Source organism: Gymnoscopelus microlampas (genome assembly GCF_963454915.1).
Source record: "Gymnoscopelus microlampas genome assembly, chromosome: 23".
NCBI classification, from domain to species: Eukaryota; Metazoa; Chordata; class Actinopteri; order Myctophiformes; family Myctophidae; genus Gymnoscopelus; species Gymnoscopelus microlampas.
In genome coordinates, this window is record NC_139960.1 from 19,401,381 (window position 1) to 19,473,469 (window position 72,089).

General features: G+C 40.8%; 4 protein-coding genes across 5 annotated transcripts in view; all 4 read left to right on the forward strand.

The window, feature by feature from the left end:
* The first annotated feature begins 1,487 nt into the window (after window positions 1-1,487).
* LOC311040013 (protein mono-ADP-ribosyltransferase PARP12-like) lies at window positions 1,488-16,613 on the forward strand. 2 transcript variants are annotated; one of them, XM_084050081.1, is made up of 14 exons: window positions 1,488-1,842; window positions 3,743-3,878; window positions 5,026-5,431; window positions 5,830-5,880; window positions 6,012-6,141; window positions 9,165-9,330; window positions 10,428-10,554; window positions 10,657-10,753; window positions 10,912-10,996; window positions 12,839-12,969; window positions 13,347-13,498; window positions 14,221-14,688; window positions 15,135-15,182; window positions 15,549-16,613. In XM_084050081.1, exons 1-12 carry the CDS (start codon window positions 1,517-1,519, stop codon window positions 14,616-14,618), a joined length of 2,205 nt encoding a protein of 734 aa, XP_083906207.1. In that variant the 5' UTR covers window positions 1,488-1,516; the 3' UTR covers window positions 14,619-14,688; window positions 15,135-15,182; window positions 15,549-16,613. The 2 variants fall into 2 exon arrangements, with proteins under 2 accessions (XP_083906207.1, XP_083906206.1); XM_084050080.1 differs by having other exon boundaries at window positions 15,135-16,613.
* A 2,083-nt stretch (window positions 16,614-18,696) lies between these two features.
* On the forward strand, window positions 18,697-31,193 carry LOC311040012 (protein mono-ADP-ribosyltransferase PARP12-like). Its single transcript, XM_084050079.1, has 12 exons — window positions 18,697-19,078; window positions 20,132-20,267; window positions 21,340-21,754; window positions 22,178-22,228; window positions 22,392-22,518; window positions 23,256-23,421; window positions 25,608-25,731; window positions 25,822-25,918; window positions 26,068-26,152; window positions 28,256-28,386; window positions 28,538-28,689; window positions 29,208-31,193. The coding sequence occupies exons 1-12, from the start codon at window positions 18,726-18,728 to the stop codon at window positions 30,158-30,160; spliced, it is 2,790 nt and encodes a 929-aa protein (XP_083906205.1). The 5' UTR covers window positions 18,697-18,725; the 3' UTR covers window positions 30,161-31,193.
* Window positions 31,194-33,212: 2,019 nt separating this feature from the next.
* On the forward strand, window positions 33,213-45,627 carry LOC311040036 (protein mono-ADP-ribosyltransferase PARP12-like; the record flags this gene model as incomplete). The annotated part of the gene is made up of 13 exons (XM_084050109.1): window positions 33,213-33,544; window positions 35,923-36,058; window positions 37,035-37,446; window positions 37,537-37,587; window positions 37,748-37,874; window positions 39,314-39,479; window positions 39,955-40,078; window positions 40,186-40,282; window positions 40,432-40,510; window positions 43,735-43,865; window positions 44,027-44,178; window positions 44,706-45,186; window positions 45,279-45,627. 13 exons carry the CDS (start codon window positions 33,213-33,215, stop codon window positions 45,625-45,627), a joined length of 2,637 nt encoding a protein of 878 aa, XP_083906235.1.
* Window positions 45,628-63,280: 17,653 nt separating this feature from the next.
* Window positions 63,281-72,089, forward strand: part of syn3 (synapsin III) — a gene marked incomplete at its 5' end in the record, with an annotated part of 118,823 nt that continues 110,014 nt past the window's right edge. The window contains one exon of the mRNA XM_084049457.1: window positions 63,281-63,687. Within this exon, the coding sequence (XP_083905583.1) occupies window positions 63,281-63,687 (407 nt within the window). The remainder of the gene's footprint in view (window positions 63,688-72,089) is intronic.

Here is a 72,089-nt window from a genome sequence, read left to right on the forward strand (position 1 = left end):
TCCCCTAGGGTAGGAACCCACAAAAACATGCAGTAATCCTGGTCACTATACTGCCTCCCCCTGGCCAGCCGGGGCGCCTGATGGAGGGGAAAGGAACTGGTTGGAATAATGCGTTACTTCCGCGTTATTATGGATCCCACGCCAGCTCTTGGCAAACCCGCTGTGATTGGTCAGTAGTCGCTGTGATTGACAGTTCTCGTTTTTGCAACTATGCCTATACCTAACCTTAACCCTAACCTCAGTAAAACTATGCCTAAACCTAACCCTAAGCCTGACCCTAACCTCAGTAAGACTATGCCTGAACCTAACCGTAACCCTAACCCTAACCTCAGTAAAACTATGCCTGCCAGGGAGCCAATCAGACAGGTAAGGCGGGTCTATATCCTGGAGCGTTGGTGGGATCCATAATCAGGCGTTCCCTCCACGCGCTACGTCCAACCAGGGAAACTCTCCCCTGTCAGGTGACAAGAAGGTCAGTTGGCTCTCATGCATTGAAGGAGACATGTGCTCGGCCCTGGCCTCCCTAGGTTGGCAGAGGGAAGGTAGTGCCCAGGATTGTAAAAAATGGGGTTACAAAATCGTGGGATAAAATTTTATAAAAAAATAAAAATAAACACAAAAGTTCAAAACCATAACATAACATACCACCAGGGGGCTTCTACTGTTGGTCCAGCAGCTCCCAGCTACTAGGCTCTGTGCACAGACACCATATTGGAAAGAAATTGGGCCTCTTCCTTACTTCCTTCACAGGTGTTACCAATGATACTAATGAAGGCTCTGTTCCATTCTGGTCAAACAGAGTGAGGGTGCTGATATTGTGCATGTTGACTCACTGGAAACACTCTGCTACACCAGTGGGTCTAAAAGTGTGGTCCAGGGACCCTCATGGATGGTACCTTGAGGTTGTTCTAAATGGCCCCTTGCCGGTGTGTAACTGAGAGTGTACAAATGGAACCAAATGGTCCATTTGGTTCCATTTGTACACTCTCAGAGTTATGGGGGTCCTTGAAATAAAAAAAGATTGAGAACCAATGTGCTCCACTAAATGGAACAGAACCTTCATTAGTGTCATTGGTAACACCTGTTAAGGAAGTAAGGAAGGGGCCCAATTTCTTTCCAATATGGCTGCCTGTTCACTGGTTCCTCCCTCTATGGTTCCTCCCCAGCCGAGATTGACAGCAGGTGTAGCCTAGCCTGGTAACCCCCCCCCCCAGCCAACCCTCAATCACCTCTGCTCAGCTCCGCTACCTACCAATGGAATAGGCTGCAGCTGTGACACTGGCTGAGAGGTCACACACACACACACACACACACACACACACACACACACACACACACACACACACAGTTATAATATATCGGTCCGACTCCCGCAGGCTACAATTACTTTTATCTTGAAATAAAATACCGGAACCTAAATGCTTAAGCTCGTCCAGCATGACGACACTTTTTTACGCTCTCTTGACACAGCTATGATAAATATGAGCGTGTGACTCTCTCCAGTGCGCAAACAAACATGTTCGCGGATTCCGATTATATGAGTTTAACCCGAACTCAGATGGCTGAGGGCGAAATAACCAAATTTATCTGTGCGAATAATGGATCGGTCAATGTTGACGAGTTGGTGGTTAATATATCTATGGACAACAGCTCTGAAAACGTCAGAGATATCATTAAGAATCGGGAGAAGTTTTCTTGGGCCGTATTGAACGGTCAGCAGAAGGTGATCGCAAAAACAAGTCTTCGAATCTGCAAAAACCCAAACTGTGTTGGATGGGAATGTCCCCATCTACACCTGTGTAAGAAGTTCTTGGTTGGAGAGTGTCCGTTTGCACAGGGAAGGTAGGTTCAAGTGGTGGGAAAAGCTCTCACATTTTTTACTTAAGTTAATGTATCAATGCTGCAATGTAGAAATAGGCTATACTGTTACAAGTAAAAATCCGGAATTCAAAATGTGCATTGAGCAAAAGTACCAAAAGTAGTAGCTGTGGAATACAACTCTCGTAGACGTATTTATGATTCTGACGTTTTCAATCTACGAGAGTTGTAGGGTTCGCCCCCCATGGACACAGGGACTTTCAGCACTATACCCCGTAGACACTCCAAACATGTACAAATTGAAAATAAAGGTGCTTACCCCCACGCTCCAAATGTTAACTATCGCTACGGGGTAGTAGTTTAATGTAATAATCCATATCTTTCAATAAAGAAGTGTTTTAATGCCGCCTGTAGCCGATTCTGTCGGAAGTTCCCAATGGGCGGTAGTGACGCGCCCTTCTGGTGAAACCCAGAATTACACTCAATGTAAACAGGAAGTAAACGAAGGTGAAAAAATGGCGTTCGGCCACAGACGGCATTAAAACACTTATTTATTTGAAGATATGGATTATTACATTAAACTACTACCCCGTAGTGAGAGTTAATATTTGGGGCGTGGGGGAATTAAGCACCTTTATTTCAATTTGTACATGTTTGGAGTGTCTATGGGGTATAGTCCTGAAAGTCCCTCTGTCCATGGGGGGTGAACCCTACAACTCTCGTAGATTGATAACGTCAGAATCATAAATACGTCTACGAGAGATCTACAGCTACAAAAGTAGTAGGTACTTATTATTATGCAGAGCTTGTAGATCTGCTAATGAATATAGGGTTGAAGTGGGTGATTTGTGTATTTTGTAATACTAATCAAAATTGACAAAGTATCTAGTACAGTTTTCATATAATTGTAGTAAAGTAAAAGACAAGTAGAATATTTGCCTCTGAGATGTAGTGGAGTAGAAGTACTGAAAATTGGAAATACTCCAGTAAAGTAAAACATACCTCAGAATTGTACTGAAGTACAGTATTTGAGTAAATGTACTTATTACCTTACACCACTGCATTGTTGGAACAATATTTTTTAAATTAATTAACAGTAGCTATTTTAGCTTAATCGAAGGCAGAGTTTTGTCCAACTGCCATGTTTTAGTGTGTAAAACATCTCGCTGGAGCCATAGCCCTGAAACATGACTCTGTCATATCATAACAGTCATGGATGAACTTCAACCTGGTGTTTTGCACTTTATCCCTTTTTAGCCCGTACATCTACATACATAAACGTTGAGATTTCAAAATATAAAGTGCTTACCCCATGGCCACAGATCTTACAATTATGTACGGGCCCTCAGAAGTAAGTACCCGTATCTTCCGTATTCTTCAATTAAAAGCATTTTAATCCGATTGGTGGCCATGTTCTCAGTGTTATAATGTATCAGAGTGCAGTACACTTCGCGTAGTTGAAAGCATATGGAGGAAATGGGAAGAAAATGGGCACCGATCGGATTAAAATGATTTTTATTGAACAATGCGGGGAAAACGGGTACTCCTGAGTGCCCGAACATAATTGTAACATCCGTGGCCATGGTATATGCACTTTATATTTGAATTCTGAACGTTTATGTAGATGTCGGGCCGTAAATGGAGAAAGTGCAAACACCAGGTTGAAGTTCATCCATGACTGTCATGATATGACAGGCATGTTTGAGGGCTATTAGTTCCATTCTTATTGTCACATTGTTGTAACAATTTTTTGAAATTAATTAATTAATTGTATTTTAGCCTAATCGAAGGCTGAGTTTTGTCCAGCTGTTAGTTAGGCCAGTGAGTCATGTCATGTTTTAGTGTGTAAAACGCCTAGCTGGCCTGGGGCCATATGTTTCTCCAATTTGACAACCATGTTTACAACAACTACTACTTCTTATAGGAGACCATGTAAGTTCGGACACGAAGTGAACTCCTTACAGAATGCTTCAGTTCTAAGAGGACATGGCTTGGCGGATCTGACCATGAGTGAACTTCGCACCTTGTTGCTCCAGAATGACCAGACACTGCTTCCGTCTGTAAGTGGGCTGCTGTATGTTCTTTATCACTGTTTCCCAAACAATGGTTCAGGGACCAGGTTTGTGGGTCACGGCTCAATTTTCGTGGGTCACGAGTAAATATCACTTTAATTTTTTGTTTCCTAAAATGTGTCATTCATTATTATAAATGTTTAAATATTTTTATAAAGATTTCCACTAACATTCAAAAATGTTCATGAGTGGAAAACAAATTCAAACAGTTTTTAAAAAGAATTTCATGAATAAACCAACAATAATCAAAGACCTTCCCCTAATTAGAAAACAAATGTTTAATAAGTAGGGGAAATAGCAGATCTGCAAGCTCGCGTTGTAAGGATAAGGATAATTCCTTTTAACAGGTCGTTCATGAAAGTCCTTGCGGTCTTGTTTCCAATGAGAACCTGTGAGCAATTAGGGGTTAAGAGTCTTGCTCAGGGACAAATTTCATTTCATCGACACATATGCTGACCTGGCCTGGAATCGAACCTGGGGCAACCAGGGCCTCTGGCTCCCTAGGCGGGCTCACTAACCATTCAGCTATGGCCTTCCCATAAATTGTGAGCTTGTATATCTGCTATTTTCAATAGTTTGAGTCCCGGCAAACATCTGATTCCTCTTTTGGGATAAATAGGCATTTTAGCCTATTTATTTATGTATTTATTTATTTAAAGTGCATATACTGATGGATCAACACGTAGGAAACTGAATTTAAATTGACTGAAATATTGATAATGCATTTTTATTTTATTTTTTTAATAGTTTTTGGAAATATTGCTGGCTGTCATAATCTTGGGTCATGGGTTTAAATTAGCTCTGGTCCATAGTGTTCAGGGCCGGCCCTAGGATTTTCGTGGCCCTAAGCAAGATTTTCTTTGGTGGCCCCCCCCCAAACATCCCCATTATAAGGAACTCCTTCTAACGCTACGGACCAAAAACAGGTTTAAATGGACTTTGAACTCAAAATTAAAGTGCAGTTCTGTGCAAGTTACTACAGTATATCTCTAGACTCTGAAATTATCTTTGGACGCTGTGTGTGTGTGTGTGTGTGTGTGTGTGTACGTTTTTGTGTCTGAATAGAACAATACTAAATATTTGACTTACATACTGTATGTTATGTGCCCACAATTTCTCATACTTTTCTTATTAGATATGCTTCGACTACAACAAGGACAGGTGCCAGAAGGGTGAAAATTGCACAAGGCTCCACATCTGTGAGAGATACCTGAACACCGCCTGTAACTGCCCAAAGGCGCATGATTTCTATGAGCCCCACCCATTGAAAACTCTGCAAGGTAGAGGGGTGACCAACCACATGCTTTCCTCTATGAAGTTTGTTTACATGAACAAACAGACCTTGCACTTTGAAGAGCGCCTCAACAGCAAGCACAGCGAACAACAACAACAACAACAACCGCAGCGCAGAGCTGGTTCTGTTGATGATCTCCTTGGTGCTGCTGCAGGTGCCATGGGCACCAATGATGTCCCTGGACCACCTGACAAGAAAAACAACAGACAAAGAGTCGTACCAAAGAAAAACTCTGAGTCCATGAAAGGTAAAGACAAAAAGCCAGTTTGTAAAGCAGGGGTCTTCAACAGGGGGTCCGCCTTACCTTAAACACTTGAACCCTAGCATCCCTTTTTCTGAGGAGAACTTTAGCCAAAAATAGCAGCTCTACAAGCTCATGCACTCAACGCACTGCGAGGCGTTGTGAGCTTGTAGATCTGCTATTTTTTGCAAAGAGGTATAGGTGTAGAGGGACAAAAAAGCAGACCAAGTAAAGTTTAAACTGAAACACAATTTTATACAATATAGAGGGGGTCCCTGCTTCATCTCTCTCTCAGCTAGGGGGTCCTTGGCCTGAAAACGTTGAAGACCCATGTTCTAAAGCATTAGCTGCAGGGTAAGCTATTCATTCACAAAATAATATTCTTTGTTTTGATGTTTTCTTAGATACAACTGAGATATGCCTGTTCTTCATCAAGGGCCACTGTATACATACCGGTGAGTAGTAATAAACGGTACTTTAAGCTACTATTATCCGTATGAAAAGTAATTATTATATCATCTTGTGTTTCTGAAACTAATCTTCATGTTTGTTCATGGTGTTAATCTGTGGTTTTCTGCTGTTTCAGACGCAAAGTGTTTCAAAGCCCATTCCAAGCTGCCGTACAGATGGGAAGTCAGAGACGGGCGACAGTGGGTTGCTTTGCCCAACAACGAGGAGATCGAGAAAGACTACTGTGACCCTAAAAAGACATACGAGTATGTACTAGTATAGCACCTTTCAAAAATGTGTTACAAAGTGCTTTACACACGAGGTAGGGTACACAAAAGCAACAAAAAACAAAGCACCAAGAGACATTTCAACAATCAACATGATAGACTAAAATAACAGGTCAAGGTAAACTTTATTATCCCGGTTAGGGAAATTCTAATCGTCATGGTGCAAAAAGTACACAAAACTATCATAAAATACCAATGCACACACAATATAATCCCTCCCATCCTCTTAACACTTATTTACATGCACTCTCACCCACATTATGCACACACCCACACAGACAGAGCATTTGCATGCACCATTGCTCTAGCATACACTGCCACAAACACACGTTAGATCGTACACGTTCTCTCTTTCAGAGTTCCAATGTAGATATATACTGTAGCGGCAGCATTGTAATATGCATGAGGCTTCACCCCTCCCAGTGTCTGTACATTATTTTATAACTACTAGACCATACCCGTAGGGGGATATGAGCACCCAAGCCCCTGTGAAGGGCGCAGGCGAAAGTACAGACCTTGCTGCTTGTTTCTCGCGTGAACCCGTGAAACCTGGCAACGTCATCTCCCATTGTTTGACACATAATGGCTAATAAAAAGCTGAGATTTGATGAAATTGAGAAACGGGCTTCGCAGTTAAGTTCAGATGGTAATGGGCAATGGCTCTGTGCAAAATCAGATCAAGTGCTCCAGCCAGTGAGGAGAAACGGCATACAGACCAACCAACCAACCAAGGCCACAGAGGTTAGTCAAATTATTAGACAAATTATTAGTCAAATTATTATAGGAGGATAGGAGGATACTCCTCCTAACCTGTGTAATCATATGGATTACGTTTTTGCACAGTACTCAGTGTTTCCCCTAGCCAGAAGCTGAAGGTGAGGGGGAGGATGCGTGGCGTGCACGCAAAGCACACGGCAAACATTTTTGGGTTCTAAAAATGCATATTTGTGCTCAAACATGAAGACTTATATTGTACATGTGCACAGCATGCAGGAAAATATCTGTATAGTTTACATATGAATTGTCTCCAGATTTAGGAAAATATACTTTTATTAGACCAAGTACTATAGACAAACTGTCAAACATAACAAAAAAGACAGTGGTGGTGGAAGCACTCACACTTCTTACTAAACACATTACCTGCCAATCACGGATATGTCCATGATTAAAAAAAAAAAATGAATGATTTTTTTTAACATACTGTGGCGGCCAGATTTAAGGGGTGGCGGCCCACCACTGCTTAATGCATATAGGGGAAACACTGGTACTTTTCACCTAGTCCTTCCCAGCATAATGTTTGTACCGCGTCTGTCTGCTCCTGTCTTGTCTTGCTTACTTCCGTATCAGCTATATGACTAATATCTTCCAGTCATGTAATATGGCTTGTGTAAATGTATATATATATGTTTGCTCTATGTGCATAATAAATCGCTCTATCCTACTATAATTCTAGTAACCTCTGTCTGTCCGTTTGTAGTGGTGTCCCTCTGTAGTGGTGTCACCACCCGGTTCTCCTCACTGGCTGGACCAATTGCTCTGATTTTGCACACAGCCATTGACCATTACCATCTGAACGCAACTGTGAAGCCCGTTTTTCAATTTCATCAAATCTCAGCTTCTTATTAGCGTTTATGTGTCAAACAATGTCGCCTCCCGGGTTGCCAGATCATGTGCGCATATCCCCCCACGGATGCGTCGACCGGGTATGGTCTAGTGTGCATAATAAACCTCAGGGCACTGGGGTTGCTATCACACTACCTATGTCACTACCTTGCTATCATCGTGTTCTCTGTGCTTGTTTGCAGAATGGTAATTCAAAGTAAATGTAGAACACCATCCTTAGCAGAGAGCTTTTAGGATCACAGCATTCTAAATCCCTTTTTTTGGTTGTCTTGGTTTGGTAGCTGACACACTGCTCAGGCACAGATTTACACTTCTGCCAGTGCAGGCTCAAAACAGTTAAACCACTTGAACCCCAGCATCCATATTCTGGGCGAAACATTAGCCTGGCCTGAAGCACCTGGAATCGGCACCTATGCTCTCCTGTGTTTCATTCAGTATGTGTACTGTAGTAATAAAATCATGAGCTTGTCATGATTATTGTCATTAGCAGGGGTGGGCAACTTTGATGATGGAGAGGGCCACTATATTTCCATACTCACTCCAGAGGGCCACATTGCCGGGGAGGAGCGTTTTATCTCCGTATTTTAACTTTTTTCGTAAATTAATGCCGTACTTTGCCATTATGTGTCACACAAAAGTAGCAAAAGTAGCCGATCTACAAGCTCAAAACGTGTCCCAGCGCGACACGTTTTGAGCTTGTAGATCGGCTACTTTTGCTACTTTTGAATTGGAATCCAGATTTATTTTTTATTTTTGAATTCGAATCCTGAAAAGTAACATTTTTATTTAATTTCAAATGCATTTAGTTATTCTTATGTTAACTTTATGAACTTAAACACAAATACATTGGACATGAAAAAGACAATAGAATTTTTATACTATCATTAAGCTACTAATATAGACTGAAGTAATCAAAGCGGGTCATGTTTGGAATTGTAACAGCTGAAATCAATAATATATCAGTATTCTGATTAGGGATGTCCGATATTATCGGCCTCCCGATATTATCGGCCGATATTAGCATAAAAATTGATATCGGGAAAATATCGGTATCGGCTTTTAAAAAAAAAATTTTTTTTTGATTTATGAATAAGTTACAGGAGTTCTTACTGTATATGGTGTGTGTGATATGAAATTTGAGCTTACCCTGATCACAATAATCCCCGCATATATCGGTATCGGTTGATATCGGTATCGGTAATTAAGAGTTGGACAATATCGGTATATCGGTTATCGGTAAAAAAGCCAATATCGGACAACCCTAATTCTGATATTAACCTGCGGGCCGCATCAAGTGAAGGTGGGAGCCGCATGTGGCTTCATCAGAAATACAGTATAATGTGCATTATGTGATTTCTCTTACTGTCTTTTTTCTATAGTAGCAGTACCCAGCCTGTGTGCTTTGACACCATGACCTGTGGACTTAACAGTGCCCGGCGTCTCTCCACCGTCTCTTCCGTGCTTCAACCTACCTTCATCTTCACCACTGAGTGGGCCTGGTACTGGGAGGACGAGTTCGGAACCTGGAACCTGTATGCCTCAGCTGTGAGTGGAAGGCCATTAACAATACAGAAAGGACAACTTAGTCCCAGCTTCCCAATTGCTTCCCAAATATTAAGACAATTCATAATGCTTAATTTATACTTGGTTGGGTGCCGGAGTCGCACGCCCCCCAAAAAGATCTACAAGCTAACAATGCGTTGCATCGCAGTGCGTGGTGAACTTGTAGATCGGCTATTATCAATATGCAACACTAGTCCAGAGTGTTAACACTGCAGATGTGCCCAGTGGTAAAAAATGGGCAGTGGTGTAAAGTAACTAAGTACATTTACTCAAGTACTGCACTTAAGTACAATTTGTAGGTATTTTTACTTTACTGGAGTATTTCCAATTTTCAGTACTTTTACTTCTACTCCACTACATCTCAGAGGCAAATATTGTATTTTTACTCCACTACAATTATTTAAAAATGTAGTTACTTTGCAGATATAAATTATTATATTATAAAACATACATTAACCAATTTAGCCTTATTTTATACATAGGCTATTTGAAAATAGCCGATCTACAAGCTCACAACGCGTCATGATGCGACGCGTTGTGAGCTTGTTAGTGATGAGCGGGTCGACCCGTAAAATCACATGCTCTTGTTTTGTCTTTATTCCTAATAAGAATAAGAATAATAACAATAAAACAGTTTGAATACACTTGGGGTGTATACTTGAAGATTACTTTCCTTCATGATTTTACCGATTTTTTTTTTTTTTACCGCGGGTCGCGGGGCGGGTTGAGCCATAGCTTTATAAATGGTTTTGCGGGGCGGGTTGAGGCGGGTTGGGTTCCGTGGCGGGGCGGGGCGGGTCATGAAAAAACCCGACCCGCACATCACTAGAGCTTGTAGATCTGCTATTTTCAAACATTTTACTTCTGTTTATTTTAACTTTAACATTTGGTACTTTAATTACATTTTTATACCAATACTTTTGTACTTTTACTCAAGTAAATTTTGAATTCCGGACTTTTACTTGTAACGGAGTACTTCTTACATAGCAGTATTGATACTTTTACTTAAGTAAAACATTTGAGTACTTTTTCCACCACTGAAAATGGGCTTCACATGCTTTGCTTGACCTGTGTTCTAGACCATGACCGGTGCACACAGCATGGCGGCCATCAGCAGTGCAGACCTGGAGCAGAAGTTCCAGAGTGATGACAAAGCTGAGGTGGAGTTCACTGCTGGGTCACAGACATACACGCTTAGTTTCCAAGGTAAAAATGCATTGTTCAACGTGGCTCATTAAAACTATGCCACATGTATTGAAGCCATTTCGAAGTATATACATATATTGTATTATCACTTTTCTTTTTCAGATATGATCCAAACTAATAAACGATATGGCACCAAGAGGCTGGTGAGAAGACGGCCTGTCTTTGTTTCTTCAGCTGAAGCACAAGTAATAAAAACAAGGTAATTTGTTGAACGTTTCTAACACGAGAAATTTCAATTATACACTGAAACAAATTTTTGATTGGCTTAAGAGTTGAGGAGAGGCTACAGACATGAAGCCACGATATCGATTGTTTCTGATATTGACAAAATAGTTTTGTAAATCTACATTTCTTCAGCCGAAGGCCTGCGCGGAATCAATCAAATTTCACAGCTCTGCCAGCACACTGGGACAAGTTACAGACTCCTGAAACGGGATACAAGGTATTTTATTTCATTCATACAATGGAACTTTAAACTGTAACATAGTAAGGAAAAGTACCTAAGTACCCCAAATAAGATCCACTGTCATCAAGGGCCCCTCAAATCTTAAAGGATCATATCATTTTGACCATTTCTGTCTTCACATCCGTCTGGATTGGCTTTCACTGCAGTGTGTCGTTACCCATAGCTTATAAATTAATACATACGTACTCTCTGCAGCTCAGTTTCCTACTCACTTCTTAACTCCACAGAATATACTGCTTATACATATTCATCTCTGCCAATGGAGTTGGATAGATAGGTGTTATTTTGATTGATCTCCAACATTTATAAACTGATTTGCATGAAACGTTGTCATATAGGACACAAAAGAAAATGGTTAAAGGGGGGCTACAGAGTGTTTGTTCAGTAAGAGGGGCCTCCCCGTCTCTCCAGCTCTTAACACTTGGGGTGCCAGAGGTTTATTAAAAAAATGTACGTTGAGTGCCAGGATTTTTAACCATTTTTTAGGAGCCGAGATACAGGCTTTTGAAGTCATAAGTTAACCAGGAAGTGGATTGGAGTGTAAATCTTCGGAAAATGATATCTCCTGGTGCTGTGAAAAAAAAAAAAAAAAAAAAAAGATTTTTTTTTTCTTTTTCAAAAAATATTTTTTTTCAAAAAACGTATATATACGGTTTTGCTCCACGGTTGTATTCCCAAAACGGTTTTGGCACCCAATGTGTTAAGTAATTAGAAATGCATTTTTAGGTCAGGATACCAATTTAATCCAACCAGGAGAGATTACTCATTCAGCAAATGTCTACCTTTTCAGCAAATGTCTACCTTTTAGTTTTGTAATTTGTGTGAGTTGTCGATTTAAAAGGCAGTTTCAGATTATTCTGACCTGCCGTGAGCAACAGTGAACTAAGCAGTGATGCCATTCACCCCTCAAATATAGCAATATTGCTAAGTGTTATGGGCCATGTCAGTCTGTAAAGGGCTGTGCATCAGGCATGGCCATTTATGGGCTTGCCTGGTCTTTAACTTTATACAGTATATAGGCCAAAGTTTTCTCGGGGAAACAATATTATTGTGTCTGGTAAGGTCAGAGATTTGTGATGCAGTGCCTGGTATGGCTGTGAAGGCCAATTATTTCTTGAATGGTAATCTTGGCTGTAGGTGCTGCAGTACTCTGTTGGAACTCATTTTTCAAGTTGTGAGGCCATAATCCATCAATGCAAACTCGACAATGTCTTCCCCACTACTTTGAGGCATTAGTTGTGGCATATGGTGGCGCTTCCTGAAGAAGTATTTTAAATCAAAGTGAACTGCGTGATTCATGTAGTTTGCATAGTAATTGATAACTGTAAAGACTTTTACATGTGCAGTATGAGGCATAAAATGAGTGCCACATAGCCCATTCCTGCCAACACTCACGATTCTCACAGGAGTCAAACTATTTTTTACCATTTCTCCCGATTGGTAATTTTTCCCATTAATTTCCTGATTTCATGCACAGTGCATGTGTAAACAACCCTGTCTGACGTGTGACGCTCACTCAAACCCGCTCAGAATCAACTCTGTTATGCTTTGCTTAGTTTACTGCTGAAAAGTGAAATAGATGACAGTGCCCACACGCACGCAAATACACACTCCTACTCTCCCACAACGTTTGTAGCTATGAATTTAAGACAAATTAAGAGTGATTTTCATTTCACATTCTTGTATTTATTCTATTAATCTGCACAAAAACTAAACACTTTAACAGGACCTTTACCACAGGTTTTTGGTACAACTTTAGTGGTGCTCCTTTGGGGAACATTATAACTAACATGACTCCATATCCTCTTTCCCCTCCAGCGAGTTGCCCTTACAACCGCCTCAGTGGAATACAAGGAAATCGAGGGTATATTCCGCAACACCCTGACAGGAGTGGACATTCACCAGATAGAACGGATTCAGAACAAAGCACTTTGGGAAGTCTTTCAGTGGTACGTCCTTAAAACAGAACTGAGGCCTGGGCCGCAGCGTGGCGGTCCAGGCACCCTAGGCTGCAATGCCAGCCTGACAGCGTGTCGCGGGTTCGACTCCCGTTCCCGACGACCTTTGCTGGGTGTCACCCCCCTATCTCTCTCCCCATTTCCTGTCAGCCTACTTTCCCTATCCCTCTCTAATAAAAGCATAAAAAAGCCACAAAAAAAATCTTTAAAAAAAACAAAAAAAAAACAGAACTGAAATATCACTTGACCTGTCACATCGCCGCTGTTCTTTGCTATTTATATATCTGAACTGCCATGCAAACTGCATGATATTATTGACCACGTGCTTTATACGTTTATAACTTCTCCTCTTGTTGGATTACGAAAAGGCAAAAGGATCTGATGAAGAAGAACAATGGAGGTCAGAATGTGGCAGAGAGGAAGCTCTTCCATGGCACGGACTCCAAACATACAGACACCATCTGCCTCAACAACTTTGACTGGAGAATTTGTGGCACACATGGTACTGCTTACGGGAAAGGTGAGTTGAGTGTTCAAGTTCCTTTTTATACTTTTTTAATTATTTAACGACATTAAACCTTGCATCCATATTTTGGGAATGTTATTAGAAGTGGAAATGTTCAAAAAACATTTATAAATAAAAAGATATGTATACATATATAATAATAATTTTCGCTATTGCCATACAACAAAGTATATTATACCTACAAATGAATACATTTCTAAGCAATGAATTAAACTCTTAGAACCGGGGTTTTCAAAGTGGGGTCCAACGACACTGCAGGGGTCCTTGACGGGGTTCCAGGGGGTCCCCAGGCAAATGACGGCATTAATTTAAATATAATTACATTTGCTCGAAAGTATTATAATGTTTGAGTCACTATGCTAATAATATGTTTCAGTGTCACCACTGTGAGTCTGAGAGTACATTTGGGGGTTTGTGACCAGGGTTGCCAGATCTGCTTATTATAATTTCCCCGCAAAATTTTATTTGAAAATAGCAGATCTACAAGCTCACAACGCGTCGAGCTTGTAGATCTGCTATTTTCAAATAGCTGATGTATATGTTAAATGTGGCCCATAGTCGCTTCTTTTGGGCTGGTTTTCCTAGACCTGGTTGCTTGTTTCTCTCACAGAATCTGGCAACACTGTTTGTGACATGAAAAAGTTAAACTGTTCTACATGGTGAACCAGAAAAAAAGAAGCCTTGCCGACATCTCCCATTTCTGTGTTCAATCTCAGGCAGTTACTTTGCCAGGGATGCCCAATACTCCCATAACTACACCGGTGAGTCCACCGTCAAGTTCATGTTCGTGTCCCGTGTGCTGGTGGGCGACTACACCGCGGGGTGTTCCCGGTACGTTCGACCTCCCTCCAAAGACGGCGGGGACACCATCTTCTACGACAGCTGTGTGGATAACGGCAGTAACCCGTCCATATTTGTGGTTTTTGAGAAGCACCAGATCTACCCCGAGTATCTCATCAAGTACGAGATGAAGACGACCTCATACTTTAGTACACCTGCACCAAGGCCAGCACCTGCACCGGTACCCTCGTATAACGCATATGTACCAGCACCAGCACCTCCCCCTGCGCCACAGAAAGGTTCTGACGAAGGTTCTGGCTGTGTCATTTGTTGAATGTGAGGTTCATCAGCCGTGTGGCATCAGATTTACACAAAGAGTATGGTAACGGAAATCATTTTATTCAACTACAAACAGTGTTGGGCATAATGGCGTTTAAATAAACGGCGTTACCTAACACCGTTATTTTTTCCAGTAACGAGTAATCTAATTATTACAATTTCCATCGTTGCAACGCTGTTACCGTCACTGACAATGAAATGTGCTCCGTTACTATGTCAAGCGTCCCCAAGCTTTCTGTTACCATGGGCTGTGTGTGTGTGTGTGTGTGTGTGGTTATTATGTGTAAGTAGTAAGTACCTGTCTATGCTGTTCTACTCTATGCACCTGGCTTGTGAAACCTGCTCCCAAAAACAATCAAAATTCTTTGACATATTACACCTTTTTTACGCAAGTAGTTACTTTTCCTAGTAACTAGTTACTAGTAATTCAGTTACTAACTCAGTTACTTTTTTGGAGAAGTAACTAGTAAGACTAACTAATGACTTTTTTAAAGTAAGGCGCCCAACACTGACTACAAATCTTATGGATTTAAACTTGCGATGATTGTTTGAAGTGTGCTATAAGCCAGGGGTCTTCAACAGGGGGTCCGGGACCCCTAGGAGGTCCTCAGAGTTACTACAGGGGGTCCGCCAAATCTTTGTGTGATGTGATTTTTTTTTTTACATTAACCACTTGAACCCTAGCATCCCTTTTCTGAGGAGAACTTCAGCCAACAATAGCAGATCTAGCGTGAGGCGTTGTGAGCTGGTAGATCGGCTATTTTTGGCAAAGAGTTATAGGAAAAAAGAGCAGCAAATGTTTATTTGAAACACAATTTTATACAATATAGAGGGGGTCCCTGCTTCATCTCTCTCTCAGCTAGGGGGTCCCTGCTTCATTTCTCTCTCAGCTAGGGGGTCCTTGGCCTGAAAACGTTGAAGACGTTATAAGCAATTCTCTTGTAGTGGGGTTTGACTGCCAGCCTTATATCTTATGTCACATCTTATGAAATTGTATAGATATTATAGCTTTTCTCGTTTATGTTGAAATATAGTAGTTGTGAAGTTTGATAAGCGGTCTTCCCAACCGTTAATAGTCGAGACTTTGTCATTGCATGCTGCATTACACCTATATGACCACTAGAGGGAGACATCACATCACACCTCAGGTTAAACCCTTTCCACATGCCACCAAGTCATTTTTCAGATGACTTGGCTCTGATCTTAGGAACACACACAAATGCAATTAAAGACCTTACACGAACAGCAAACAACTAGGTCTCATGATCAACATCATGAGGTTCAACACTAAATCTCACTAAGCAGTAACCATCGAGGATCAATGCCTAGAAAATGTGTCAGTCTACCTGGGAAGCACAGATGGAGAAGAACGGGTGTCATGCTTTTTGCCTTTCTATTCTCTTTTTACTATTCCAAGCACTGATCCAGTGTTTTTACACTACATTTATATATAAAAAAAGATTTATGGTGAAAAAGATGAATGTCTCTTGTTATTCACGCCCCAAAATGCACAAACAAATGTCTATGGAAATAATTGTATTACTTTGATGTGAATTTGGAATTTGTATTTAACAATGTCTTGCTTGATATGTGAGTTGTATTATTATGACTGTTAAGTATTACAAAGAATGATATAAACACATCATTCGTGGAATACGTTTATCAGTGATGTAATTTAACTTTACAATTTCGCAAGTTCTGTTAAATCCGTTGATGCACTGTATCTCAAGTTAAGTTATCTCAACTAAAGTATATAATGTAATGACTACTACTACTATTAAGGTCTTTTATAACTATTCACATAATAGAAATAGTAATCATTATGCCACTGTGCCATCTCCTTGCCACTTGCCCCCTCACCCCACCCCTCTTCTTCCTCCCCCTCTTCTTTCTATGGAAATAACGATGGGAACTATGCACTAAAACGAATTTCACCCACTTTTTTACCTTGTAAACCTGTGATGTGACAATAAACCTGATTCTGATTGTTGATTGTCATTAACCAAATGAACCCTATAGTCACAATCTGGGCATGTCATAACAGGCAAACATTCAGTGATGTTGTAGATCTACAAAGAGCTCACAGCATGTCGCAAGCTTGTAGATTGGCTGGCTATTTCGGCAAAGAGATTTGGTGTAGAGGGAAAAAAGGACGGGACCAAGTATAGAACCCTAACTACTTTTGTAATGTTCAGTATAAGGAGTCTCCCATGTGTCTCCAGCTCTTTATTAAACGGAAAATGCATTTTCAGTGCTCTCTCCTGATTGGCTTAAAATGTGTCACCTACCTGAAAATGTACTATATTCTGTTTACTAAAGAGCTGGAGAGACTCCTGTGACCGAACAAACGCTCTGTAGCAATGATTACTATCAGAATATACTACTTTAACCTTTTTAACAAACAAAACATTTTTTACCAAAGAATATCACTTACCCCTACCTTTAAGTAAAAGTATCAATACTGCAACGTAGAAATACTCTGTTACGAGTAAAAAGTTGGACTTAAGTAAAAGTAAAAGTACAAACGTATTGGTATCAAAAAGTAGAAAGTACTCATTATGCAGAATTTCACAATTGTTCAAATGTATATATATTTTTTGAAAATAGCAGATCTACAAGCTCACAATGTGTCGCATCGCAACGTATTGTGAGCTTGTAGCTATTTTCAAATGGCCGAAATGTATATAGGGCTGATATATGTTTTGTAATAGGCTAATAATCAAAATCTACAAACTAGTAACTGAAGTTTTCAAATAATTATAGTGGAGTAAAATTATAATATTTGCCTCTTGAGATGTAGTGGAGTATAAGTAGAAGTACTGAAAATGGGAAATACTACAGTAAAGTAAAAAATACCTCAACATTTTACTAAGTACAGTACCTGAGTAAATGTACTTAGTTACTTTACACCACTGCACCTTCATACATTACCCTGATGATGACTCAAGAGCCCCCCATGCGGACAGCAGTGTAATAACAGTCTCCCAGAATAAACATACTCATGAGTTTCGTTTTCCAATCATCAGAAATGATACCAAATGTACTTCCTCCCTATGACCACTATGACTCATCCAAGCGTCAAGCCAAGCCACAGAATCGTAAGCGTGTGACTTCCGGTGCATGGATTTCAAAATAAAAGGCATGAGTTACAAATTAATATTTTTACAAGTGTTCTAGAACAGTGGTTTTCAACCTTTTTCATGCCAAGGACCCCTAAATTGATATAAATTTGGCCACGGACCCCCATCTGAAAATGTTTTGTGTCAGGGACCCCAGAAGCTAAGATTTGAGCAAAACATTTTCTCTTTAAAAAAGAATCATATTCAAAGATATGCACACATTTTCAAGATTTTTCAAAAATAGCAGATATACAAGCTCATACCGCGCTATGAGCTTGTATATCTGCTATTTTTGAATAGCCAAAGCTAAGTGGTTAAGATGATTCTGAGGCTATGTTAACTCATTTTGCTGGGGACCCCCTGGCCCTGGTACGCCCCCAAGGACCACTGGTTGAAAACCACTGTTCTAGAAGAAAAGGCGTTGATCCTGCAACAAATATTTCAGCAACACATTATTCACAATTTGGCAGAAAATGTTGTCAAATAAGGAGTAAAGCTCAAGCCCCAGCCGTAGCAGCCAGAAAAAGGTGCAAAGCTATTTTTATGTCCTTTTACACGTCACGTGTTGTCTTCATAGTAGGCTTTATTTAAACAGCAAATGAGTCTGCATTTGTCACAGCTGCCACTGCCAGTTAGGTAACAGTTGACTGCAAGTTGTCACATGTAACATGCTACGACTCCTGCGAGCATAACTTTGTTATTTTATTTTTTTAAATACGGTCTTTAAGGGTAAACAAAATAAGAACACACACACGCACGCACGCACGCACGCACACACACACACACACACACACACACACACACGCACACACACTATATATATCGGTCCACCGTCCCACAGGCTACAATTACTTTTATCTTGAAATAAAGTAGCGGAAGTCAAATGCTTAAGCTCGTTCAGCGTGACGATACTTATTTACGCTCGCTTGACACAGCTAGGTGAAATGAGCGTGTGTGTGTCTCTCTCTCTCCAGTGAGCAAACATGTTCTCACAATCCGATGGTGATGGTAGTGTAACCTATCATAACTCTATGAATTTAACCCAAACTCAGATGGCTGAGTGCGAAATAACCAAATTTATCTGTGCGAATAATGGATCGGTCAATGTGGACGAGTTGGTGGTTAATATCTCTATGGAGGACAGCTCTCAGAACGTCAGAGATATCATCAGGAATCGGGAGAAGTTTTCTAAGGCCGTATTGAACGGCCAACAGAAGGTGATCGCAAAAACAAGTCTTCGAATCTGCAAAAACCCAAACTGTGATGGATGGGGATGTCCCCATCTACACCTGTGTAAGAAGTTCTTGGTTGGAGAGTGTCCGTTTGGACAGGCAAGGTAGGTTTCATTCTTCTCACATTGTTGGAACAATCATTTTAAATTAACTAATAATTAATAGTATTTTACGGTGGTGGAAAAAGTACTCAAATCTTTTGCTTAAGTAAAAGTATCGATACCGCAATTTAGAAATACTCTGTTACAAGTTTGGTATTCAAAATGTGCTTGAGTAAAAGTAAAGTATTGACATCAAAATATACTTAAGTATTAAAAGTAAAAGTACTCATTATGCACAAATATGTCCAATTTCACACGTTTTCAGGTGTATAAAAATAACTTTGAGTAAAAGTACAATAGTTGCCTCTGAGATGTAGTGGGGTAGAATTAGCCTTAGATAAAGACTCTAGTATATTTGATCGATTCTGACATTGTTTTATCTCTACGAGTCCCCCACCCCCCCAGCCCCAGTTCGCACTGGACTGTCAGCTCCAAAGCCCGTACTTCTCCAAACATGGACAAATGCACAATATAAGGTGCTTACCCGCGTGCCCCGAATGTTAACTCGGCGTAAGGCATGTTAGTGTAATGTATTAGTCGATATTCTTCAATAAAGAAATGTTTTAATCCCGTATGTGGCCGAATCTGTCGGAAATTCCCAATGGGCGGTAGTGACGCGCCCATCTGTTGAAACCCGGAATTACACTCAATGTAAACCGGAAGTAAACGAGGGTGGAAAAAAATGGCGTTCGGCCACAGACGGCATTAAAACACTTCTTTATTGAAAGATATGGATTATTACATTAAACTACTACCCCGTAGCGAGAGTTAACATTTGGGGCGTGGGGTTAAGCACCTTTATTTTCAATTTGTACATGTTTGGAGTGTTAACGGGGCATAGTGCTGAAAGTCCCTGTGTCCATGGGGGATGAACCCCACAACTCTCGTAGATTGAAAACGTCAGAATCATAAATACGTCTACGAGAGTTGTATTCTACAGCTACAGCAGCTGTTGGTTTAGGCCTGAGTCATGCCATGTTTTAGTGTGTAAAACGGCTGGGGCAGTGGGCCATATGTTTCTCCAAACACATTTACAACAACTACTACTTCTTATAGGAGACCATGTCGGTTCGGACACGAAGTGAACTCCTTACAGAATGCTTCAGTTCTAAGAGGACAGGGCTTGGCGGATCTGACCATGAGTGAACTTCGCACCTTGTTGCTCCAGAATGACCAGACACTGCTTCCGGCTGTAAGTGAGCCGCTGTATGTTCTTTATCACTGTTTCCCAAACAATGGTTCGGGACCCATTTGTGGGTCACGGTTCAATTTTCGTGAAGATGACAGTGAAGTGACAATAACATTTTTAATACTTAAAATGTTTTACCATTACAGCATCAAAAGTAATCAACAAACTATACAATAAAAACTGGTCAAACATTGGCCAAATAGGCTCTATGCACAGCAGCCATTTTGGAGAGAAATTGGGCCTCTTCTTACTTCCTTCACAGGTGTTACCAATGATACTAATGAAGGCTCTGTTCCATTCTGGTCAAACAGAGTCAGGGTGAGGGTGCTGATATTGTGCATGTTGGCTCACTGGAAACACTAGTGGGTCTCAAAGTGTGGTCCAGGGACCCTCATGGTTCCTTGAGGGTGTGTAACTCTCAGAGTTATGGGGGTCCTTGAAATTTTGAGAACCACTATGCTACACTAAATGGAACAGAGCCTTCATTAGTATCATTGGTAACACCTGTGAAGGAAGTAAGGAAGAGGCCCAATTTCTGTCCAATATGGCTGCTGTGCATAGAGCCTATTGTCAAATATTATAAGAAAGAGGCTAAACATTTGAAAATATTCAAACAATATTTCACAATATTGATCAGGGGGGTCCCCAGTTCAAATAGCCCATTTAGCCTATTTATATGTATTTATTTATTTTAAGTGCATAAACTGTTGGATCAACATGTAAATCAAACTGAATTTAAATTGACTGAAATTTTGATTATGCATTTTAATTTCTTCTTAGTGTTTGGAAAGTTTGCTGCTGGCTGTCATAATCCTGGGTCATGGGTTTAGCTCTGGTCCATAGCGTTAGAAGGTTAGAAAGAACTCCTTTTAATGCTATGGACCAGAGCTAGGTTTAAATGGACTTTAAACTCAAAATTAAAGTGGAGTTATGTGCATATTACTACAGTATATCTACTCAGACTAATTCTCTTTGGACTCTTATAGCTGTGTGTGTGAAACTGTGAATAGAACAATACTAAATATTTGACTTACATATGTTATGTGCCCACCATTTCTCATACTTTTCTTATTAGATATGCTTCGACTACAACAATGACAGGTGCCAGAAGGGTGAAAATTGCACGAGGCTCCACATCTGCGAGAGATACCTGAAGGCTGCCTGTAACTGCCCAAAGGCGCATGATTTCTATGAGCCCCACCCATTGAAAACTCTGCAAGGTAGAGGGGTGACCAACCAAATGCTTTCCTCTATGAAGTTTGTTTACATGAACAAACAGACCTTGAACTTTGAAGAGCGCCAGAACAGCAACCAGAGCGAACAACAACAACGACAACCGCAGCGCAGAGACGGTTCTGTTGATGATATCCTTGATCATCTCCTTGGTGCTGCTGCAGGTGCCATGGGCACCAATGATGTCCCTGGACAGCGTGGCAAGAGAAACAACAGACAAAGAGTCGTACCACAGAAAAACTCAGAGTCAATGAAAGGTAAAGACAAAAAGCCAGTTTGTAAAGCAGGGGTCTTCAACAGGGGTTCCTCAGAGTTACTACAGGGGGTCTTTGTGTGATATGATTTTATTTTTTACCATAACCACTTGAACCCTGGCATCCCTTTTTCTGAGGAGAACTTTAGCCAAAAAGAGCAGATCGAGGCGTTGTGAGCTTGTAGATCTGCTATTTTTGGCGGTAGAGGTATATAGGTGTAGAGGGGAAAAAAGAGCAGACCAAGTAAACAAAAAAGTTTAATCTGAAACACAATTTTATACAATATAGAGGGGGTCCCTGCTTCATCTCTCTCTCAGCTAGGGGGTCCTTGGCCTGAAAACGTTGAAGACCCATGTTCTAAAGCATTAGTTGCAGGGTAAGCTATTCATTCACAAAATAATATTCTTTGTTTTGATGTTTTCTTAGATACAACTGAGATATGCATGTACTTCATCAAGGGCCACTGTATACATACCGGTGAGTAGTAATAAACAGTACTTTAAGCTACTATTATGCATATGAAAAGGAATTATTATATTGTCTTGTGTTTCTAAAACTAATCTTCATGTTTGTTCAGGGTGTTAATCTCCATTTAATTTAAAGGAACCTGTTGTAATGCTGTGGTTTTCTGCTGTTTCAGACAAGTGTTTCAAAGCCCATTCCAAGCTGCCCTACAGATGGGAAGTCAGAGACGGGCGACAGTGGGTTGCTTTGCCCAACAACGAGGAGATCGAGAAAGACTACTGTGACCCTAAAAAGACATACGAGTATGTACTAGTATTAACACATAATAATAATAATAATAATAATAATAATAATAATAATAATAAAAAAAACATTTATATAGCACCTTTCAAAATTGTGTTACAAAGTGCTTTACACATGAGGCAGTGTACACAAAAGCAACAAAAAACAAGGTTAAGGGTGTAGGTTAAGACTTTGACAGGGGGCATTTTCGAATGACAGCCTCCTGAAGGTGTTTACACCTGTTTACATTGCACTGCCTATGATACTACCTTGCTATCATCGTGTTCTCTGTGCTTGTTTGCAGAATGGTAATTCAAAGTGAATGTAGAGCACCATCCTTAGCAGAGAGCTTTTAGGATCACAGCATTCTAAATCACTTTATTCTGTTGTCTTGGTTTGGTAGCTGACACACTGCTCAGGTGCAGATTTACACTTTTTGCCAGTGCAGGCTCAAAACAGTTAAATGCATATTAACCACTTGAACCCCAGCATCCATATTCTGGGCGGAACATTAGCCTGGCCTGAAGCGCCTCTGGAATCGGCACCTTCAGTATGCTCTCCTGTGTTTCATGTTTCTGTTGCTGCTATGACACCTGAATGTCCCTCTAGAATCAATAACCTGAGGGAGACTGTGTACTGTAGTAATAAAATCATGAGCTTGTACCTGCTCCTTTGCCCTGCTGGTCTTCGCTAATACTTCATCAGAAATACAGTATAACGTGCATTATGTGATTTCTCTTACTGTCTTTTTCTATAGTAACAGTATCCAGCCTGTGTGCTTTGACACCATGACCTGTGGACCTAACAGTGCCCGGCGTCTCTCCACTATCTCCTCTGTGCTTCAGCCTACTTTCATTCTCACCACTGAGTGGGCCTGGTACTGGGAGGACGAGTTCGGAACCTGGAACCTGTATGCCTCAGCTGTGAGTGAAAGGCCATTAACGATACAGAAAGCACAACTTAATCCCAGCTTCCCAATTGCTTCACAAATATTAAGACGATTCATAATGCTTAATTTATACTTGGTTGCGTGGCGGAGTCGCACGCCCCCCAAAAAGATCTACAAGCTAACAATGTGTTGCATCGCAGTGCGTGGTGAACTTGTAGATCGGCTATTTCAATATGCAACACTAGTCCAGAGTGTTAACCAGTGTTGATTTCGTCGACTAAATTTATGACAAAAAATGTTCGTCGACTACCTTTTTTCACTGACTAAAACGAAATAAAAACTAAATCAAAGCTAAGGTATGATGACTAAAACTAAGACTAAATATATTGACAATTTCGTCAACAAATAAAAACTAGACTAAAATGTTAGGGAGGGACTAGAGGAGAAGAGATCCAGTAGAACTATGACAAGTATGTTTGGTTGCACTCAAGTGTTGCGCTCTGAAAATAGCAGATGCGTCACGCTGCGACACGTTGTGAGCTTGTAGATACAAAATATATATATACTAGAAGTTCGGGTCGCTACGCGGCACGAACGTCTAGTGTGACGCGTCGTCCACTTTGCATCGCAGATCCATCTTACAGCCACCTCACAGTGTGAGAGAGAGTATTGTGTGAAAGTATGGCAAAGTCGCTGTTATTTCAGACATGACAACGATGTGGTGAAAAGTAAGGCAAATACGCGTATAATCAGAGGACATGGCAACGCTGAGTGTCCTGTGCTTCCCCTCTTTCCGCGGACTCTTGGGACACCCGCGAGCCCTTCGGACCCCCGCGAAACATAGCGGAGCCCTTGGGGGTCCTGCAAGACCCTTGGGGGTTCCCTGGAGACCCTTGGGGGTCCCTGGAGACCTACAGACACGGCGAAGGAAAACGGAAAACTGTAAAGCCACGCATGCAAGAGGTTGCACATGAACTCTTCAGCCGCACTGAGGCGCTCCAACACAAACACTCTGACGCTCCCCTAAATCCACTCCGGGGTCTGAAAATACCCACTTCACACAAAGGGGTGACGTGCATCACCGTTCCAATAACCAAAACTCCACTTCTGGATTCCGAAAAGACCCACAAAAGCGTAGTAGTCCACACACACACACACACACACACACACACACACACACACACACACACACACACACACACACACACACACACACACACACACACACACACACACACACACGCGGTGTAAGGGGAAACACACTCGCCCGCGCGCGCACACAGCCGAAAGAGATGTATTGACTTTCATTAAGTGGCATGTAACAACACACAGTGGAATGAGTACCTTCGTCTGGTGAAGTTCCGATTAAGCTCGTCATTGTGGAGGAGTGGATCAGCGCGTCAGTAGGTAGGTGTTCTCAGCGTGGGTTGGTGTGTTGTGATGAAGTAGAAAGTTCTTCTCCTCTGCATGGGTTGGTGTGTTCTGATGAATTAGAAAGTTGCAGTAGTCAGCGCGTCAGTAGGTAGGTGTTGTCCTCTGCGTGGGTTGGTGTGTTGTGATGAAGTAGGAAGTTCTTCTCCTCTGCGTGGGTTGGTGTGTTGTGATGAAGTAGGAAGTTCTTCTCCTCTGCGTGGGTTGGTGTGTTGTGATGAAGTGGGAAGCTGCAGTAGTTGGATGGGCGAGCGGAGCGTGAGGTTGGGTTGCCATGTCTAGGTGTTGTAAGCGTGAAGTGGCGTGTAATTGGTTGTGGGTGTAGATGATTAGCTCTGTGTTTTTTCATGAAGCTGGTTGCTTGTTGCTCGCACACAATCTGGCAACAGTGATCTCCCGCACGGTGAATCCCTCGCAACTTTGACCTAACTGTAACCTAACTGCAGAGGCACGCTCAGCCGCGCATGGGCAGTTCTGCCGATGCAACTTTGACCTAACTGTAACCTACCGAGGCACACCAGGTCGCGCATGCGCCTTATTCCCAATTGTATAATAAGATATATATATATACTAAAATACATTTTAGTCGACTAAATCAACTGTAGATTTAGTCAACTAAAATCTTATGATATTTAGTCAACTAAAACTAGACAAAAACTAAAACATTTCAGATGACTAAAATATGACTAAAACTACATGGAATTTTATTCAAAAGACTATGACTATAACTGAATCAGTGGTAAACATTTAACAATGGGCTTCACATGCTTTGCTTGACCTGTGTTCTAGACTGGTGGCGCACACAGAGCGGCAGCCATCAGCAGTGCAGACCTGGAGCAGAAGTTCCAGAGTGATGACAAAGCTGAGGTGGAGTTCACTGCTGGTTCACAGACATACACGCTTTGTTTCCAAGGTAAAAATGCATTGTTCAACGTGGCTCAGTATTGAAGCCATTTTGAAGTATATACTGTACATATATTGTATTATCACTTTTCTTTTTCAGATATGATCCAAACTAATAAACGATATGGCACCAAGAGGCTGGTGAGAAGACGTCCTGTCTTTGTTTCTTCAGCTGAAGCACAAGTAATAAAAACAAGGTAATTTGTTGAACGTTTCTAACACAAGAAACTTCATTTATATACTGAAACAAAACACATTTTTGATTGGCTTAAGAGTTGAGGAGAGGCTACAGACATGATCGTTTCTGATATTGACAAAATAGTTTTGTAAATCTACATTTCTTCAGCCGAAGGCCTGCACGGAATCAATCAAATTTCACAGCTCTGCCAGCACACTGGGACAAGTCACAGACTCCTGAAACGGGATACAAGGTATTTTATTTCATTCATACAATGGGACTTTAAACTGTAACATAGTAAGGAAAAGTACCTAAGTACCCCAAATAAGATCCACTGTCATCAAGGGCCCCTCAAATCTTAAAGGATCATATCATTTTGACCATTTCTGTCTTCACATCCGTCTTTATTGGCTTTCACTGCAGTGTGTCGTTACCCATAGCTTATAAATTAATACATACTTACTCTCTGCAGCTCAGTTTCCTACTCACTTCTTAACTCCACGGAATATACTGCTTATAGACATATTTATCTCTGCCAATGGAGTTGGATAATAGGTGTCATTTTGATTGATCTCCAACATTTGTAAACTGATTTGCAATGCATGTAACGTTGTCATATAGGGAAAAGAATAAATGGTTCTGGGGGGGGGGGGGGGGCTACAGAGTCTTGGTTCAGTAAGAGGGGCCTCCCCGTATCTCCAGCTCTTTAGTAATTAGAAAAAAACATTTTTAGGTCAGGATACCAATTTAAACCAACCAGGAGAGATTACTCATACAGGATGCTGGATAAGGAAGTGAAATTGTAAGTGATGAAACAAAAAATTAAGAGACAATCTGACAGATGGGTTCCCTGTCCTGATTGGATGAAATTGTGACCCCACCTGAAAATATATTTTCTGTTGACTATACAGCTGCTCATTAAACAGCTGTTTAGTTGCTGACTAAACAGCAATTGGATGATTGATGAGTGATCTTTTCACACAGATTTATGTTTGTTGGAATGTCTCCATAGGCGACCTTGTGGGTTGTCATCAGGGGTGCACATAACTGGTGCGCAGGTGCGCATGCGCACCCAAAATAGATAATGCGTACCACATCAGACGACGCCAGGTGCTTTTGCGTACCAACAGCTGGGACAGGAATTTCCAAGCTTTTATTTTTTAGCAAAACTAAAAAATAAAAGCCTGGAGATCGAGGCTAGGAATTTACTTCCTGAAGCCACACTCACACACTCTCGCTAAAGCACGCGTCGGCCCCATGTACAGCCATTAGGCGCAGGGGGAGGGGACGCATATTGCACGTGCTTGTGTGATTGTTGCCTCACGTCGCCTCGCATCGCCTCGCTGCGTGCACGCAGCCAGCAGCGGCTGTTAGAGGCACTCGTCACCGATGATGAACGCACCGTAACAGTGAAAAATATGCCGTGACCGTCCAAATCTGGCAATTTCAGATTATCCTGACTTGCCGTGAGCAAAAGTGAGCTAAGCAGTGATGCCATTCACCCCTCAAATATAGCAATATTGCTAAGTGTTATGGGCTGTGTCAGTCTGTAAAGGGCTGTGCATCAGGCATGTGCATATGTATCCACACCCACAGACAACTTTAACTTTATAGAGTAGATACAGTACTGTATATAGGCCAAAGTGTTCTCGGGGAAACAATATTATTGTGTCTGGTAAGGTCAGAGATTTGTGATGCAGTGCCTGGTATGGCTGTGAAGGCCAATTATTTCTTGAATGGTAATCTTGGCTGTAGGTGCTGCAGTACTCTGTTGGAACTAATTTTTCAAGTTGTGAGGCCATAATCCATCAATGCAAACTCGACAATGTTTTTGCATTGATGGATTACCCCACTACTTTGAGGCATTAGTTGTGGCATATGGTGGAGCTTCCTGAAGAAGTATTGTAAATCAAAGTGAACTGCGTGATTCATGTAGTTTGCATAGTAATTGATAACTGTAAAGACTTTTACATGTGCAGTATGAGGCATCAAATGAGTGCCACATAGCCCATTCCTGCCAACACTCACGATTCTCACTATTTTTGACAATTTCTCCCGCAAAAAGAAATAACCTTCAAACTTTCAGTCCGCTTCCCCTTTTTTACCTCCTAAAAAGATCCATACTCTTAACTCACACACACGCAAATACACACTCCTACCCTCCCATAATGATTGTAGCTAAGACAAATTAAGAGTCATTTTAATGTCACCCCCCCCCCCCCCCCCCCAAACAAAACCAAAACACTGGTAGTTCATTTTAACAGGACCTTTACCACAGGTTTGTGGTACCATTTTAGTGGTGCTCCTTTGGGGAACATTATAACTAACATGACTCCATATCCTCTTTCCCCTCCAGCGAGTTGCCCTTACAACCGCCTCGGTGGAATACAAGGAAATCGAGGGTCTATTTCGCAACACCCTGACAGGAGTGGACATTCACAAGATAGAACGGATTCAGAACAAAGCGCTTTGGGAAGTCTTTCAGTGGTACGTCCTTAAAACAGAACTGAAATATCACTTGACCTGTCATATCGACCCTGTTCTTTGCCATATCTGAACTGCCTGCCATGCAAACTGTATATTATTGATCACGTGCTTTATAGGTTTATAATTGCTCTTCTTGTTGGATTACGAAAAGGCAAAAGGATCTGATGAAGAAGAATAATGGAGGTCAGAATGTGGCAGAGAGGAAGCTCTTCCATGGCACGGACTCCAAACATACAGACACCATCTGCCTCAACAACTTTGACTGGAGAATTTGTGGCACACATGGTACTGCTTACGGGAAAGGTGAGTTGAGTGTTCAAGTTCCTTTTTATACTTGTAATTATTTAACAACATTAAACCTTGCATCCATATTTTGGCAATGTTATTAGAAGCGAAAAAATGTATAAATAAAAAGATATGTATACATATATAATAATAATTTCCGCTATTGTCATACAACAAAGTATATAGGGCTTACTGTAAGTGGCTAATGCGCGGCTGTGCTATTCAGTTATACCGACAAATGAATACATTTCTAAGCAATGAATTAAACTCAAAGTGGGGTCCAACGACACTGCAGGGGTCCTTGAGGGGGTTCCAGGGGGTCCCCAGGCAAATGACGTCATTAATTTAACTATAATTACATTTGCTTGAAAGAATTATAATGTTTGAGTCACTATGCTAATAATATGTTTCAGTGTCACCACTATGAGTCTGAAAGTAAATTTGGGGGTTTGTGACATGAAAAAGTTAAACTGTTCTACATGAACCAGAAAAAAAGAAGCCTTGCCAACTTCTCCCATTTCTTTGTTCAATCTCAGGCAGTTACTTTGCCAGGGATGCCAAATACTCCCATAACTACACCGGTGAGTCCACCGTCAAGTTCATGTTCGTGTCCCGTGTGCTGGTGGGCGACTACACCGCGGGGTGTTCCCAGTACGTTCGACCTCCCTCCAAAGACGGCGGGGACACCATCTTCTACGACAGCTGCGTGGATAACGGCAGTAACCCGTCCATATTTGTGGTGTTTGAGAAGCACCAGATCTACCCCGAGTATCTCATCAAGTACGAGATGAAGACGACCTCATACTCGCTGCTGTATAACACAGCGCCGGCAGCCACGTCTAACACAGCAGCAGCAGCATCTGTACAGTTAATTTCACCTGCACCGAAACCAGCGCCTGTACAGAGACCAGCACCTGCATTGGTAGCCTCATATGACGCATTACAGCAGTTAATTTCACCTGCAGTGAGACCAGCACCGGCCACTGCCCCTGCCCCAGCAGCCACGTCTAACACAGCAGCAGCATCTGTACATTATAGTACACCTGCACCGAAACCAGAGCCTGCCCCGAGACCAGCACCTGTACAGAGACCAGCACCTGCATCAGTAGCCTCATATGACGCATATGTACAGCAGTTCATTTCACCTGCACTGAGACCAGCACCTGCCACTGCCCCTGCCGCCACGTCTAACACAGCAGCAGCATCTGTACATTATACTACACCTGCACCGAAACCAGCACCTGCCCCGAGACCAGCACCTGCCCCTGCTCCTGCCCGACCTGCCGCGACGTATAACACAGCATCAGCACCTGCCCCTGCGCCAGCAGCCTCCTATAACACAGCATATTACCAGTATAGTAAACCTGTCATCTTTGAGCCGGCTGCTGCCCCGCGACCTGCACCGTCACCTTTCCCGGCTGTTAGATCATCTTATTCCCCCCCAAGCCAGAAGCCAAAGAAAAAAAGTCCTGACTGTGTCATTTGTTGAATGTGAGGTTCATCAGCCGTGTGGCATCAGATTCACACAAAGAGTATGGTAACGGAAATCATTTTATTCAACTAAGAATCTTAAGGATTTAACTTGCGATGATTGTTTGAAGTGTGCTGTAAGCAATTCTCTAGTGGGGTTTGACTGCCTGAAATTATATGAAATGATATTATATTGTTTATGTTGAAATATTATAGTAGTTGTGAAGTTTGATAATCGGACTTCCCAACCGTTAACATGCTGCATTACACCTATATGACCACTAGAGTGAGACATCACATCATCGCACCTCAGGTTAAACCCTTTCCACATGCCACCAAGTCATTTTTCAGATGACTTGGCTCTGATCTTAGCAACACACACAAATGCAATTAAAGATCTTACACGAACAGCAAACAACTAGGTCTCATGATCTACATGGGAGACATCGAGGTCATGAGGTTCAACACAAAATCTCACTAAGCAGTAACCATCGAGGATCAATGCCTAGAAAATGTGTCAGTCTACCTGGGAAGCACAGATGAAGAAGAATGGGTGTCATGCTTTTTGCCTTTATTCTCTTTTACTATTCCAAGCACTGATCCAGTGTTTTTACACTACATTCATTTATATATAAAAAAAGATTTATGGGGAAAAAGATGAATGTCTCTTGTTATTCACGCCCCAAAATGCACAAACAAATGGCAATGGAAATAATTGTATTACTTTGATGTGAATTTAGAATTTGTATTTAATAATGTCTTGCTTGATATGTGAGTTGTATTATTATGACTGTTAAGTATTACAAAGAATGATATAAACACATAATTCGTGGAATACGTTTATCAGTGATGTAATTTAACTTTACAATTTCGCAAGTTCTGTTAAATCCGTTGATGCACTGTATCTCAAGTTAAGTTATCTCAACTAAAGTATATAATGTAATGACTACTACTATTAAGGTCTTTTATAACTATTAACATAATAGAAATAGTAATCATTATGCCACTGTGCCATCTCCTTCCCACTTTCCCCCCCCAACCCCTCTTCTAACTCCCCCTCTTCTTTCTATGGAAGTAACTATGGGAACTATGCACGAAAACGAATTTCACCCACTTTTTTACCTTGTAAACCTGTGATGTGACAATAAACCTGATTCTGATTGTTGATTGTCATTAACCAAATGAACCCTATAGTCACAATCTGGGCATGTCATAACAGGCAAACATTCAGTGATGTTGCAGATCTACAAAAAGCTCACAGCACGTCGCGAGCTTGCAGATTGGCTATTTCGGCAAAGAGATTTGGTGTAGAGGGAAAAAAGGACGGGACCAAGTATAGAACCCTAACTACTTTTGTAATGTTCAGTATAAGGAGTCTCCCATGTCTCTCCAGCTCTTTAAAAATGCATTTTCAGTGCTCTCTCCTGATTGGCTTAAAATTTGTCACCTACCTGAAAATGTACTATATTCTGTTTACTAAGAGCTGGAGAGACTCCAGTGACCGAACAAACGCTATAGCAATGATTACTATCAGAATATAGTACTTTAACCTTTTTAACAAACAAAACATTTTTTACCAAAGAATATCACTTACCCCTACCTTTAAGTAAAAGTATCAATACTGCAACGTAGAAATACTCTGTTGCGAGTAAAAAGTTGGACTTTAAAATGTACTTGAGTAAAAGTACAAACGTATTGGTATCAAAAAGTAGAAAGTACTCATTATGCAGAATTTCACAATTGTTCAAATGTATAAAAATATTTTGAAAATAGCAGATCTACAAGCTCACAATGCGTCGCATCGCGACAGATTGTGAGCTTGTAGATCAGCTATTTTCAAATGGCCGAAATGTATATAGGGCTGATATATGTTTTGCAATAGGCTAATAATCAAAATCTACAAATTAGTAACTGAAGTTTTCAAATTATTGTAGTGGAGTAAAATTATAATATTTGCCTCTGAGCTGTAGTGGAGTAGAAGTACTAAAAATTGGAAATACTACAGTAAAGTAAAAATACCTCAACATTTTACTAAGTACAGTACCTGAGTAAATGTACCTAGTTACTTTACACCACTGCACCTTCATACATTACCCTGATGATGACTCAAGAGTCCTCCATGCGGACAGCAGTGTAATAACAGTCTCCCAGAATAAGCATACTCATGAGTTTCGTTTTCCAACCATCAGAACTGATACCAATGTACTTCCTCCCTATGACTCATCCAAGCGTCAAGCCAAGCCACAGAATCGTAAGCGTTTGACTCCCGGTGCATGGATTTCAAAATGAAAGGCATGAGTTACAATTTAATATTTTTTACAAGTGTTCTAGAAGAAAAAGCGTTGATCCTGCAACAAATATTTCAGCAACACATTATTCACAATTTGGCAGAAAATGTTCCCCGGCCGCTAGCAGCCAGAAAAAGGTGCAATGCTATTTTTATGTCCTTTATACACGTGTTGTTTTCATAGTAGGCTCCTTCTAATCAGAGCCAATTCTCTGTGGCTCAAGTTTGGGCAGGAAACCATCAAATTAAATGTCTCAGAGACCTGACTTTGGGCAGGAAGCCCTTCAGAATAAAGGTTTCAGGGACAACACATTAATGAACATGGAAACCCCCTTGCGGGTCCGTTACAACAAATACTGATCACAGAGACCCTGGGCAGTTGAATATAACACAGCCTATATACTAACTACAGGCTGATAACCCCCCCCTCAGCCGGTTACATGGCGGCTTTCCGACATTGTTACCCCCTCAGCCAACCATTGACCAACCAACCCTCAATCACCTCGGCTCGGCTACCTACTAATGGAATAGGCTGCAGCTGTGAGCTGACACCGGCTGGGAGGTCCCACACACAGAGTTATAATATGGTCCGACTCCCACAGGCTACAATTACTTTTATATTGAAATAAAATACCGGAAGTCAAATGCTTGTGCTCGTTCAGCATGACGATATTTATTTACGCTCGCTTAACACAGCTGGCGTTTTCACAGATGAGTTAGACTGGGACCGAGCCACCGAGGTTAGTGATAAGAGCGTGTGTGTGACTCTTCTCAGAGAGCAAACATGTTCTCGGATTCCGATTATATGAATTTATCCCAAACTCAGATGGCTGAGGGCGAAATAACCAAATTTATCTGTGCGAATAATGGATCGGTCAATGTTGACGAGTTGGTGGTTAATATCTTTATGGACAACAGCTCTGAATACCAAAACGTCAGAGAGATCATCAGGAATCGGGAGAAGTTTTCTAAGGCCGTGTTGAACGGTCAGCAGAAGGTGATCGCAAAGACAAGTCTTCGAATCTGCAAAAACCCAAACTGTGATGGACGGGGATGTCCCCATCTACACATGTGTAAGAAGTTCTTGGTTGGAGAGTGTCCGTTTGCACAGGGAAGGTAGGTTCAGTGGTGGAAAAAGCTCTCACAGTTTTTACTTAGCGCACAATAAAAGCTATCCAATCCAACGAGTTGAAAAAAGTGTTTAATTCGCCTCTCTCCTTTTATTGCGCGCTAGAAGTTAAAACATTTGAGAGCATTTCAGAAAACCTTTACTTTTTGGAGTAAGGGGTAAAGGGGTAAGAAACATATATAACATGTATAGTGGAAAATATTCCTAACACATTTTGAATGTCCTGCTAAAACGGCACCGACACACGAGGAACCTCATCTCGGAGCTATACAGCGGAGGGAGAGGTTCCGATTGGAGCTAGCAGAATGTTAGCTCCGACGGAACCTCTCCCTCCGCTGTATAGCTCCGAGATGAGGTTCCTCGTTAGTTACTGCCGTCTGTTTTCGAAATGGTCGCACGTCGTCCACTTTACATGTTTCTTACCCCTTTCTGCACATCGTATCCAAAAAGTAAAGCATTTCCGCCACTCTCTCAGATGTTTGAAGTTTTAACGCGCCATAAAAGCCATCCAACGGGTTGAAGAAAGTATTTAATTTGCCTCGGTTTTCATCCGGTTACATGGTTTTTAAGACATTGCGCAAGAGTTGCGCCCGTAGAGATAACATTACTTTGTACCCTACTGGTCAAATGTTGAATTGCATCTTCTAATGCAAAATATTATGGAACCGGATGAAAACCGAGGCAAATTAAATACTTTCTTCAACCCGTTGGATAGCTTTTATGGCGCGTTAAAACTTCAAACATCTGAGAGAGTGGCGGAAATGCTTTACTTTTTGGATACGATGTGCAGAAAGGGGTAAGAAACATGTAAAGTGGACGACGTGCGACCATTTCGAAAACAGACGGCAGTAACTAACGAGGGACCTCATCTCGGAGCTATACAGCGTACAGCGGAGGGAGAGGTTCCGTAGGGGCTAGCAGAATGTCTGCTATTTATCAATTTCAAAATGTTTAAAATAATCTTGCAACGCATTGTGAGCTTGTAGATCTGCTATGTTCAAATGGCCCGAAATGTAGGGGTATGTTTTGTAATAATAATCAAAATTGACAAAGTAACTAGTAACTACAGTTTTCATATAATTTTAGTGGAGTAAAAGTACAATATTTGCCTCTGAGATGTAGTGGAGTAAAAGTACTGAAAATTGGAAATACTCCAGTAAAGTAAAAAAAAAAAATCAGAATTGTACTGAAGTACGGTACTTGAGTAAATGTACTTATTACACCACTGCATTGTTTTACTTTACACCACTGCATTGTTGGAACAATCCTTTTAAATTAATTAATAGTAGGCTATTTTAACTTAAGCCTGCCAGAATTATTTAAGATTTTTTGCAGTTTTATGCCAGAGATTTTTCATTGAGAAAAAAAAAGTACTCAGGATCCGAGATACAGAATTTTTAAGTTTTAAGTTAACAAGGAAGTGGATAGGAGTCTAGATCTTCGAAAAATCATATACATTTTTTTGTTTTTTTTGTTTTAAAGATCAAGTTAACTTGATCTTGGCAATCAATGTTAATCGAAGGCAGAGTTTTGTCCAACTGGACTTCAGCAGCTGTATAGTTGAGGCCTGAGTCATGCCATGTTTTAGTGTGTAAAACGTCTCGCTGGAGCCATAGCCCTGGCTGAAACACGACTATCATATCATGACAGTCATGGATGAACTTCAATCAACCTGGTGTTTTGCACTTTATCTTTTTTTAGCCTGTATATCTACATAAACGTTCAGATTTCAAAATATAAAGTGCTGACCCCATGGCCACAGATCTTACAATTATGTACGGGCCCTCAGAAGTACCCGTATCTTCCGTATTGTTCAATTAAAACATTTTAATCTGATCGGTGGCCATGTTCTTAGTGTTATAATGTATCAGAGTGCAGTACACCTCCCAACCGATAGGGTCGCGTAGGTGAAAGCATATGGAGGAAATAGGAAGAAAATGGGCACCGATCGGATTAAAATGCTTTTTATTGAACAATGCGGAAAAAACGGGTACTTCTGAGTGCCCGAACATAATTGTAACATCCGTGGCCATGGTATATGCTCTTTATATTTGAAATCTGAACGTTTATGTAGATGTCGGGTCGTAAATGGAGAAAGTGCGAACACCAGGTTGAAGTTCATCCATGACTGTCACGATATGACAATCATGTTTGAAGGCTATAGTTCCATTCTTATTGTCACATTGTTGGAACATTTTTTTTTAATTAATTAATTGATTGTATTTTAGCCTAATCGAAGGCCGAGTTTTGTTAGTTAGGCCAGTGAGTCATGCCATGTTTTAGTGTGTAAAGCGCCTGGCTGGCCTGGTGCCATATGTTTCTCCAATTTGACAACCATGTTTACAACAACTACTACTTCTTATAGGAGACCATGTAAGTTCGGACACGATGTGGACTCCTTACAGAATGCTTCAGTTCTAAGAGGACAGGGCTTGGCGGATCTGACCATGAATGAACTTCGCACCTTGTTGCTCCAGAATGACCAGTCACTGCTTCCGGCTGTAAGTGAGCTGCTGTATGTTCTTTATCACTGTTTCCCAAACAATGGTTCGGGGACCCATTTGTGGGTCGCGGCTCAATCTTCCTGGGTCACGACTCACAAGTAAATATCCATTTTTTGTTTCCTAAAATTTGTCATTCATTATTATAATTTTAAAATGTATTTATAAAGATTTACACTAACATTCAAAAATGTTAACGAGTGGGAAACAAATTCAAACATTTCATGAATAAACCAGCAATAATCAAAGACATTCCCTTAATTAGAAAACAAATGTTTAAGAAGTAGTGAAAATAGCAGATCTGCAAGCTCCCAACGTGACGCGTTGTGAGCTTGTAGATCTGCTATTTTCAATGGTTTGAGTCCCGGCAAGCATCTGATTCCTCTTTTGGGTCTTGAGCTAAAAAGTTTGGGAACCACTGTTCTTTATAACGCATTGCAATGGGAGTTCTGCTATTTAGCCTATTTATTTATGTATTTATTCATTTAAAGTGCATATACTGATGGATCAACATGTATGAAACTGAATTTAAATTAACTGAAATATTGATGATGCTTTAAAAAAAAAAAAAATTGATAGTTTTTGGAAAGATTGCTGGCTGTCATAATGTTGTCATATGTTCCATAGTGTTAGAAGGAACTCCTTCTAACGCTATGGACCAGAAACGGGTTTAAATGGACTTTGAACTCAAAATTAAAGTGCAGTTCTGTGCAAGTTACTACAGTATCCCTCTAGACTCAAACTGAAATGATCTTTGTACTCTTTTAGCTGTGTGTGTGTGTGTGTGTGTGTGTGTGTGTGTGTGTGTGTGTGTGTGTGTGTGTGTGTGTGTGTGTGTGTGTGTGTGTGTGTGTGTGTGTGTGTGTGTGTGTGTGTGTGTGTGTGTGTGTGTGTGTGGTGTGTCTGAATAGAACAATACTAAATATTTGACTTACATATGTTATGTGCCCACCATTTCTCATCATTTTCTTATTAGATATGCTTCGACTACAACAATGACAGGTGCCAGAAGGGTGAAAATTGCACAAGGCTCCACATCTGCGAGAGATACCTGAAGGCTGCCTGTAACTGCCCAAAGGCGCATGATTTTTATGAGCCCCACCCATTGCAAACTCTGCAAGGTAGAGGGGTGACCAACCACATGCTTTCCTCTATGAAGTTTGTTTACATGAACAAACAGACCTTGAACTTTGAAGAGCGCCTCAACAGCAAGCACAGCGAACAACAACAACGACAACCGCATCGCAGATCTTCTGTTGATGATATCTTTGATGATCTCCTTGTTGCTGCTGCAGGTACCATGGGCACCAATGATGTCCCTGGACAGCGTGGCAAGAAAAACAACAGACAAAGAGTCGTACCACAGAAAAACTCAGAGTCAATGAAAGGTAAAGACAAAAAGCCAGTTTGTAAAGCATTAGCTGCAGGGTAAGCTATTCATTCACAAAATAATATTTTTTGTTTTTATGTTTTCTTAGATACAACTGAGATATGCATGTACTTCATCAAGGGCCACTGTAAACATACCGGTGAGTGAGTAGTAATAAACAGTACTTAGCCTACTATTATGCATATGCAAAGGAATTATATCGTCTTGTTTCTAAAAATAATCTTCATGTTTGTTCATGGTGTTAATCTCCAGTTCATTTAAAGGAACCTGTTGTATGCTGTGGTTTTCTGCTGTTTCAGACAAGTGTTTCAAAGCCCATTCCAAGCTGCCCTACAGATGGGAAGTCAGAGACGGGCGACAGTGGGTTGCTTTGCTCAACAACGAGGAGATCGAGAAAGACTACTGTGACCCTAAAAAGACATACGAGTATGTACTAGTTTTAACACATAATAATAATGAAACTTTATTTATATAGCACCTTTCAAAATGTTGTTACAAAGTGCTTTACACATGAGGCAGGGTACACAAAAGCAACAAGAGACATTTCAACAATCAACATGATAGACTAAATAGGTCAAGGTATACTTTATTGTCCCGGGTAGGGAAATTCTAAATGTCATGGTGCAAAAAGTACACAAAACTATCATAAAATACTAATGCGCACACAATATAATCCCTCCCGTAAACACTTATTTACATGTACTCTCACCCATATTATACACACCCACACAGACATGAGGCTTCACCATCCCAGTATTGGTACATTATCTTATAACTATACTCCTAACATGTGTAATTATGGATAATAAGTTTGCACAGTACTTTTCTCCTTATCCCAGCATAATGTTTGTACCGCGTCTGTCTGTTCCTGTCTTGTCTTGCCGTGTCTTGCTTATATGTATAAGCTATATGACTAATATCTTCCATTCATGTAATATGGCTTGTGAAAATGTATATACATGTTTGTTCTATGTGCATAATAAACCTCAGGGCACTGGGGTACTATCACACTACCTACTGTATGATACTACCTTGCTATCATCGTGTTCTCAGCATTCTAAATCACTTTTTTTTGTTGTCTTGGTAGCTGACACACTGCTCAGGTGCAGATTTACACTTCTGCCAATGCAGGCGCAAAACAGTTAAATGCATATTAACCACTTGAACCCCAGCATCCATATTCTGGGCGGAACATACTGTAAGCCCCTGAAGCACCTATGGAATCGGCACCTACAGTTAGGCCTGTCACAATTATTACATAATCGTCTAATCGCAATTATTTTATATATCGCAATTATTTTTGCATAATCGTCATAATCAATTCCATGTAAAAAAAGTCATATTTTCAAAAAATGACAAAAATATTGGAAATAGCAGATCTATAAGCTCAAAACGCGTCGCGATGCGACACGTTTTGAGCTTATAGATCGGCTATTTCCACTATTAATGTTTATTTTTAAGTATAAAGTAATTAAATGTGTTATTTGTCATATCTGCCCTGTGCAACTTTTGTTTACGAAAGCTAAAAGCCAAACAGAAATGTAATTTTTATTCATAATTTTCAACGACAGAAACACAATTAAATTGTTAATTGCAATTATTTGAGGGATAATTAATCGTCAACTTAAATTTGTAATCGTGACAGCCCTACCTACAGTATGCTCTCCTGTGTTTCATTCCCACTACTGATGCTGCTATGACACCTAAATGTCCCTCTAGAATCAATAAAGGTTTATCTTAACCTGAGGGAGACTGTGTACTGTAGTAATAACATCATGAGCTTGTACTCCTTTGCCCTGCTAGTCAATACTTCATCAGAAATACAGTATAACGTGCATTATGTTTTTTTTCTTTTTCTTCTATAGTAGCAGTACCCAGCCTGTGTGCTTTGACACCATGACCTGTGGACCTAACAGTGCCCGGCGTCTCTCCACTGTCTCTTCTGTGCTTCAGCCTACCTTCATTCTCACCACTGAGTGGGCCTGGTACTGGGAGGACGAGTTCGGAACCTGGAACCTGTATGCCTCAGCTGTGAGTGAAAGGCCATTAACAATACAGAAAGGACAACTTAGTCCCAGCTTCCCAATTGCTTCACAAATATTAAGATGATTCATAATGCTTAATTTATACTTGGTTGCGTGCAACACCGGTGTTGCACGCCCCCCAAAAAGATCTACAAGCTAACAATGTGTTGCATCGCAGTGCGCGGTGAACTTGTAGATCGGCTATTATCAATATGCAACACTAGTCCAGAGTGTTAACACTGCAGATGTGCCCAGTGGTAAAAAATGGGCAGTGGTGTAAAGTAACTAAGTACATTTACTCAAGTACTGCACACACACTTTTGTACTTTTACTCAAGTAAATTTTGAATTCCGGACTTTTACTTGTAACGGAGTACTTCTACGTAGCAGTATTGATACTTTTACTTAAGTATAACATTTGAGTACTTTTTTCCACCACTGAAAAAAATGGTCTTCACAAGCTTTGCTTGACCTGTGTTCTAGACTGGTGGTGCACACAGCATGGCGGCCATCAGCAGTGCAGATCTTGAGCAGAAGTTCCAGAGTGATGACAAAGCTGAGGTGGAGTTCACTGCTAGTTCACAGACATACACGCTTAGTTTCCAAGGTAAAAATGCATTGTTCAACGTGGCTCATTAAAACTATGTCACATGTATTGAAGCCAATTTGAAGTATATACTGTACATATATTGTATTATCACTTTTCTTTCTCAGATATGATCCAAACTAATAAACGATATGGCACCAAGAGGCTGGTGAGAAGACGGCCTGTCTTTGTTTCTTCAACTGAAGCACAAGTAATAAAAACAAGGTAATTTGTTGAACGTTTCTAACACGAGAAACTTCATTTATATACTGAAACGAAACACATTTTTGATTGGCTTAAGAGTTGAGGAGAGGCTACAGACATGATTGTTTCTGATATTGACTAAATAGTTTTGTAAATCTACATTTCTTCAGCCGAAGGCCTGCACGGAATCAATCAAATTTCACAGCTCTGCCAGCACACTGGGACAAGACTCCTGAAACGGGATACAAGGTATTTTATTTCATTCATACATTGGAACTTTAAACTGTAACATAGTAAGGAAAAGTACCTAAGTACCCCAAATAAGATCCACTGTCATCAAGGGCCCCTCAAATCTTAAAGGATCATATCATTTTGACCATTTCTGTCTTCACATCCGTCTGGATTGGCTTTCACTGCAGTGTGTTGTTACCCATAGCTTATAAATTAATACATACTTACTCTCTGCAGCTAACAGCTTCCTACTCACTTCTAAACTCCATGGAATATACTGCTTATAGACATATTTATCTCTGCCAATGGAGTTGGATAGATGGGTGTTATTTTGATTGATCTCCAACATTTATAAACTGATTTGCATGAAACATTGTCATATAGGGAACAGAATAAATGGTTATGGGGGGGGGGGGGGGGGGGCTACAGGGTGTTGGTTCAGTAAGAGGGGCCTCCCCGTCTCTCCAGCTCTTCAGTAATTAGAAAATTATTTTTTAGGTCAGGATACCAATTTAAACCAATCAGGAGAGATTACCCATACAGGATGCTGGATAAGGAAGTGAAATTGTAAGTAATTGTGAGCTACTGCCGACTGAGTCACATTTAACTGTGTCAATTTGTTTGATGGAATAATGACACCTCTTAACTTGTTCACAAATGGCTCTAACAACAATAAAATATCAATTGCACAAATTAAAAGTGCGGGGTGCGTAATTGTTGTATAAACCACTGTAATAAAGTTATTAACCTTGCAGACTACGCCACTTAGGTTTGAATTATAGGAGCCTAAGAACTCCTGGATTAACCTTCTTTGTTTCAACAGGCTTTTTACAGGTTCGAGATAACTGGGTAAGTACTTGTACATTTAAGAGAACACAACACCAATAAAACCAAGGAGGAACTGAAACCACACAACGGATAAAAAGGGAGGAACATACATTTATTAAAGAATTCCCTAATACAAGAGGCCTCTGTGCCTTTAAAACACATACAAAAATAAACAATCCTAAAATATAAACCCTAACCTCCTATGGCGCCTCTAACTAACTAAAATGCAAAACAATGGCAACAACAATAATAGTAAGAACACACAATAAATAGCAAAATAGGCAACAATACTTTTATAAAAGTAAAGTGCGGTGCTTATCTAAAGTGCATTCTGTACTACATGGGATGAGGCCAATTCAAGCGCAACACCAGGGGTTTTCTTCGGCCAATAGCAGAGTGTGCAAATAATAGCAATAGTGCATCAAGTACTTATGGACAAGTAAAGTGCAGGTGCTATAAAAATGCAATAAATACTTAAGACAATGTGTGCTAATACTGGGGGAAAACAGGTGGAGGGAAGCCAGCCAGGACTCTTCAATGTTCGTCTGTTTCTTATCACCGTCTGGAAGTACAGAACAATAGGCCAGTTCATCTATTCACAGACAAGGTACTGTGGCTGCTAGCAGAGGTGGCTATCACAATACGAGTGTTGCATGGATCGAAAACTTACTCCGAAGGCAGCTTTCGCTGCCTACTGATGGAGTTGCGCGTGCAACACTTTAGCCCTCTGTCGCCGCTCCTTATAGGGTCTGGTCTCTGCTGCTGTTTTCCTCTCCTTCCCCTCTGCACACAACGTCTTCCACGGGTCAAGGTAACAATGGAGCCGTCTGCCACAATGTTTGTTCGGCCTTCAATGGCTGGCAGCACGCGCTCTCCCGTCTTTCCTCGTCCTCTCTCTCACACTCTCTCACGGCTCCTCACTCCATCCTTCTCTCTCTGCTGCCTTTTTAAACTGAGCGGTTCTTCTCATTGCTCTGGTGTGGCCGCGCCCTTCTCCGCCGCGGTTGGCTGCTGGTGACCGCGCCCTTGCGTCAGTCAATCTATCAGCTGGTTACTGTCATTGTCATTTTGGACCGTACCAAGTAGCTCGGGGACCGGGGGGAAAACATTGTCCATTCAATAAATACACAGTGCACAATTACAATCAAGGTTAAAAGCGGTGTTAAGATGATGAGTACAGTGCATCAATTAAATAACAAAAAATAATAAGAATGCCTCGTTTTCCACCCTGTCACATAATGAAACAAAAAATTAAGAGACAATCTATCTGATAGATGGGGTTTCTGTCCTGATTGGATGAAATTGTGACCCCACCTGAAAATATATTTTCTGTTGACTATACAGCTGCTCATTAAACGGCTGTGCGTGAGCAACAGTGAACTAAGCAGTGACGCCATTCACCCCTCAAATATAGCAATATTGCTAAGTGTTATGGGCCGTGTCAGTCTGTAAAGGGCTGTGCATCAGGCATGTACATATGTATCCACACCCACAGACAACTTTAACTTTATAGAGTAGATACAGTACTGTATATAGGCCAAAGTGTTCTCGGGGAAACAATATTATTGTGTCTGGTAAGGTCAGAGATTTGTGATGCAGTGCCTGGTATGGCTGTGAAGGCCAATTATTTCTTGAATGGTAATCTTGGCTGTAGGTGCTGCAGTACTCTGTTGGAACTCATTTTTCAAGTTGTGAGGCCATAATCCATCAATGCAAACTCGACAATGTCTTCCCCACTACTTTGAGGCATTAGTTGTGGCATATGGTGGAGCTTCCTGAAGAAGTATTTTAAATCAAAGTGAACTGCGTGATTCATGTAGTTTGCATAGTAATTGATAACTGTAAACACATTAACATGTGCAGTATTAGGCATCAAATGAGTGCCACATAGCCCATTCCTGCCAACACTCACGATTCTCACAGGAGTCAAACAATTTTTGACCATTTCCCCCGCTGTTCTCCCGATTGGTAATTTCTCCCATTCATTTCCTGATTTCATGCACAGTGCATGTGTAAACAACCCTGTCTGACGTGTGACGCTCACTCAAACCCGCTCAGAAGCAGAATCAACTCTGTTCTGCTTTGCTTAGTTTACTGCTGAAAAGATAAATGGATGACAGTTCCCAAAAAGAAATAACCTTCAAACTTTCAGTCCGCTTCCCCTTTTTTACCTCCTAAAAAGATCCGTACTCTTAACTCACACACACGCAAATACACACTCCTACCCTCCCATAATGATTGTAGCTAAGACAAATTAAGAGTCATTTTAATTTCACCCCCCCCCCCAAACAAAAACAAAACACTGGTAGTTCATTTTAGCAGGACCTTTATCACAGGTTTGTGGTACCATTTTAGTGGTGCTCCTTTGGGGAACATTATAACTAACATGACTCCATATCCTCTTTCCCCTCCAGCGAGTTGCCCTTACAACCGCCTCGGTGGAATACAAGGAAATCGAGGGTCTATTTCGCAACACCCTGACAGGAGTGGACATTCACCAGATAGAACGGATTCAGAACAAAGCACTTTGGGAAGTCTTTCAGTGGTACGTCCTTAAAACAGAACTGAAATATCACTTGACCTGTCATATCGACGGGACGCTGTTCTTTGCTATTTATATATCTGAACTGCCATGCAAACTGTATGATATTATTGACCATGTGCTTTATAGGTTTATAATTTCTCTTCTTGTTGGATTACGAAAAGGCAAAAGGATCTGATGAAGAAGAATAATGGAGGTCAGAATGTGGCAGAGAGGAAGCTCTTCCATGGCACGGACTCCAAACATACAGACACCATCTGCCTCAACAACTTTGACTGGAGAATTTGTGGCACACATGGTACTGCTTACGGGAAAGGTGAGTTGAGTGTTCAAGTTCCTTTTTATACTTGTTATTTAACACCATTAAACCTTGCATCCATATTTTCGGAATGTTATTAGAAGCGAAAAAATGTATAAATAAAAGATATGTATACATATATAATAATAATTTCCGCTATTGTCATACAACAAAGTATATAGGGCTTACTGTAAGTGGCTAATGCGCGGCTGTGCTATTCAGTTATACCTACAAATGAATACATTTCTAAGCAATGAATTAAACTCAAAGTGGGGTCCAACGACACTGCAGGGGTCCTTGAGGGGGTTCCAGGGGGTTCCAGGGGGTCCCCAGGCAAATGACGGCATTAATTTAACTATAATTACATTTGCTTGAAAGTATTATAATGTTTGAGTCACTGTGCAAATAATATGTTTCAGTGTGACCACTGTGAGTCTGAGAGTAAATTTGGGGGTTTGTGACATGAAAAAGTTAAACTGTTCTACATGGTGAACCAGAAAAAAAGAAGCCTTGCCAACTTCTCCCATTTCTGTGTTCAATCTCAGGCAGTTACTTTGCCAGGGATACCAAATACTCCCATAACTACACCGGTGAGTCCACCGTCAAGTTCATGTTTGTGTCCCGTGTGCTGGTGGGCGACTACACCGCGGGGTGTTCCCAGTACGTTCGACCTCCCTCCAAAGACGGCGGAGACACCATCTTCTACGACAGCTGCGTGGATAACGGCAGTAACCCGTCCATATTTGTGGTGTTTGAGAAGCACCAGATCTACCCCGAGTATCTCATCAAGTACGAGATGAAGACGACCTCATACTCGCTGCTGTATAACACAGCGCCGGCAGCCACGTCTAACACAGCAGCAGCATCTGTACAGTATAGTACACCTGCACCGAAATCAGCGCCTGCCCCGAGACCAGCACCTGCACAGAGACCAGCACCTGCATCGGTAGCCTCATATGACGCATTACAGCAGTTAACTGCCCCGAGACCATTACCTGCACAGAGACCAGCACCTACATTACAGCAGTTAACTGCCCCGAGAACATTACCTGCACAGAGACCAGCACCTACATTACAGCAGTTAACTGCCCCGAGACCATTACCTGCACAGAGACCAGCACCTACATTACAGCAGTTAACTGCCCCGAGAACATTACCTGCACAGAGACCAGCACCTACATTACAGCAGTTAACTGCCCCGAGAACATTACCTGCACAGAGACCAGCACCTACATTACAGCAGTTAACTGCCCCGAGAACATTACCTGCACAGAGACCAGCACCTACATTACAGCAGTTAACTGCCCCGAGAACATTACCTGCACAGAGACCAGCACCTACATTACAGCAGTTAACTGCCCCGAGAACATTACCTGCACAGAGACCAGCACCTACATTACAGCAGTTAACTGCCCCGAGACCATTACCTGCACAGAGACCAGCACCTACATCAGTAGCCTCATATGACGCATTACAGCAGTTAATTTCACCTGCACTGAGACCAGCACCTGCACCGAGACCAGCACCTGTACAGAGACCAGCACCTACATTGGTAGCCTCATTGGCCGCATTTCAGCAGTTAACTGCCCCGAGACCATTACCTGCACAGAGACTAGCACCTACATCAGTAGCCTCATATGACGCATTACAGCAGTTAATTTCACCTGTACAGAGACCAGCACCTGCCACTGCCCTTGCCCCAGCAGCCACGTCTAACACAGCAGCAGCATCTGTACAGTATAGTACACCTGCACCGAAACCAGTGACTGCCCCGAAACCAGCACCTGCACAGAGACCAGCACTTGTACAGAGACCAGCACCTGCATCGGTAGCCTCATTTGACGCATATGTACAGCAGTTAATTTCACTCGCACTGAGACCAGCACCTGCCACTGCCCCTGCCCCGGTAGCCACGTCTAACACAGCAGCAGCATCTGTACAGTATAGTACACCTGCACCGAAACCAGCGCCTGCCCCAAGACCAGCACGTGTACAGAGACCAGCACCTGCATCGGTAGCCTCATATGACGCATTACAGCAGTTCATTTCACCTGCAGTGAGACCAGCACCGGCCACTGCCCCTGCCCCAGCAGCCACGTCTAACACAGCAGCAGCATCTGTACAGTATAGTACACCTGCACCGAAACCAGCGCCTGCCCCGAGACCAGCACCTGCCCCTGCTCCTGCCGCTACGTATAACACAGCATCAGCGTATGTACAGACTGCAATTCGAAAATGGCCCCTGTCTAAGTCTTAACCTACCTCCCCCCTATTTCTTTTTCTTCTCTTGTACTTTTTTTGAGCGGTGCAACCGCTCCTATAAGAGGGTTTAGGACCCATCCGTGGTGAATGTTTTTCTTTCCGTCGTGAAAATTTGTCTTTCGCTGTGACGCCATGCTGTGGAAAACACGCCCATAGGCTACAAAAAAATCACACCCGCAGGACGTGCTGTGATTGGCTAGCGAGACACATGATGAAATTAACTTCAAACTTCGCAGACGCGCTGTGATTGGCTAGCGATACGCATGATGAAATTAATAATAATGTAAAAAATTTAAGCACGTCACTTCGCAGGACGTGCTGTGATTGGCTACCGAGATGCATGATGAAATTAATAACTCATAAATTTCACAGCTCACTTCACACTGGGTGTGATTTTTTTTCACTCTTCATACCAGTAACCTGTAAGCTGATTGTATGACATTCTGTATAGTAGTGTGTGTATATCTGTCTGTCTCTTATATGTCATCTTATTCCCCCCCAAGCCAGAAGCCAAAGAAAAGTTCTGACTGTGTCATTTGTTGAATGTGAGGTTCATCAGCCGTGTGGCATCAGATTTACACAAAGAGTATGGTAACGGAAATCATTTTATTCAACTATAGAATCTGAAGGATTTAACTTGCGATGATTGTTTGAAGTGTGCTGTAAGCAATTATCTTGTAGTGGGGTTTGACTGCCTGAAATTATGATATATGAAATGATATTATATTGTTCATGTTGAAATATTATAGTACCGGTAGTTGTGAAGTTTGATAATCGGACTTCCCAACCGTTAACATGCTGCATTACACCTATATGACCACTAGAGTGAGACATCACATCATCACACCTCAGGTTAAACCCTTTCCACATGCCACCAAGTATTTTTCAGATGACTTGGCTCTGATCTTAGGAACACACACAAATACAATTAAAGACCTTGGCTTACACAAACAGCAAACAACTAGGTCTCATGATCAACATGGGAGAGACCGAGGTCCTGTGGTTCAACAACAAATCTCATAGTAAGCAGTAACCATCGAGAATCAATCCCTCGAAAATGTGGCAGAGTCTACCTGGGAGGCACAGATGGAGAAGAATGAGTGTCATGCTTTTTGCCTTTCTATTCTCTTTTACTATTCCAAGCACTCATCCAGTGTTTTTTACAATACATTCATTTATATAAAGAAGATTTATGAAGAAAAAGATGAATGTCTCTTGTCGTTCTCGCTCCAAAATGCACAAACAAATGGCAATGGAAATAATTGTATTACTTAGAATTTGTATTTAATAATGTTGTCTTGTTTGATATGTGAGTTGTATTATTATGACGGTTAAGTATTACTAATCATTAAGTATTAATCATTAGGCCATTGTTGTTTGTCATTAACCAAATGAACCCTATAGTCACAATTTTGGGCATGTCATAATGGGCAAACATTCAGTGATGTTGCAGATCTACAACAAGCTCACAACGCGTTGCGAGCTTGTAGATTGGCTATTTCGGCAAAGAGATTTGGTGTAGAGGGGGAAAAAGGAAGGGACCAAGTATAGACCCCTATAGGGGACCCCGGACAACAAAGTATATACAAAGTTAATGGTTTGTAACAAGCATTTGCTTGGCTGAATGTTTTTCCAACTGTCTTTTTCTTGCCTTCAGTCACTCCTCTGTTGCTGTGTGACTCACTTTGCTTTGAACACATTAATTACAAGTGCCTCCAGGAGCAGGCCCAGGCCTCTTTGTGAAATGAGGCAAAACCAGAAAAATAATCATTATGGCAGAGTTCTCTCACTGGAATTGGACTTTGCTGCAAATTAGCCTTAGTTCATTGTCCCTCCCTCATATTAACCCGTTTGGTATTTTACAAAATGTATTTGGAAAAAATAGCAGATCTACAGGCTCACAATGTGTCGCATCACGGCGCATTTTGAGCTGGCAGATATATAGGCTATTTTGACGCTACACCGCTGTACAATGAAGTAGCCTACAAAATGGGGCTTAAAGCATTGAGCTATGGCTTAAGTGGTTAAAATCCTGTTTTCATTTATTAGTGAGTGACAAATCCCCCTAATTATGTCAAGGATACCAAGCCAAGGTCCACAACAGTGTTGTTGCTACTCTTTCATCATCATCATCATCATCATGATGGACCCCAATGGAAACAAGCCATAGTGCTTTCTTGGGTTTTAATCCTTTTAGCAGACCTTGTACTGTACTTTTTTTCTGTGCTTTTTTGGGGGCAAACTGTTATGTATTCAATCAATCAATCATCATCATTATTATTATCATCATAGCTGGTGGTGGTAGTACTCATAATTTGAGCCTATATGGAGGGACCCCATATGCTGTCAAATAGTGATTGCTTACCCTTGATAAGTCATGTTTTGTAAGAGCAAACCTGTAGTTAGTTCAGAGATCCATTTACTAATCTTTGATAACCTGTTTCTATGATAGTGCAATAACTTTTGGCCAGTAACAAACCTATGTTTAAGAACAATTGGTGTTTTCTTCCCCTAAAACAGTGGTTCTCAAAGTGGGGTCCGGGGACCCCCGGGGGTCCTTTGGGGGGTTCTAGGGTGTCCCCGGCAAAAGTAGTTAAAATAGCATCACAACCATTTTAACCACTTTATCCATTTAAAAGTTGGCAATATTCAAAAATAGTAGATCTACAAGCTCAAAGCACGTCACTTCGTGCCGAGCCGCGAGCTTGTAGATCTGCTATTTTTGAATAATCTAGAATTTCTACAAATCTTCTAGGGGGGTCCCTGCCTGGCACAATACATTTTCAGATGGGGGGTCCGGGGCCAAATATATATATACATTCGGGGGTCTTCCTCGGCACGAAAAAGATTGAGAACCACTAAAGCCCTAAAACAGTAAACATCTACTGACATGAACTGCCGGCATCAACATCTGCCTGTCTGACCCATGCATTGGGTCTGCTGTTGCCCTGCTATGGTTACTGTTGAAAGGTGAATGGAGGGGGTGGTCCTACTGTGCTGGCTGTGGGGAGCTTTCAGGAATCAGCATGTCGGAAAGTCTGCTTTTCCTGTATTGCTATAAAGTCATGAATTAAATATGACTTCTTCCCTTCCTTTGTCCACCCCCGCTGGTGTGTTTATGTTTCTGCTGAGTCATAATCAGTGATGGAAGAAGTACTCGCATGTAAAAGTATCAATACTGCAATGTAAATATACTCTGTTACAAGTAGAAGTCCTGTATTTAAAATGTACTTGAGTAAACGTATATCAAAATATACCTAAAGTACTAGAAGTAAAAGTACTCATTGTGCAAGTTCAAGATGTAGCTTGCAGATCGCCTGTTTTCAAATGGCCAGAATGTATATAGGGTTGAAATGGTTAATGAATGATGTAGTGGAATAAAAGTAAAAGTATAAGACATTGGAAGTACTCTAGTAAAGTAAAAGTACCTGAAAATTGTACTTAAGTACAGTACTTGAGTACGTGTACTTAGTTACTTTCCACCACTGGTCATAATTCTAACAGATGCAAGGCTGCCATACCAGCAGGTCCTTTGAGTGCTTAAGTAAGACAGATTGGACTGATAACAGAAACGTTTATGTTGGAGTTTTGCATTGTTTAGGGTGATTTATGTTGCAACAGCCTCTGTCATCTGACTTGTATGCAGTATTCTGCTGCTGTCACTTGAAACCTGAATTTCCCTTAGGAATCAATAAAGGTTTATCTTATATTATCTTGTTGTTTGATAGATTTTTATATTATTATTAAAATAGTATAAACCAAATCCACTGTGAGCATATACCCACCCCTAAATAGTACTGAAAGATCCAATGGCATTGTAATCAAAATCAAATTTTTGTGAGATTCAAACATCTTGACGTTGGTACAATAATAAGTCAAACAGCAATGGCAGTGGTGGCTTACTGTATACTTAGAAGAAAAAGTCGGTTTGCACACCTATACGGAGACGAACAGGTGTGTCGGAGTAATGAACTTGAAGAGCATAAAAAGGGCAGTCCTGCACACTGTCTTCACTTACAAAAATGTAGGGATAGGGATACAACGTTTCGATCACTTGGACCTTCATCAGGCATCCAATGACTCCCCTTTTATTTGATCTTACTGTATACTAAACACAAAATCAGTAGTAATATGATATATATCTATTTATTCCTTTAAAAATACGCTGTTTTTTTAACTTCCATGTAAGAACAAACAAACAAACAAACAGATGCAGCCTGCTTCAAGTCTGGCTCTTTATATTGTTTACTCCCTCAGTGATATAAGAGCATTAAAATGTAATTAACACAGACACACAGTCCAAACATTTGTACATGAATTCAGATAGCAGAGAGTTAATTGAAAGCTTCCATAATTCATCTTTGCATAAATGATAAGAAACATTCAAAGAATGAAGGATGAGTCAAACTCATCCTTTGGCCTGAAATGAAATTCTGATAATCATTAGGTTTTTGTAGAATGAGGACTCTTAAAAAGGGTTAGGGTTAGAAAAAAAATATCAGTCATGGCCGGGGCAAAGGTTTTAATTTTGGGGATGCTTTAGTTTTTCAGTGCTTTTTAATAAAATGAAATAAAAAACTGAAAAGCATCTCCTATCTTGTGGGTCTCATTGACCCAAAAATGTATAATTTGCTAAACTCAAAATGGTCTGTCAGCTTCATGAATCTATTCATGAGTAGCTAGCACATACATATTTCTCTAGAAACCAAACATGAACAAGAATTTTAGAGACAAACAAGGCCCCTGTGGGAGAGAAATATGAGGTTCATGGATGCAACCCAAGAGACTGTCAAATGTTGTTGTTTCATCAACTGTAGGCCTACAGTTATGCCTATGTTAACTCTGTGCACTACGGTTTGGCTAATATTTTGCAATTTATAGGCTATAAGTATACTGCAGGCAAACAAATAATGAAAATGAAAGCATATTATTCCAAATTCCTAATCTATAATTTATCTTGGATACATTTAATCATCTGTTCATCAGTCATTGGCAGTGGTGTAAAGTACATTTACGCAAGTACTGTAGGCCTACTTAAGTATTTATACCTTGAGGTATTTTTACTTTGCTGGAGTATATCCAATTTTCAGTACTTTTACTTCTACTCCACCACTACATCTCAGAGGCAAATATTGTACTTTTACCCCACTACAATTATTTGAAAACTTTAGTTACTAGTTACTTTGTAGATTTTTATTATTATTACAAAACATACATTACCCACTTCTTCAGCCCTATATACATTTCGGCCATTTGGAAATAGCCGATCTACACAACGCATTGTGAGCTTGTAGATCTGCTATTTTCAATAGTTTTTTATAATACATTTGAAAAGTTGTGAAATGGGACATTCTGCACAATGAGTACTTTCTACTTTTGGTACCTTTCTACTTTTGGTACCTTAAGTATATGTTGATACCAATACTTTTGTACTTTTACTCAAGTACATTTTAATTCCGGACTTTTATTTGTAACAGAGTATTTCTACATTGCAGCATTGGTACTTGTTGGAGACAAAATGCCCTTTCTGTTTATTTTGTTTTATTAACTCACGGTACAGAGGTGTGGCATTGTCAGTCACCATGGCAACCATCAAAGGAGAGGCGTGGCATTCTCAGTCACCATGGGAACCACCACAGTGGGTGGTTACCCACTTGGTAGTGGGCGACGAGCCCACGAGCCGTGCAAGGGGAAAAGCCAAACAGTGTTTGACCGTGTTGATGTGCCGTGCAGGTTTGGCGTTCAGTGTTATTTGTTTAAAGAGTTTTTGCATATATTTTTGGTTCATAATGGTCAATAAATTGATTGAAATATCTGAATTTATACAAGCACTCTGGACATTGAATTCTTCAAGCAGGCGTCTAAACTCAACTCAACCCAGTTGCCCCTCGCAGTAGGCTCTACAATACTTTTACTTAAGTAAAAAATGCTTTTTCCACCACTGCCGCTGGCTAGCTCTGGTTTATAGTGTCAGAAGGAGTTCTCCTTATAACGCGATGTTACTTTCGAGCCGTTGCCCGCATACCGTTGGTAGCGCAGGCTGCGCAGCCTCTCGTCTCTAGTAAAAAAAATAAAACTTCACTTTAGCTACTCACAAAAAAAAAGACGGTTTTAAGATGTTGAGAGCCTACTTTCCGTAGTGGGAACACTCAAAGCCCCCCACCACACGTCTAAAACACACCTTTTGGCCAGAAAAGAAAATATTTCACCGGAAGGAATTTCTTTTTTAGTCATTCCACTGCGCCCCCTACAGATCTGGTCAATGGAATTTTTCTATTGACCAGATTTTTCCTTCCGGTGAAATGTTTTCTTTTCTGACCATGGTGTATTTTAGACGTGAGGTGGGGGGCTCCGAGTGTTCCCACTGAGGAAAGTAGACTTTCAGCTTCTTAAACCCGTCTTTATTTTGGTGAGTAGCAATAGTGTATTTTTTACTTTTACTAAAGACGAGCGGCTGCGCTGCCGGCGGTATGCGGGCAACGGCTTGAAAGTAACATCGCATTTTTATGAGGAAAACTCCCTCTAAACGCTATGGGACCAGAGCTACGCTGTTCCTGGAGGATTGCAGTGATGAATGCATCAGAGCACTCACATTCCCGGCGTGCATTGCGGGATACAGAGGCTTGTCTGGGAGGCTGAGCGCGAGCTGCTGAGGATTGTGTGACACGAGCGTTTTTACAAACAGCCATCAGGACCCCTTGGTTGGTGTGATATTAAGGTAAATAGTGCATATTTGTGTAATTATCATCATTAAAACAGTGGAGAAAACACCAAAAAACAGAACGACCTATTCGTTGACGTTGTGTAAAAAAAAAACAATTGTATATGGGCTGCTACTGTGCATTTATTGTGTTTTAGGGCCATCACATCACCTCCTGTTCTGTTCACAATCAATTATAACGATTATTCGGGCTGTTGCTGAGATTTGTATGTTGATAATGCACTGTGTTTGGACCAGAGACATTAAAAAACAACAGCAGCGTTTTTTTTGTTCTGCTGCGGTGTGTTTATACTGGTGAGTTTTGTGAATGGATGTTAATATAGGATGGGTGGGATGAGGAGGATGATGTATGGATCGGTGTGTTGCTGCTTGCTTGCTGCTCGGTCGGGGGGAATCCCCCCTCCAAGCCAGCCATGTCTCAGTGGTGCAGAGACAGGGACAGCAGGGTAGAGAGCCTACATTGTCACCTGCGGTTATAGTGATTACATCACCTAATTCACTTTATGTTCATTGATACAGTGGGATTTCAGCCCTTTTCATATCAAAGGTCAAATATTATTTATTTGGCATTTTGATCCATGCCGGACCACCGTTTGATGAGATTTTAGACTCTCAGACCCAAAACTTGGAATATTTTGTTATCCTTGAATAGGATTTCGTCCTCAATTCCACGCTGTGTTGATGTTGTTGGTAGTAGGAGAGATGACAAGCTTATGAGAGAGATATCAGGCAGGTTTGATCAAAATAACAATTCTTCTACATCCTCTTAATTGTGTAGACCTCTGGTAAATGAAGTAATGCAGGTGTTTAACAATACTTTAACTCTTGAGAGCATAAAATGAACCATTTGGTTTCATTTTACTCTCTCAAGAGTTAAAGTCTATCTATAAGGGTCCATTTGGTTACCAACTCTCCATCATTTAGCTGGGGACCACCTGAAATCCCTTCAAGGACCACTGGCTTAGTACATTTTCACCTGCAGTTGTGATTACATCACCTAATTCAATTTACCTTCATTGATACGGTATACAACAACACGATGCTAGCCTAATTTTCATGATAAATCCCATTGTTGCTCCCTCTCTCTGTTTTTGTCCACTTTATTGCCTTGTTCTGCGCTTTCTTCCCTAGAGCTGGACTCTGATTATCTGTGTAATATTAATGGTCATGATGTCATACAGTACTAGCAAATAAAACACTATGAAATATTAATTAGGCAATCACTGGGCAGAAGAGCAGAAGAGGAGTGCGTGTCTTTTAGATGGTTATCTCTCGTTTCCTCCACAGGTCTTTGTTGCAGCTCAACATTAAAGGGTTTCCTTAGACTACTAATTGCCTTTCTGTTGCTGTTGCTCAATACATTATTTTAAACACTTGTGTGTTTATGGTGTAATGTTGAGCAATGCTTTCTTCTGTTAAAACAATAGCTTAGATTGTTGACACTGCAATCTGCACTGATCATAATGCAGGAAGGAATTGAAATGCAGCATTCAGTTTGGTACCCTTCTGCTGAGAGCCTTTGAATTGAAGGGAAGCTATTTTAATCCTGTAGTCATTCATTAATGAGGTTGTTTTTGCTCTCACTTGAGCACATGTTGTTTAATTTAGTTGCTGTCAGATCGTTGATCTCTCTTTCATCTGCCATAATCATAGACTAGAATCGGATGAAAGTTTTTCTATTAAGAATGAGCCTTAAAATATAATCCCCAGTGCAACTTGTCAGCGTGGGCAGGCAGATAGGGAGCGAACGCAATCCCTTAAACCCTGAGAGCCTCCACAGGCTTTTTCTGCATGATGGGCCTGTGGCCAACAACCAGTGTCATCTGCAGCGAAGAGTGATTTTGAGACTATGACCTGCGTCTCCTCACAGATCTTCAATGTGTGACAATGACACCGTTATGATAGGGTCACCTCACACAGCTGCCAAGTCTGCAGACTGCAGAGACTATAGCCCATTCCTGCCTGATGCAGTCCAGACTCATTGTAGTGTTAATAAACAAGGCTGTTATGCAAATTAATGAACTTAGATAATGACTGCTGATATTATGGATCATTGTGTAGTTCAAGGATCTCTCCTCTAAGGAAAGATGCTGTGGTTATTTGTGGTAGGATGGGACGATATGAAAATGACCCGTCACTATTATTGTGGCAAAAAAATATTGCGATTAACCATAGTATCGCGATAATCAAAATCAAAACTTAAAGTGGCACTTTTGTTAACCTCTTTAACCCCCAGCCTCCCTATTCTGTGGGGAATGTTCGCCATAAATAGCAGATCTACAAGCTCACAACGCATTGCAACGCGTTGTGAGCTTGTAGATCTGCTATTTTTGTGAAAGAGTGAAAGAAGAGCGTAACAGGTTCGTCTTATCAAGTATGGAGGTTTTAAGTGGTACTCAATTTGCAGCTCAACAAATGCTAATTCATCCTAGTGTATGACGGAGGACAATTTCACGATAAATCTAAATCTTCACGATAACGATTACGTGAGATAATAGCGATTATCGTCCCATCCTTAATTTGTATGATTGGGGAAAATGTTATCCATCCAGTGTTGATTGTTCAGTAAGAGTACTTATTTTGTCTCATGCCCAGCCTTCGTTTGCCCTGGTTGAGAGGAAAGAGGACAGAGAGGCTAATATAATGACATTATTCAGCCCTAGGGCTGATACAGTCGTAGCTGACCATTCACTGAAAGCTAAAGTGCTTCCACGTTTCACTGTGAGCAACCTTGCAGCAGAAGGAACACAGCATGTCAAACATGGCCGCCACGGTTGTGGCATCGTTTTCTTTTGCTGTGTCTTGTCTTTGTGATTAAATATACGTCTCTGGTTATTTGATTAACAAATGATCTCATATGACTCGGGCTTAAACGCCGGCCCTTAGATCCATAACCTCGGGCAACAACGCCCATGTGATAATCTATATTTATTAACTGAAATACTGCTGCTTGGTATGCAGAGTCTTAAAATTATTTATAACTTTAGTTAGTAGTTACTTTTATATCAAGTCATTTTGTTGGAGGAAACTCTTAATTTCACGCCAGAGTTTGTAGAAATATACCTCAGTGGAGGGAGCCTTTAGTGGGATGTTGGGTGGGTTGCTAGTATCCCACTAGCAACATTAAGACCTGGAACGCATCTGTGTCACTTTTTGATTTGAGCTAAAAAAAAAGAAGCATTATTTTACACTTTGGCTATTAAAAAATATCAGATATACAAGCTCATAGCGCGGCACCGAGTGCCGCGCTATGAGCTTGTAGATCTACTATTTTTGAAAAGTCGTGAAAATGTGTGCAAATCTTTGAATATATATTGTTTTAAAGCGAACATTTTTAACTCGAATCTTTACTTCTGGGGGTCCCTGGAACAAAATATTTTGAGATGGGGGTCGGCGGCCAAATACATATCATTTTGGGGGTCCTTGACATGAAAAAGTTTGAGAACCACTGATATAGAAACATAAGTTTTGTCAGAAAACTGTTGGGTTTTAGAAGACATTTGTAGAATCGGCTTCAGGTCTTAATGGGTTAAGTGACAGACTGTGCCACATGGAGGCATATTGTAGATGAGTCATTACCTCATCCTCATTATGTTATCATAGTGCTCTGAAATGGGTGTGATCTCTTACTAAGCCAAGTCATTTAGGAACAGTTGTAAAAACATCAGAAGTGGGTTGCTTAGCGACTGTTGTGTAAATGTTCCATCGTATAGCTCTTTTGAGCTGAACACAGATTCTTTACCATTATCAACAATATGGAACGCTAGTCAGAGCACAGTCCACAGGTTTCCATACAGTAATCACCCATAGTGTAACAGGACATGCCATGGTGGTAAAAGTCACCTCCGATCCTACATTTCTTCAGTAACGTCCCTCGAACTTGATCTCGTTAGTCGTGTTGGAGACCAGTGACATTCAGTGGTGTAAAGTAAAGTACATTTACTCAAGTACTGTACTTAAGTACAATTTTGAGGTGCTTTTACTTTACTGTAGTATTTCCAATTTTCAGTACTTTCGCTTCTACTCCACTACATCTCAGAGGCAAATATTGTACTTTTACTCCACTACAATTATTTGAAAACTTTAGTTACTTTGCAGATATAAATGATTACATTTAAAAACACACATTAGCCCCATTTTATACCTAGGCTATTTGAAAATAGCCGATCTACAAGCTCACAACGCGTCGCATCGCGACGTGTTGTGAGCTGCTATTTTTTTTTTTTTTTGTACTTTTACTTTTGGTATTTTAAGTACATTTCTATACCAATACTTTTGTACTTTTACTCGAGTACATTTTTAATTACAGACCTTTTACTTGTAACAGAGTATTTCCACATTGCAGTATTGATACTTTCACTTAAGTAGAAAATGTGAGTACTTTTTCCACCACTGGTGACATTACACTGTTGGTTCTGACATCCCTGGCCAATGTGGCCATAGACTTTCATGAATAATAAAAGACAATGTTAGAATGCTAGTGGTGGGAACACAGGCTGTGACACTCGCTGCACTGAAAGCTTCCCACCGAGCTCATTATAATATGGCATCATCATACACTTGGGCCAGCGTATCAGGCATCATCTATCTCCGGTACTCCCATCATCAGCCCTCCCTTCTTCCAACAGGTCTCATTATCACCGTATAATGTGTGTCAACAGATGTGTTATCCTCCTCTTCCCCCTTCATTACGGAGCGGCGGCTGTGATTGCTGCCTTCCTTATCCCCCCTCCATGGGGAGTTGGATGTCTTCTTGACTCTTGTCACAGAGTGAACTGAGTAGATGTACTAACTTGGGAGATCGATTTGGAAGCTCTCTGACAGGCAAAAGGGTCTTTCTGATGAACTCCCATCTGATGCTGATGTGATGTTTGCCATCAGGCCTGACAGTGACAGAACACAGGGCTTATGTGACTCCCCTCCCTCCCTGCGTGGGCGTGCTGACACTGTCTCTGCTGTCTTTTTTTTTTTTAACCCATTAAGACCGGGAACGCGTCCGTGTCATTTATTTTTTGTTGGGTTATTCAAAAAATAGCAGATCTACTATTAGATCTGCTATTTTTGAAAAATCTTGAAAATGTGTGTAAATCTTGGGATATACATATTATATACATTTTTAACTCAAATCTTTGCTTCTGGGGGTCCCTGGAACAAAATATTTTGAGATGGGGGTCCGCGGCCAAATGCATATAATTTCGGGGGTCCTTGACATGAAGAACGTTTGAGAACCACTGATGTTATAGCAACGTAGCCAAGAACTTGTATATCTGCTATTTTTGAATAGCCAAAGTGTATGCTTTTCTTTTTGCTCAAATCAAAAAATGACACAGATGCGTCCCAGGTCTTAATGGGTTAAAGGAATAAAAGGCTGGCTCTTAAGGATTTAATAGCCTCAGATGTGCAGGGGGGGGGGGGGACTGAAAGCAGCTTATTTGATAGGGAGAAAGTGGGGTGTGCAGCAGTATAAATATAGTGATTTGCTGCGTCTTTAGTGTGGGAGGTCCCCAAGCAGCATTTCAGCACCACTGCAAGTGGACAGTTCCCCATTCCACTTGAACGGGTTAATGTCACTACAGAGAGGCTTTGCTTTAGGCCAGGGGTCTTCAACAGGGGGTCCGGGACTCCTAGGGGGTCCTCAGAGTTGCTACAGGGGGTCCGCCAAATCTCTGTGTGATAGGATCATTGTTTTTTTACATTAACCACTTGAACCCCAGCATCCCTATTCTAAGGACAACTATAGCCGATCTACAAGCTCACAACGCCTCGCAGCGCGAGCTTGTAGATAGGCTATTTCCGGCAAAGAGGGGGAAAAAGAGCAGACCAAGTACAGGGTGAAATTTTACTAAGTCTGAAAATACACATTAACATGAATCCAACATCTATGAAAAGCTTTAATCTGCAACACAATTTTATGTAATATATTAGTGGGGGTCCCTGCTTCATCTCTCTCTCAGTTAAGGGGTCCTTGGCCTGAAAAGGTTGAAGACCCCCGCTTTAGGCATTTGGATCTTTCTGGTTAGGGATGCACGATATTGACATTATCGATCGCCCGCAAATAACCGATTAATTGCATGGTCAAATTGATCAATACCGATACCAATAGGGTTTACCTTATCCCTGTTACACAGTAACTGTGATTCTGGGTGCAGATGCAGACTTGAATGTGCTTTCTTAATTACCTGATGTATAAGGCCTAATGATGCACATGTTAGTGCAAACAACTTAAAGGACAACTTTGGTTTTTCACAACCAAGGTTTATATTTTAGCTTGTAATTAAAGTAAATAAAAGATGAGTGTTGTTTTTTATTTATTTACTGCTTTCTATAGTTTTAGCAATTTTAGCGATATTTTTTACAGTGGGCGGGGGCATTCTGTCCGGTGGCTAAATATGTCTTTTACACTATCCCATGTGTCCCATGGTCTTTGATGGCCAGATGTGAGTTATTGGGGGCTAGAAGAGCTACTGTAATTAATAATAAAGAAAACGCAGAGTTATTGTGTAAAAAAAAATACATATTTAGCCAACGGACAGAATGCCCCCGCCCACTGTAAAAAAAGATCGCGAAAATTGCAAAAACTATAGAAAGCAGTAAATGAAAAAAAAAATACACATCTTTTATTTACTTTAATTACAAGCTAAAATATAAACCATGGTTGTGAAAAAACAAAGTTGTCCTTTAAATGTACTGTAGTAAACATGTAACATTTGTTTTTGTTTTTACTGAAAGTCAATTCAATTCAACACATTTTTTTTCCTATAATCATTCACTGGTATATTTTCACAATAACCATTCCACATTATGTAAATGCATTTTTGACAACTTCTCTAAAGATTATTAAACGCTATTTTCAATAATAACAATCGCGCCAAAAGGATGTAAGCGCCGAAATGTTTCTATTTATGTATTTTAACATGAATAAATACAGTTTCTGACGTGTTAAGGATTATTTTTTGTTGATTGTACATCCTATGGTTCAGGAGTTTTACGCCACAACGTGAATTTGAAACATTTGGGGCAGAGGTTCTTCCTTGGCCTACTGGGAGTGTGCGTGCAACGTTTCCCTCAGCGTCATGGGTTGGATTGGGGGGGTAAGTCCCTGCTACATACATAGTGTCATGTTAATAGTGGCAGGCACTGGTGTCGTCAGGGCAAATCTATAATCATTCTTTTTCCCTTTCGTGAATATGGCTCTTGTACTGAATGCCGGTGAGCGCTCGGCATCTTTCCTCTATAGTTGGCTGTCATGAGCCTCCGGTTCTCCCTTTCATGAGATGGGGGATAGAGTGAGAAGCCATTAAGATGTTCCTCAGTGCGCTTTCACATCCTGGCCTAATAACAGAGGGAATCTGCTATGATGAAAGGCTCTCTGACACACAGGCAGTTGGTGCACACAGCACCATCCTCTCATTTACAGCGTAATCCCATGCACCTTGACTATAACAAAGCCAGGTTGTAAAAGCACTTTATCTGGCCCTTTGCAGCCAGACTTGGCTTATATTTGTGAAGCTGACTGTGTCATAACTGAGCCTAGCTGTCATGAGCCTGTACTAGCTAAGTACATTTACTTAAGTACTGTACTTGAGTACCATTTTGAGGTATTTGTACTTTACTTGAGTATTTCCAATACTTTTACTTCTACTCCACTATATCTCAGAGGCAAATATTGTACTTTTACTCCACTACAATTATTTGAAAACTTGAGTTACTTTGCGGATATAAATGATTATATTATAAAACATACATTAACCACTTCAGCCCTATTTTATACCTAGGCTATATGAAAATAGCAGATCTACAAGCTCACAACGCGTCGCATCGTGACGCGTTGTGAGCTTGTAGATCGGCTATTTTCAAATATTTTAGTACTTTTACTTTTGGTACTTAAAGTACATTTTGATGCCAATACTTTTGTACTTTTACTCAATTAAATTTTGAATTCTGGACTTTTACTTGCAACAGAGTATTTCTATATTGCAGTATTGGTACTTTTACTGTACAGCTTGTACAGTGTGTGTGTGTATGTATGTATATATATATATCCCTCCTTGCTGTACCACCACTGGTGATGTTTTCCTGGATGAGATTTACGACCTCTATTCTGCATGAAGAGCACCTGGTGGTTAACGTCAAACTCTATTTGGCAGCCAGGCTATAAAGATGGAGATTTACTCTCCTTGCGTTCGCTGATGGTCGTCTTAGTACTTTGACTGCTTTCAGCATAAGAAGCCAATAGAGCACACGGCACCGACCAGTGTGGTGCCGGAAGTAAAAATCCCATTTGTTTTCTACATGGAAAATTGTATTATCATGCTATAACGTCATAACAATCCCATGTGTACTTGCCACGAGCAATATGGTTGATATGATGTATGCTCCTGAAGGAGCCACACATCTGTGCGTAGGCGCACAATCTCGTTTTAAGAAAATTATGTTTTATTCATAGGGCCCTATTTTGGTCCAAAGTTGCTAAACCCACTAGTTGGGGATTTAGCATGGTGCAACGGGTCCTGTGCAAAAGTTGCTATCTTCCAACACCAGCCTTATCCCTCAAACACCTGCACTACCCGTTACATTATGCGTAGGTGTGGTTTGGGCGTTACATTAATAAAACCAATCCGTGCCAGATGCCATTGCCTTTAAAAGAAGGCATGCGCAAGCCGTTATGTCCAGTGCAATCGTACGCTCTCTCCCTCTCTGCCCATGGAAGAGCGACGTTGCCTTCAGTCAGTCACACTTTTGTGGTTTAACAGTAAAATTGTAATGACAATCACATTCAAGACCACTTAATTCAGACGTGTCGCTGTTTAGTTCTGCAGCCGCACTGAGGCGCTTAGCTATGTAATGTCGGACATTACCCAACGTTTGCTTTATAAGCTCTAGCCATTGATTTGACTTTCAATAAAACCATATTTGATAGACATAAGTATCACCTACATGTTACTGATTATCATAGAGAATGTTATATTATTGTAATCCATTCTTTATTTCCTGCGCAACGGATTAATAAAACTCAAGTGTGTAATTTGGAGCGAATGGCATCGTGCAGCACAAATTCAAGTACAAGTCTGGTTGGCATGATTCCAGGCTTAAAACTCTATGTAAGAGTTACCTCAGACTTGCCGTGTTTTTGAACCAGCGCCGTTCAAAAAGTGGGTGGCCACTGTTGAGCTCTATGGCTGCCTTCATTCATTTCTTTCTACTTGAACATTTGTTCTAAATTAAGTTACAGCAGCATAATGCCATGCTTTGTAAAAATGCACTTTTATCTCTTCGACACCACACTTACTAAGCAATTACTGTATTGTAATCACGCTCAGGAAGTCCCTATTGTCTCATCCATTATATCTTCTCACATGTTTGCTTCTCTGCGGGCCGATGGCTAATCTATACTGTTTTAATGTGTCTGCTCTGCTACTGTACATTGGGACTAACGTGTTACGTAACTGTTTGCTTTTTTTCCCGGTAGGCTCTATGTGGTTTATAATGAAATGAGTCATGCTATTGAATCAACTGCTGTGTCACTGAATCCTGTTACAGATTCTATGTGCACAACATACTGTGTTTGGGTAAATCTTGGCTGCCGTTCAAAGTGATGCATGAACCCATTAAGACCTGGAACGCATCTGTGTCATTTTTTTTATTTTAGCTAAAAAGCCTTATTTTACACTTTTGGCTAGTCAAAAATATCAGATCTACAAGCTCGTAGCGCTGCACCGAGTGCCGCGCTACGAGCTTGTATATCTGATATTTTTGAAAAATCGTGAAAATGTGTGCAAATCTTTGAATATGTATTGTTTTAAAGCGAACATTTTTAACTCTAATTTACTTTACTTCTGGGGGTCCCTGGAACAAAATATTTTGAGATGGGGGGGGGGGGTCTGAGGCCCAATTCATATCATTTTGGGGGTCCTTGACATGAAAAAGTGTGAGCACCACTGATTATAGAAACATACATTTTTTTTTCAGAATACTGTTGGGATTTAGAAGACATTTGTAGAATCGGCTTCAGGGTCTTAATGGGTTGAAATATGGGCGTGCATCTTATGTGTCTTTCCCCTCTCTCTCTCTCTCTCAGGATTTGTTAACCCCTCACCTCCTCTTGGCTTGAACAACAACCCCCACCGGCGTGTCACTATGAACTACCTTCGCAGGCGCCTGTCGGACAGCAGCTTCGTGGCCAACCTCCCCAACGGCTACATGGCGGACCTGCAGCAGCAGAGACCTGCGGGCCCTCCTACCCCCGGCTCGTCCACCTCCTCGCCCGCCTCTCCGGCCACAGAGAGGCGACAGCCCCCCGGCATGCCGGGCCTGACCCCCCAGGCTTCTTCGGCGGCCCCCCCGGCCTCTGGTGGCAGCTTCCTGAGCTCCTTCTCCAGCGTGGTGAAGAGCGCCCAGATGGCTCAGAATGTGGCGGCGGCTGCCCAGGCCAAGTCAGCAGCAGCGGCGGCAGCAGCTGAAGGGGCGACTGCAGCAACTCCTGCCAAACCAGTCATACGCAAGCCCAAGGTCCTATTGGTCGTCGATGACCAGCATACAGATTGGTGAGTTCATGAAAAAATCTTTTTGAACCCTTGCCATACGGATGGGTCTTTAAATGGCAAGGCCTTTTTAACCCTTTCAGACCGAGAACACATCCGTGTCATTTTAAGATTTCTTTGGCTATTCGAAAATAGCAGATATACAAGCTCATGGCGCGGCACCGAGTGCCGCGCTATGAGCTTGTATATCTGCTATTTGTTTTTGAGAAATCTTGAAAATGTGTACAAATCTTTGAATATATATTTTTCCATAGCCAACATTTTTAACTCCTATTACAACTTCTGGGGGGGTCCCTGGAACAAAACATTTTGAGATGGGGGTCCACGGCCAAAATTCATATGATTTTGGGGGTCCTTGACATGAAAAAGTTTGAGAACCACTGATTATAGCAAGATATATATTATTTATTTTTAAAAAAAATGGATTTAGAAGACATTTGTAGAATCCCCCGGAAGCAAAGATTTGAGTTACAATGTTTGCTTTGAAAAAAATATATATTCAAAGATTTGCTCAAATGTTCACGATTTTTCAAAAATAGCAGATCTACAAGCCATACAGATGGGTGTTGAAATGGCAAGGCCTTTTTTAACCCTTTCAGACCGAGAACGCATCCGTGTCATTTTAAGATTTCTTTGGCTATTCAAAAATAGCAGATATACAAGCTCACTGAGTGCTGCGCTACGAGCTTGTATATCTGATATTTTTGAAAAATCGTGAAAATGTGTGCAAATCTTTGAATATATATTGTTTTAAAGCGAACATTTTTAACTCAAATCTTTGCTTCTGGGGGTCCCTGGAACAAAATATTTTGAGATGGGGGGTCTGAGGCCCAATTCATATCATTTTGGGGGTCCTTGACATGAAAAAGATTGAGCACCATTGATTATAGAAACATACGTTTTTTTCAGAATACTGTTGGGATTAAGAAGACATTTGTAGAATCGGCTTCAGGGTCTTAATGGGTTAAAATATGGGCGTGCATCTTATGTGTCTTTCCCCTCTCTGATTGGAGGTGCTCTGCTATTGACAAACGTAGATTCTGTGCTCAGGTAGTAAGTAACACTGTCGTTGTAAGTAGTATTACCTCGAAGCTCAATTCGCAAGATCTTGCCCGCCCAAGCGGGTGTTCCGTCTTAGCTCACTGGTATAAATGTCTTCTCCTGCACAGTAGACCTGGGTTTGTGTGAATCCTGGGAAGTGTGGATTGCCGCTTTTAATCGAATCCCTAACATGAGTAAATTCAGCATTCATACAGAGGTTTAAATTTGTCGCTATGTGTGTGGCATCCTCCTTACTGGTTGCAGTAAGTAAGTAAGTACATTTTATTTATAAAGCACTTTTCGAAACAATGTTACAAAGTGCTGTACAATGGAACACAATATAAGCAAGATTAAACGAGTAAAAAACTGGGTATAATAACAAAATAGAGTTATAATACCATACAACAACTATTAAGACAAAACATTGACCTCTACTAGTGAGACATTTTTGAGACAAAAATGAATGGTTACGAAACAAATGTGTTTTCGCTCTTAAAACCGTCAACTGACGTATTGCCAGTAGAATTGCCTCAAAAATACTTTTAAGAAATAAATAGAGCTGGGGTACACTGCAGCTTTTGAGCAACCGGCTGCAGATCAACTGTTCTCCAGCAGGTTGTGTTTATCTATTTTTGTTCACAAATTAACCCATTAAGACTTGGAACGCATCGGTGTCACTTCTTGATTTGAGCTAAAAAAGCATTATTTTACAATAGTAGATTTACAAGCTCGTAGAGCAGCACCGAGTGCCGCACTACGAGCTTGTCTGCTATTTTTGAAAAATCGAGATTTATTTAGCAAATCTTTGAATATATATATATATATATATTTTTTTTTTAAAGTGAACATTTGTAACTCAAATCTTTGCTTCTGGGGGTCCCTGGAACAACATATTTTGAGATGGGGGTCCACGGCCAAATACATATACATTTTAGGGTCCTTGACAGTTTTTTTTTTTAAATAGTTAAGATTTAGAAGACATTTTGTAGAATCGGAACCTCAGGTCTTAATGGGTTAATAAACGCCATTTTATGTTTAATTAGGATTATTCTGTAATTTCCTGTCCGACATTCACTTATAAATGAGCCTCAGACAGTGAACTTAAATTAACTACTGTATTTCCAGCACCCCCTGAATTATCTGCAGCACTAAGGGATGTCATTACATAGACTCAGCTCCCAGTATTATTAAAGGTCTGTCAGTCAGCGATACCTCACTTCTTCAGCCTGAAGCTTACCGCTGCTCCCAGCACTCCAGATTGGCTCCCCGGGGAGATTATGCCTGGTCTAAAAAGAATCACTAAATTAAAGCTGCCTGCCGACAAGCCTGTCAGAATGAATTTCTGGAGACCCCTCGCCCCCCTGCCCTTTGTAAAAGTTGACTGAAGTCTTTCTATTTTTATCCTCTGCAATTAAACTGCAGAAGACTAAAGCCTGATTTATACTTGGTTGTGTGCCGTGTCGCGTGGCAAAAATAGCAGATCTACAAGCGTTGATGCGTCGCGAGCATGTCGATCTAATATTTTAGGCACCATAAGTATAACATAATAGGACTAGGTGTCATTTTGTTTGCTTCGATATAGCAGTTTGTGTTGTGTCTCTGTCAACACACCTCGCCGTGTGTTACTAGTACAACTGTTGAAGTTTTAACATAAAGTTGCTTTTTGTTAGTAGAGAAATGCACCGTTTTTGCATGATTGCATCAGAATTGTATATATATTTCTTCCTAATCGACTCCATAAAGTATGCACATTTATTGTTCCTATGATCGTGATACTTATTTGTGAACACAAACAATTCGGGAAAGCATCTGTCATTTTAGATTTTAGCGTTGGCAATTCAAAAATAGCAGATATACAAGCTCACAGCGCGGCACGAAGTGACGCGCTGTGAGCTTGTATATCTGCTATTTCTTTTTAAATCTTGAAAGCGTTTGAAAAAGGTTAACACAAATCTTCTCTTCTGGGGGTCCCTGGCTCAAAACATTTTCAGATGGGGGGGGGTCCGCGGCCACATACACATCATTTTGGGGATCCTTGGCAGTTGGCACGAAAAAGTTTGAGAACTACTGATTTGCAAGGCATTTGTTGAATGGGCCTCAGGTCTTAATGGTTTAAGAAGTCCAGAGAAACAAAACAGCAAACAAAACAAACATTACGGTAACTTTAGGAAGTTTCTAAAGACACTTTAAATGTCAATTTATTCTCAAGCTCATATCGCGGCACCGAGTGCCGCGCTATGAGCTTGTAGATCTGCTATTTTTGAAAAATCGTGAACATTTGTAACTCAAATCTTTGCTTCGATCTGGGGGTCCCTGGACCTAAATATTTTGAGATGGGGGTCCGCGGCTTCAGGTTTAATGGGTTATGGCTGACATTATAGATTTGAGAATATTTGTTGAGCCATTTTAGCTGATAATAAGGTATGCGATAGTGTGAGGCAGTCATCATTGGAAGATAAACCCCAACACAGGGTTAGGGTCGGTCCTGCTGCTTTGACCTGAAGAGGGTTATGTTCTAACGATAACCAAACTCACTGTATATTATCCCGCTTAGTACTGTACATGGCTACGATTAAATACTTTGTTCCGTTTCTGTGTTGGTAGTGTAGCTGACCACCCTCATTTCTCCAGTGAAAGAGGTTTGTGACACCAAGGGTAGATTTCAAAGGTTTACTGATTTATTTTCCGTTCACCATGGTTTATGGGTCATGAACGCATGGCTGCTTGGGCTGGAGAAGGAGTGAATGGTGTGGACTGAGTGAGGGCTTATGTAGGGACACACCCGGACTGGCATTGGACTGTCCAGAGGCTGCCAATGAGACAGCATAGAGGAAATTCTCAACAGCTACTTACAAGCAAAGTCAATACTTTTACACAGAATATTTTATTTTATTACAAGTGATTCCATAGCAACGTAAATACAGGCAGAGCAGCGCTCTGTTATCGAGAACAGTGCTCTTCTGCAACAGACAGAATACCATGATTTGCTCATCAGAATTGAGAAGGTTTAGAAGGTTGGAGGTTTGTTCATGATCAATTAAACAGCACCTGAAGGATTCAGTAAAGAGTCTAAAAGATCTGAAAGTGTCAGTTGCAGCACTGACCATATTCATACAGTGGCCATTTTGCTCATAGTCCTGGTGGGACACCTCATTCATGAACAAAAAAATCTCGACTATACTGTCCAAGATTTCAGAAATAGCACATTTTGAGAACAGAAGAAAATATGTATTGCCCACAGTGCCCTATTAAAGTTTAGAGATGTATATTATTTGGATCAAGGCATTGTCATTTAAATGAAAAATGCCGTTATCAGTTGGGCATAGTTCTACTGTAATTAAATCCCTAATTTGGGGAGAAAATGGGGTAAAATAAGAACTATATAATAACTATGCCATTTACAATTTAGGCATTTAGCAGATGCTCTTAACACATTGCCTGCCAGAGTTTTTTCAGATTTTTAGCTGTTGCCTGCCAGGGTTTTGCCATGTTTTTGGTACCTGTTCGCGTAGCCACAGATTTTTTTCCTCCAGCATGATTGATCCCCAGATGGTTTCTAATCACAGATGAGATTCAGGTGTGGTTTCACAAATGTCAACGAGGTCATTTTGACCTCGTTGACATGTTTGGTTGATGTTTCAATATAGCTCAAAAGCAGTAGTTTTAAACCAAAAAACAAAGTGAATTGTTTGTCCGTTTGAATTTTAACATTGAAGTGAATGGAGCAGCAAATCTTCGAACATTTTTAGCTCCTAATCTGTTCATAATTCGACAAGGGTTGAAATTATAAAAAAATGCAAAAAAAAAAAAAAAAAATTTTTTTTGAAATTTTTTTTTTTTTTTTCCCTTTTTTCCAAAGACGTATATATACGTCATTGGCAGGCAACAGCTGATTTCTAAATGACGTATATATACGTCTTAGGCAGGCAATGTGTTAATCCAGAGCGATTTACAGTAAGAAAAACACAAGGTAACACATCAACTGCATAGAGATAGTAATCTAGGATCATAGGTACATCAATAACCTATCATCAGTCTAAACAGTATACTATAAAAAAACTATACATACAGTATGACCTGGCATCTGTCTTAATAACATGCTATCTGCATTACATTTAGATGGCAAACTTTCAATTTAAAGGCAAGAGTGGCTTGGTCCTTATGCTGTTTCCCACTACTAAAGAGCATTTTCTTTCTCTTTTCTTACCATGTGTATCCCATCCTATTGATCTGTTGATCTTTTTCCTACATGAATCAATTGATGTGTCCTCTTTTATTTTACAGAATGTTGGCATGAGAACATTATTGAACTCAGGACATTTTCATGCCACATAGTGGCACTAGAGCACAAGCTAAAACACTAGAGAAACACCCGCTGTGCTTTATTCACCTTCTTTGGGGTGTTGATGTAGTGCCAAGGAGTATTGAACAGCAGATGGCGCTGTCTGATTAACAGGCTGTAGTCATCCTCTGTTGCTCTCCATTAACAATCAACATAAGTGTGCAGAATGTTCTGTTTCACCTGAACGCTCTAAGAGTTTGCTGTGGCACTTGATCTGATACCAGTGACATACAGTATTCACGACGCGTTGTGAGCTTGTAGATCTGCCATTTTCAAACATTTTAGTACTTTTACTTTTGCTACTTTAAGTACATTTTGATACCAATACTTTTGTACTGTCTGTTACTCAAGTAAATTTTGAATTACGGACTTTTACTTGTAACAGAGTACTTCTACATTGCAGTATTGATACTTTTACTTAAGTAAAACATTTGAGTACTTTTCCACCACGGTTTCCATGACACTTTGCTGCTATTCTTGTGTCTGCATAAATGAGTGTAAAAGAAGTGACAGTAGCACTGAAATGAAAATGTTAAATTTCATTCAGCACCAGATCATCACAGTGTTGTTGGATTTCATAACGTCACAATAATTGGGCTTTTTCAGTGATGTTTTCCTTCCTTTTTCACTAAAAGTGCACAGCGGGATTGATGGAGAGTTTCATACCAAGCACTTCAAAGGCTCAGGTAGAGTGGAAAACAGTAGCTCAACAGTAAACGGTTGAGCAAACCCCCTGAGAGCAGTACAAGTCGTAAAAAAGGCCAAATATTTGGCTGCTGCTTTGGCAACCTATGCTGTTTTTTTCTTTTTTCTTTTGTTTTTACACAATTTATTTAGCTTTTAACCTCTTATGCCCTATATACAGTACTTTATTGTACGACAATTAACAGCAAAAATTCCTAATCTACGAGCTCGCAATGCTTTGTGATGCGATAAAAAAAATGCATAGAAGTTTTTTTTTTTTCCCTTTATTGTTTTGATTTCCCCTCTATATTGGCATGGCCAAAATAGGAACGGCACGTTGAAAGTGGTTAAAACTGTTTCGGCTCCTAGGTATCTCTCTCATAATGGAGGAACAATAGGCATAATGAATATAATTGCTGTGAACAGCAGTGCAGCGGAATGATGAAGAAAGCTTATTTGATTTATTGAATTTAACATATTTCTTAACGCGCCAACATTTGTAACTCCAATCTTACTTGAGTTACAAGAAAGACTTCCTTCTGGTGGGTCCCTGGAAGAAAATATTTTACAAATGTAAAAAAAAAAAAAAAAAATCAAATATTTGATTTTTTTTTCTAAATGGCAGTTCTACAAGCTCATTGATTGGGTTAAGGTGTTGGATTTGAAATCCAATGGGATCTTCCTGTGCAGTTTCGAACCCTGCTCGCTCGTACAAAGTCCGCTCGGGAATCAGTAGGTTCCCGGTTCGATCCCCGGCTCCCCTGGGGTAGTATCGAAGTGTCCTCGAGCAAGACACAGAACCCCTAACTGCTCCCGGTGAGCTGGTTGGTGCCTTGCATACATGGCTTCCTCTGCCGTCTGCATATGAACGGGTGAATGTGAAGCGCTTTGGATAAATGCACCATTTCTACCACTTATGATGAATGGTGATCTGTAGGGCATTGGTTGGTTCTCAAAGTGGGGTCCGGAGACCCCCAGGGGTCCTTGAGGGAGTTCCAGGGGGTCCCCAGCTAAATGACAGATAGTTAGGAACCAAATGGACCCTTATGGGACTGTAACTCTCAGAGTTAAATTAACATTGATTTTACAACATAAATTGGGGTCCCAGAGATAGAAATGCCATTAAATGGGGGTCTGTAGCCTAGTGCATGTCAAACTGGGGGTCCTTGAAATTGAAATGGTTGAGAATCACTGCTAGAGCTGTATAATGTTCTCTTATGGGGGTCCCTGGCATATCTTTTCAAATGGGGGTCCGCGGGCTTATAAGTGTCAATTTGGGGGTCCTTGACATGAAAAAGTTTGAGAACCACTGCTGTAGGCTACATAGTTAACACATTCAATCCGGGAACACATCTGTGTCATTTTAGATGTCTTTGGCTATTCAAAAATAATGTTTTTTTTGTTTTTTTTTACCGTGAATATTTGTGCAAATCTTTGAATATATGTTTTTTAAAGCGTTTTTATTATTATTTTTTTACTCAAATCTTTGCTGCTTCTGGGATTCTACAAATGTCATCTAAATACTGAAAAAAAACATATGTTGCTATAATATCAGCGGTTCTCAAACTTTTCATGTCAAGGACCACCCAAAATGATATGTATTTGTCCGCGGACCCCCCCATCTCAAAATATGTTGTTCCAGGGACCCCCAGGAGCAAAGATTTTAGTTAAAAATGTATATATATATATATATTCCAAGATTTGCACACATTTTCACGTTTTCCCCCCCAAAAATAGCAGATCTACAAGATCATAGCTATGAGCTTGTAGATCTGGTATTTTTGAATAGCCAAAGAAATGTTAAAATGACACAGATGCGTTCCCGGACTGAATGGATTAAATGATATAATGAATGACTCTTAATGCAGTCTGTTTCAAAGTGAGCAGGTCAGTAGGTCGATGGATGTGAACATCACGGCTTCCCAAGGGCTCCAATACTCATTCAGTCAACAGAATCTATCTGTTTGTATTGCATCTCCATAAATCCACATTGATCGTATCTAGCAGATGTTTTTACTGGGGACACAACTGCCAACAAAAGTATTTTATCTGGAGTGAAAGCTGTTATATAGTCCACAAAAGCCACAGGAGAAGGTTACCCTGCTGCGTGGGCAAAGGTCCATGAGATAAAAACCATAATAAATCCTATTCAATGACAGCTGTCCCCCCCCCCCCCCCCCCCCCAAAGCAACAGAAAAGTGAGCAACAAAGACCAAAGGTTAACATTCATGTATCCAGATCCATAAATTGCTTACACACTTAGTAATTAGAAAAAGAAAAGAAAACATGGTTGAATTGGTGATCATTTTGAGACCAATATAATGAGGCGAGGTTAAAC

Coding starts and splice junctions, on each gene's coding strand:
- LOC311040013 (XM_084050080.1), top strand. CDS start 1,517: ATGTTCGCGGATTCCGATTATATGAGTTTAACCCGAACTCAGATGGCT. Junction 1,843..3,742: donor TGTCCGTTTGCACAGGGAAG/GTAGGTTCAAGT, acceptor TACTTCTTATAG/GAGACCATGTAAGTTCGGAC. Junction 10,754..10,911: donor GCACAAGTAATAAAAACAAG/GTAATTTGTTGA, acceptor ACATTTCTTCAG/CCGAAGGCCTGCGCGGAATC.
- LOC311040012 (XM_084050079.1), top strand. CDS start 18,726: ATGTTCTCACAATCCGATGGTGATGGTAGTGTAACCTATCATAACTCT. Junction 25,919..26,067: donor GCACAAGTAATAAAAACAAG/GTAATTTGTTGA, acceptor ACATTTCTTCAG/CCGAAGGCCTGCACGGAATC. Junction 28,690..29,207: donor TGGTACTGCTTACGGGAAAG/GTGAGTTGAGTG, acceptor GTTCAATCTCAG/GCAGTTACTTTGCCAGGGAT.